The sequence below is a fragment of the Salvia splendens genome, chromosome 2 (assembly GCF_004379255.2).
Source record: "Salvia splendens isolate huo1 chromosome 2, SspV2, whole genome shotgun sequence".
NCBI lineage: Eukaryota > Viridiplantae > Streptophyta > Magnoliopsida > Lamiales > Lamiaceae > Salvia > Salvia splendens.
The window spans coordinates 31671712-31743800 of record NC_056033.1 but is presented as its reverse complement, the minus strand read 5'-3'; the positions used below and the strand labels follow the sequence as shown (position 1 = coordinate 31743800).

The following is a 72089-nucleotide window of genomic DNA, read 5'->3' as shown; positions in this document are numbered from 1 at the left end:
TGTTGATGCTGCTGGTCCAAGCCACGGCGTGACCACTGCCAATGTACGTATGAGGATACCCCATGGAGAGGCCGATCAGGTCCGTGCATTTGCAGACATGCGCCAAAAAGATGCACATATTCGACTCTAGAACGATATAATTGAAGAGCTATGGACGCGGATGGGTGCATGTTGAATTTATAATGTAATTTGTTTTGATTTTTTTTGTTGAACTATACTTTTTTTATTTAATGAAATTATCATTGCACTTTTTTCGTCCGTATTCGCGTCGAAATTTTAATTCCGTAAATGGTTTAATTTGGTGAATTGGTGAATTTTTATTATTGTGGATGTCCGCCGGGATGTCCGCCGGGATGTCCGCCATTGTACAGTGGGAGGTCCTTATGACGTGGCAGTGCAGTGGGAGGTACTTATGACGTGGCAGAAGGTGTTTTTGGGAAGTCCGTCGGGACATCCGCATCATTGCGGATGCTCTTAGTAAAGAAATTGTAATCCCACATATATTAGTAGTACATAATATTCTACCATGCATACATAATACTCTATTATACATTCAGTTTATTAATTAAAACAGTAATAAGTTCTAGATAATCCAAGGCCTCTCAAATTTTCAAATAGGTACGTTGTGGCCCACATTTCAGATGTATGTTGGTTTAGAAAGTTTATAAACTTTTTTATCGGTTTGTTCAATTCATTACCCAACTAATATCCGTACTCTTCAATAGTACAATATTATTTTGTATTTGTATGGCTCGGTGCTGTAATTGTCACAGTCGGTGGAATATTTATAGTAGCGTATACTCTCTCTTTCTTCATAATTGAGTCATTTTTCCATTTTGAAAAGTTCCCTATAATTGAGTCATTTTTCTATATAGTAATTTTTTTCTCTTTCTTACTTTACTCTCTCCTACTTTATTCTCTCTACTCTATTCACTTTCTACTTTATTCTCTCTACTTTTTTTCCTCTCTTACTTTTTTATCTATTTATTTAACACATTCAACGTTTATTTCTTAAACTCCGTGCAGAAAAGTTTTACTTCAACTATGAAGAACGGATGAAGTACTTCTATTATAAATCTAATAGAAAATGCAATAATAATTAGATCAAGAGATAAGAACTTTATGTACAAGTAGATAAGTACTAGTTTACTAGTTGCCTTCAAATGGCCTAGCTAGATATGTAAAAATGAAAATATCTTAAAGAGGAACGATATGCTACGTATTTTGTGTAAATGTTTTATGTAAGTACTGTTTCTATGTGACGTGCATTTAGTGTTATTAGTTTAGATTTATATATTTAGTTTGATTCCATTACATTAAAAATTGTTATTGATGTTTTTAATTTCACAAAATTCATAAAAGTCAAAGCTCGATTTGCTCATTTTCTCTATAATTTTAAATAAATTAATAAAATAGCAAATAAATCCTAGATTTTTATTAATTTTGTGAAACTAAAATTTTCAATAACATTTTTTAATGTAATAGAATCAAACTTAATGTATAAATTAAAACAAACAACGTTAAACATGCGTCAAACGAGAGTGGTGTTCACATAAATTATGTAGTATATTATTCCTCTATGGGTAATATTTTCTAAAATGTAGTATATCTAAACTTTAAATGTAGGATTTGAATTTATAAAATATTAATGAATTTATGTTAGTTTTGTCCTCAAATGTAGGATTTGAATTTATAAAATATTAATGAATATATATGTTAGTTTTGTCCTCAAGAGATTCAGAAGTAAAATAAAAAATGGAGAAAAATCTAAAATATGATTAATGATAAATCTAAAAAGTGACGATATTATATTTTAGTTGTGGAACCGATGTAAAGATCATTTTACAAAGACCTAATTTGAAGTTCTTTCTAATTTCTATATAATTTAACAAAAAAAAGAGTAAAACCGGTTCATTCGACCTTAAGGCACGTAAAATATGTGATGAAAAGTTGATAGAGAAATTAACACGACTAGAATAAAAGCAAAGTATAAAGGTCAGGAAGTGTGTAGTACTCCCTCCGATCCATAGTAGTGGTATTTCTTTTCGGTATGGAGACTGAGAAAAATTGTGTTAAGTGAGTTAAGTAAAGTAAGAATAAGGTAGGAAATGAAAAAAAGTAGAGAGATGAAGAGAGAATAAAGTAAGAGGGGGTAAAATAAATAAGAATAAATGTGTTTACTTTTACTAAAAAAAGGAAATGACTTCACTACTATGGAACATACTAAAATGATAAAATGACTTCACTACTATGGAACGGATAGAGTAGTTGTAGATTATTTGGTTTGGAGAGAGTCCAAATTTAGGATGATTGATATCGTGATCGTGGTTATGGCAATGGCACTAACCAGTGGCGGATCCAGGAATTTATATTCGGGGTGCGAGTCATATGATAAATCATTATATAACATATCAAAAATAAAAACTAATACTAAAAGCAATATATTTTGAAATATACAAATTTTAGAGTCATACATTTCAAAATACAAAAATAAACTACATTATATCTAATTCATTTTTCGACAAGCTTCATTTCTTCAAAACGAGCCCTCCTAATTGTATCTCGCTCATTTGGAGGATATTTCATTATATCGGTTCTTCTAATAGGACCATGATGAAGTTTTTCGATATCATAAATCAATTCTTCCTCATGTAATGGCACACTAGCATCTGAAGGAGATACAATACCAATTGAATTTGAAGCCGGAGAGCTTGAAGGTGGAGAGCTTGAAAGTGGAGTGCTTGAAGCCGGAGAGCTTGAAGGTAGAGAGCTTGAAGCCGGAGAGCTTGAACTATCATGAGTTTTTCTCCTTTTGGACATAAATTGTCGAAGATCGGATTGTTTTCTCATCACTTTTTATTTTATTTCCTGCACACGATGTCATTACAAAATTTGTCAAAATAAATATTGACCATTCAATTCTAATGTTGTGCATTCACAACAATTATAACTAGACATAAAAAAACAACTTATCATAGAAGTCAGAAGATCAAATTTTTAAAATTGAAACACAATAATTTAGAATCCAAAACAACAATTAAGCTATTTAAAATTAAATACTTGTGCATTTAATACTCTATAATCCCTAAAATAATACATAATTGAGAATTTCTCATCCACAAATAATTGGAAGCACGGCTGTTTTCAATTCACCCCAATTCCAAGACAGTAAGAGAGAGTCATAAAGTGTAAAACATTATTCTATTTTGCACAAGCTACCAAAATCCCTAAATTATTTAATGACCTAAACTTTTACACCTAAATTCCTAATCACTCACATTTTCAACAAAGAACAAAGTGTATGATGAAAATTGAGGCGGCAAGTCACGAAAGAAGGCAAGAAACCGGAGTTGGAGAGCGGTAGTCGGCGGCGGAAGAAGGCAAGAAGCAGAAGCAGTCGGCGGTTTTCAATTGGGGATGGCAATAGGTTTGTTATTTTTATTGCGTTCTGTAAAAAATGCTTTGAATTAAAATTGAGTTTTACCACTTTTTGATTTATTAAATGTATTTTATTTCTTTTCCAGTATTTATTGGAGGAATAGCCAAATATGGATTAGGGGGACATTAGCTTTTGGCCGCGTAATTTTTGGAGTAACCAAATAGGGGAACATTATACATATATTATTAATATAAACTCAAAATTTGTATTTAAATACTCCCTCCGTCCCCTAATAGGAGTCGTTGTTTGACCGGGCACGAGTTTTAAGAAATGTAAAGAAAAGTTGGTTGAAAAAGTTAGTGGAATGTGAGACCCTCTTTTTATATTAATTTTATATTAAAATGTGAGTGGAGTGAGTTAGTGAAATGTGAGACCTACTACCATTTATGGTAAAAATGAAGAGTGACTCTTAATGGGGGACGGCCAAAAAAGGAAATTAACGACTCTTATTCGGGGACGGAGGAAGTATATAATACTACTAAAAAATAATTTTTTTGGGTATACTCGTACCCCTTTGTCCCTACTCCCTCCGCCACTGGCACTAACACAGACAAAGACAGCCTTTACATTTTATTTTATTTTATTTTTTTTTTTTTAAGACAGCCTTTACATTTGTCACCTCATACTTTCTGCTTTTTCTCATCGTAATCTTTAACTAATTCCTCCTTTTCATCACCATCAATTTCCAATATATTATTTCATCACCATCAATTTCCAATATATTATTTCATAACAGATCATGCTTAGGCAAATAAACATTAGATTATGTATATTCGTATATATACAAAGGATTGTGGAGCCAACGCCATTTCATAAAAACAGTTTATGTGTTTGTTTACAGACGTAAACACAATTTTAGATATATGTAGAGGTGCCCACGGTTTCCGGTTCCGGCAGTTAACCGCCGAACTGGAACCGTGACAATTTTTACGAACCGGAACCGTCGTATTTGGAACCGTGAGCCAGTTCCGGTTCAAGATTTTACGAACCGAAACCGTCACCGAACCACCGGTTCCGGACGGTTCCGAGCCGCCGGTTAACCGACGGTTTCAAGGTTCCGGCGAGGTATCTGAGGCGTCAGCCGTTGGTAGCTTTTTCAGGCGGTTTTTTGACCGGAACAGGTGGTTTTTTTTACCGGAACCGGCAAAAACCGGCGGTTAACCGTGAAACCGGCGATTCCGCCGGTTTTACCCCAAAACCGCCGGTTTCGGCCGATTTTCAAATTTTTTTAAATTCTGATTTTGAATTCAAATTGATCCATTTCCCCCCCCTCCCCCCATTTTTGAGATCTCCGGCGATCGGATCTACTAGCTTTTCGAATTGAGTGTCGCCTTTGGGTGGTGGCGCCGCCCGCAGCCTCTTGCATTTTCTCTTCTCACTTCCTACACTGGATATAGCTAAGATTGAACAATAAAAGAAGGATTATGAAGGGAATGGTGGTTTGAAAATGTGAAGAAGGTGAGTGTAGTTCAGAATCGATTGAATTTAAGTAATGAAACGACTGTATTTATGGTGAGAGAGATGAGAGGGGAATCGGTAATGTACCTTTTTAAAATGACCGTTGATAAAAAAAATCAATTTAACCTGCGGTTATAACCGGAACCGACGGTTTGGATTTGACTATTTGATTTGGATTTATGAGACAAGGCAACACTGGTAAAACGTAAAAGCAACCTTACGTATCTATTCTTGGGAACTGATCGGTTATCGAGAGTTTCCGATACTCTCGATAATGGCTAAGGTGATTTTCGCTGTTCCCGCTTCCACCGTCGTCGTTGAGTAAGCTTTTAGAGTCGGCGGTTGTGTCCTAGACGATAAAAGGAGCAATCTCTCCGCCAAAAACATGGAAGCCACTATGTTACCTGATGATTGGACAAAGGCGGACATGAGAGCACAAGAGCAGGATTTCGACTTCCGTGTAGAGAGTGATGGTGAAGACTTTTCCACCGATGACGAGGTCGGAAGCGAGGGCGCTCAACAATATCAATGACCGGGGGGGGTGAATGACGAGCACGGCCGATCAAAAAGGTAAGCAATGTAAGAGAACTACTTGGGCTTTGATTCCTCAATAAAATTATGGATACGTAGGCAACTCAACTTAAATTTGAAAAGTTTAACTTTGAAAGTTTAAGTTGAGCTCAAACCCTTTTCAATTTTTTCCTTTTTCCCCCCATTTCATATTTTTTATTTATGTTCCGACGACACTTGTAAATTATATCACATTGTTGTATACTTGTATATGTATTGTAAATTGTAATGTGTCGTTGTCCTTTACAACTCAAATTCAATAAAATTGATATGATTTTCTTCTTATTCGTCTTATTTCAAAATTAATTATCCATTGTCTTATTCCAATTTATTGTATAAGTCCAAATTTCAAATTACATAGCAAAAAAAATGCCAAAACCGAACCGGAACCGTGAGAACCGTCTGAAAACCGGCGGTTCGGAACCGGAACTGCCAGTTTTCGAACCGGAACCGTGAAATAGCCTCACAGTTCGGTTCCGCTTCCACCTTTCTCAAAACCGGAACCGCCGGTTTACGAAGCGTGGGCACCTCTAGATATATGGAATAAAGTCAGAGAATAACTCTCGGAGGCAGTTAGGTAAGGAATAAAATTTCAATTCACGAGAAGTTAACATATGTCAGATCATGCCAGTAGGGGTGTCGAAACGGGTACCCGGGGGTACCTGCACCCGATTTTGGCCCAAAAGTTAGTCCCGATACCCGTCCCGCAGTTAGTCGGGTATCCCGCACCCGACACCACTGGTACCTGACCCGAAACATTTTTTTTTGAAATCTTATTTTTTAAATATTATTTGTATATTTTAGATGCTTTTTTAAAAATACTACTTGCTGAATGTAATAGTCTCACTTGAAACTTTTTTTTATTATTTAATTTTGTTGACAATTGAGATCAAGCCATGTAATCTTTGATTCTTTGTCTTCGTCTATTTCTAATTTTTAAGTTAAAATTCTTAATCTTTTATAATGTTACACTTATACATCTAAATTCAAGAATAAATAAGGAATTAGATGATTAAATAATCATATGAGCTGAACAAATGCTCATTTGAATAAATTTTAAGAATAATTGAGAACTTATATTTTAAATTTTTTTTGAAATATCTGCTTTAAATAATCATATGAGCTAATCCAAATACCACTTGGATATCGGGTATTTTCGGGACTATCGGGATTACCCCGATACCCGCAAAACCCAAAATTATTATACCTGACCCCGCCCCGTTTCCCGATTCCGGTGGGTATCGGGTCGGGTTCGGGATTATTCATTACCCGCTACCCGTTTCGACACCCCTACATGCCAGACATGAAAGTACGTAATATAATAATAATAATAATAATAATAATAATAATAATAATAATAATAATAATAATAATAATAATAATAATAATAATAATAATAATAATAATAATAATAATAATAATGATGATGATGATGATGACGACGACGACACGAACTCACACATACAAATTACTAGTAACTCTCTAAAAATGGACAAATATAGACAATTTTATTTCAAAAGAGATGTCCATCGTTAATAGTAATAATTTTAGTAGCGGAGCAGTACTTCGTCCGTTCCATGTTAATAGAGTTATTTTTCTATTTTGAAAAGTTCCAAGTTAATTATTCCGTCATTTTTGGCAAAAAGTAATTATTCATTTTACTTTATTCTCTCTTAATCTCTATTACTTTATTCTCTCTTACTTTTTTACTATCCGTTGAACATACTATTCTTAAATTATGTGCCGAAAAAGTGCCACTATTAATACGGAATGGAGGGAGTACTAAATATTGTCAGTTCCAATAAGAAAATGAATAAAATAAAAAAGAATTTAAAAAAATACTAATAAGAATTTTGAATATATAATCCACAAAAAGAGCATCTCTTCATACCGACTCTGGTGTCATAATCAGATAATAGAAGCACACAATTCCAACTAGGGTTTTGTCCGGCAGCCGCCGACCACCACCGCCTCCTAATTTTTATTTCAAAAATTTCTGCTTTTTTAATTGATGTTTATGCTTTATTTAGTTGGGATGACCCTTTCCTGCCACTTATTAGAATTTCATATGCCACATGCATATTTTAGGTTTGTGGCATGATTAATTTGGTGTAAAAACCAACCTAAAACTAAATGGATATTTGTTTACTAAAACCAGATGCTAGAAACGCAATCCAAGATGTTATTACATATTCCCTTCGTCCTATAAGAATATGCACGATTTTCTTTTTAATCCGTCCTACATGTACTTTCTAATTTTGGAAACTCTTTTCTCTTGGGACCAATCTCCACTAAGAGCATCCGCATCGACATCTCGATGTGGGCTCGGACTCGTCTCAGCGAGACGAGCCAGCATCGAGATAGCGATGCGCCCTCACGTCGCGTCGCTAGGCGAGCTGGCGAGCCTCGATGAAGCTGGCGAGCTCTGACACGAGGCGTGACGCCCACTTGTCCGTCCGCGAGTGGGCGTCGTCATGCTGACGCAATAAATAATTTTTTTAAAAAAAAACGATTTTTCAAAAAAAAAAAATTTAAATTAAAATTTTAAAACGGTAATATTAAAATTAAAATTGTAATTTTCTTTTATTTAATGAAGTGTTTTTTTATTAATTGAATTTGTTGGAAATAAAAATAAAAAATGAAATTGAATGAATAGTTAAGGGATGAGATGGTTAAGAGAGGATTGCAGGTGTTGTCTCTTAGTTAAGAGATGTGGTAAAAAGTGCAGTGGTGGTGCCTATGAATAGTTAAGGGATGAGACGATATTGAGACAGAGATGTGGATAACCTAACAATACTTTATTTACTTTTTCTCTCTATCTCTTTCTTATTTTATCAATTTTGCATTAAAATCCGTGTCGAACCCAAAGTTTATATTCTTTGGGAACGGAGGGAGTACTATTAATCTATAATAAACAAAAGATTATTATCTTCATTTTATTTTTTACTACCGTCTACTGTTGAAGTTGTTACGAATTATTGGTACATAGTCAAAGCAACAGTAGGTAGGACGAAATTCATACATTGAATTTAAACTCAGAAGCACCTATATCTGGTATATTCCATAGTTTTATTTGATTAAAGATGTTGTTTATTCAAAATGAAATAATAGTAAGAATTATGGAAAATGGCAAACAATTCCGGGAGTTGGGACAATTGAGAAATATAAAAGTCACGATAAATTTCATCAAAAATTGTAATTGTATGATGACGATTGAGAAATATAAAAAGTTTAACTAGAAGTCAAACAAAAGTTATGATTTAAATAATATTTTTTTTTAATTTTTATCTCATAATATGAATTTATTTGAATAAACTTGGAAATAATATGACAAACTTCGCATCGACTTGAGCTAATAATCATTCATCACGTAAATATTTTAGCCTCCGAGTTTAAAGTCTTTGAGGATAGTTCTATATATGTAAGGGCGGGCGCAGAAAATAGTTATAATAGGACTATACATTCTAAATTTTGTATGAAATGGAGTAATAATTTACTTATATTTTATTATCTAGATAGGGGCTTTTGCATATCAATTTACACAAAATACTAACAAAATCATAATATTATACAGCTAAAAAAAATAGTTTGATAACCGATTTGATTTTTTTTAAATAAAAAATAAGTGTAGAACTTAAACAGCAGTTCACATTAGAAGAAGTATCTGAAATCCAACTATGTGATAGTTAAAATAAAGTTTGCTGACTTATTACCGACCTTTCTGAATATTTTTTTCTCCAGTTCACTTAGAAGTAGGATCTCTATCCACAGTTATAATGTGATGAATAGTGCCATGGCATGACCTATGATAAACTAAAAAAAAGAAAAATCATGAGTTAGACTCCCATTAGCATTAATATTTTATACTAGTATATTATAAAATTTCACAATTTTCAGAAAAGAATTGTTATAAGAAGATCCAAAATTGATATCAATGTCACCCAAAAAATTAATTACAGCGATGCCAAAATTTCAAATACTGATGTATGCTATTAGCTCTTTTTGAACAAGTCTAGGAAAAATATACTAGTAATAAGTAAGTACTAGCTCTTAAAAGGGCTAAAATTGGGTAACGGAATTTTCTTGTTCCAACCATATAAAACAAACTGAACTAAAATTATTAATATGCTAAAGCAAAATGCGAAATGACATCAATTAGAAGTAAACATCCTCCTCGATAAAAATACATTATATTCGCTATTATAAAAACCACATGTATTTTTATATATTACTCCCTCCGTTCCATAGTAATGGAGGTGTTTTTTTTCGGCACGGAGATTGAGAAAATTGTGTTAGGTGAGTTAAGTAAGAGGAGAATAAAGTGGAAAATGAAAAATGTACAGAGATAAAGAGAGAATAAAGTAAGAGAGAGTAAAGTAGGTGTGGAGAAATGTGTTGACTTTTACTAAAAAGGTAAATGACTCTACTATTATGGAACGTACCAAAATGGCAAAATAACTCTATTACTATGAAATTGAGGAAGTATCTTTTACGAAGTTGTAAATTAATAATTAGTGCTTTGCAGCTTTAACACTAATTAACCTAGGGTTTCAATCACAGATAGTTTATTACTTTAGCAAAATTATTTTTTTTTATCTTACATCATGTCAATTTTTCTGATCAAATAATCTTTGCCCGCATTTTTGCAATATTAATTTACTAGGCTGGTATTTGAATATAGTCTCTCTCTATTATCTTTTTGGCATTCTCTCCTGTACTTATAATAAAAGCCAATTGTGTAAAAGCCAATTTTGTGTGTTAGTTTAGTGATAGAATGATTAATATCATATGCCCAATTTTTAGAGTTCGAGTTCAGTCCACCATGAACCGTGATGCAGCCTTTGAAGAATATAATAAAAATCAAGTTAATCGTCATATTTTCTGTTATTGGGCCTTAGCAAAGTAAGATTGACCTAAATTGTTTCTGAATTCAAATGATTAATGTCGGGCCTATACTAAGCACAATATTAGCCCACAACTTTAATTTATTGTTATATTGAAGTTTTGGAAACATAATTGAGGAAACGACTTGTGAAGAAAAGTTAAAACCCAATCTTAACCCTAACTCTCAGGCCTCAACCTAATTCACCTGAATTTATTAGTTCGGTTGAAACTTTTGAAATATTATCTTGTTGCGGATGTCCCAAATAAACCAAAGAATGATGTAAAACATAGAGATCCAAATTTTTTTGGTCAAGCTTTTGAAATGGGGTTCCAAGCCAGCTTAGAAAGCAACGGTCCTTTGCATCCATTCTACTGAGTCTTTCTTTGGTATTGAGCCTTCCTTAAAGTGTAAAGTAACAAAGGAGTTGTGCTCGTGGTGGAGCAAGGATCCTCCAAACGTTCCTTCATGTTTCAGCGTCAACATCCTTGATCCCCATGAGTTTGTTAACCAACAAAACAAAGCTATAAACTAAAAAGATGTTTGATTTATCAAAAAAACAAATCCTCCACGGTTACGTACAGACCCCCAACCGCATCCTCTTCCTAAGCAAACAAATTCCTCCTCCATATAAATCTCTATCTCCAAGACTCGTTTTCCCACTCTCCCATATCCTTAATATAGTCATCTTTCTGTTTGGATAGTGAGAAGAGTCTAGGGAAAAGAATCTTTAGGCTTTCCTCACCTGCCCAAAGGTTGCGCCAGAATCTTGTTTGAGCACCATCGCCTACCTTCACATGCACTCCTCTTGTTGCCACTTTTTGAATTGTTTTGTAGAAGTTCTTGAAGCTTGCTAGCTGGCCCCAAATACTTGTTTGGATCCTACTATATATTCATTCTATGTAAATCCACAAGGTATTTGATATTATGGTTGGAGATGATGATCTTCTTTCATAAGGATTTTTGGTCATTCGTAAACCTCCAGGACCATTTGAATAAGAGATCGGCATTTTTAATGGTCCTAGAGTTTTGTTTTGATCATCTTTTGTGTCATCTGTTTTAATCATCTTTTGTGCTCAATAAAGAACTAATATGCACATTAAGATGCTATTTTGGCAGGAACTAATGGGAAAAGGAGAGCACACAAGTAGGAGTAAGAATAACTCCATCCATTCCTGAAAGTTTGTCCTATTTTTCTATTTTCGTCTGTCTCACAAAATTTGTAACATTTCATTTTACCATTTTTTATAGTGGACCACATATTCCATTAACTCATTCCTACTCACATTTTATTATAAAACTAATATATAAAAGTATGACCCACATTCCACTAAATTTTTCAACTCATTTTTCATTACATTTCTTAAAACCCGTACAGGATCAAAGTGGGATAATATTTGGAGGCAATGGCGGATCCAGGAGTTGAATATCGTGGGGTCGGAAAAAAATTGAGTATAATAGTAAAATAATTAATTTTTAAAAATATTTTTAATTTAAGTATTTATATGTTGGAAATGATATAATGTTATCTATAATATAAAAAATTTAGAAAATTATAATTTTTTAAAATAATTCAAATATGTATAATAAGGTTGAAATGTTAAATTATATTGTAAAAAATTTAGAAAAAAATAAAGAAATAACACTGTATATTAGTATCATTATTCAAGTACGTGTTTAATTTAAATAAATTAATTAGTGGAAATATCAATAAAGTATTTTATATGTAAAATTGATTAAATGGTTAAATTGTTTAAAAGTGAAGTTAGGCCAATAGATCACTAGAGTAGGAATGTGTCAATTTTTCATGGTGCCACCTATTTTCTTCTATTTAAATTTATAGGAATAGTAATCCCTCTCTCCTCACCACAACAAGCACGTATCTCTGAAAACAAATCTGAAAAGGCTTCTCTCCCTCTTTCATTCTCGCCTTCGTGGTCGCCGCCTCCATTGCCGCGATGCCACTGCTGGATTTCAGACACGGCTGCCACAGCGTAGTTCCTCCTCATCTCTTGCTCACCTCATCATCAATTCTCTGTGTTGGGTAAAGGGGCAGTGGGACGGACGCCGTAGGGTCGAAGGCAAACTTTTCGGTAGCAATCCGGGGGTGATGGTGGGGTCGGCCGACCCCACTCGACCCTACCTGAATTCGCCGCTGTATGGGGGACGAACGGAGTAACTGTGATTATGAGGAAAATAGAAGGAAAAAAGTTCCTAACTGTTCACGCGCACAAGCAACTATACTTGAAGCATTTGTACTTTATACAAAGATACATATCCACGACTCATGTTACTATACTTAAGGGGTGTTCAGTTTGTAAGATTGAATCCTGAGATTAAATATAGTGTATTTGGTTTATGAGATTCAATCCCACCACTCAATCCTAGATGGATAATCATAAGATAATTAATCATAGCTAACCTCGTGTGACTAAAATAATTTCACAACTTAGATTATATCTTGGTACTACTCCCTTCGTTCCATAGTAGTGTATGCATTTCTTTCCGGCACTGAGCTTAAGAAAAAAGTGTGTAATGTATTGAATAAAAAGATAATTAAGTAGGAGAGAGGAAAAAATAGAGAGAATAAAGTAAGAGAGAGAGAAATGTATTGACTTTTAAAAAAAGGAAATGACTCCACTACTATGAAACGCACCAAAATGGCAAAATGACTTCACTACTATGAAATGGAATGAATACTATTTAATCTAAAAAACTGAACCCCACCTTACCATATAAAATAATTTTTGACTATCTTGAATATTATAATTCGTCGACGCCGACATCGCAAAAAGCTCCATTACTCTTAACACTAACTTGGCGTCAAAAACTTATCTTCGCTAATGCTCTAACGTTCCAAAGTTTTTCTCAAATTTGTTACATTCTCCTCCACCTCCAATCATTTGATGTCTTAGTATTCATTATTCATCTACATTTAGGTTATCAATATGAAATTAATGAGACATTAAATTTATAAGTATTAAATTACTATTTGACGTAACGATACACTACGAGAAAAAAATATAATTACGGAGTATTAATTACTAGTCCAAACTTTCGCTAAGCAGACACAATAAACTTGTTGAAGTTGACATCACTTGCTAAATCACCTCAATTAAATGGTACTTTCAATATTGTGTCAATGAAATCATTATTGAATGGTGATAACAAATATCAAAATTCGAGATCAGGAACGACATTAATCTTAATATCAAGGTACTAATTGTATAAATCTCAATATTGATGATAAGCAAAAATATATTATTAAGATTAATTCTATTTTATTTTTTGAAGAAAAATGATGAAATCTTTTATCCATTATAACGGCAATGAAAACCTAGTTTTTGTTGTGCAACATATAATGACAGCTATCCAATTTGATGTTCTAGTAAAAGTTATATTGAAAACTTAAACATTGCATTTGTAAAATGCATATAATAATAAATGTACAATTCAATCATTTAGGAATTTGTAAAAAAGAAAAACTTTGATCTTTTGCTATTGGTATCGTAGACACTATCAACATTTCTCTTTCACAATTATTATTTCTATCCCGATCGACAAATAGTGATATTTCTGTAATATTTTTCTTTAAAAAATAGTGATATTTCTGTAACGTTTATCAATATTTTTCTGTATGCATGTACCAAATAACTCAACCATGTTATCAATATTTCTATCCCGATAGACAAATAGTGATATTTATGTAACATTTATCAATATTTTTTATACATGTAACAAATAACTTAACCATGTTATCAATTTGAAACATGTGTACATCAAATCAACAATATATTGCAAATAGAAAATTGAAATATTTTGTCATGATAAAAAATGAGAAAATTTATAAAAATGCATTGTTTTCACTATTGATTTCTAAAGTTAAGAGACAAACCAAAATTTGGCTAAAAACTCATAATTTTTCTCCCAATTTTTGTCAAATATATAAATAAGGCAGACCACATTTACATTCATATTTCATGCTAGATATGAAATTAAACATGATTTTACATATTTCGATCTTCTTCATTCCACGTTCAATTCACGCTGCATCAGCTGGTGTTTGATTCGTTTCGGGCTCATCAAAAGCTATCAATTCTCTTGCAATTCACAATCTGCTCTGCGTCGATCTTCTTCAATCTGCCATCGACGTTCGCGTGGATCTTCTTCATTCCCCGTTCAATTCACGCTGCACCAGCTGGTGTTTCATTCGTTTCGGGCTCATCAAAAGCTGCTGGACCTTAGTTCACTAATTCTGTTTCAATTTCTCAATATTCTGACTCTCATGGAGAATATCGATAGATTGGGATCTACTTCAACAAATTCTGCGGTTGAAGACGGATTAGGATCTACATCAAGAGGATCTACATCGATCAATGATGGATCGATTATGAACGATCTTAGAAATCCAGGAGGCTCTCTTTTTTATACGGATTCAGATTCGGATTCAGAGGCAGAATCAAATAATACCGCAGTTGAAGGTAGATGAATTTTTCTAATTGAGCAATGTGTTATCTTAGATTTTTTTCATGTTTGTAGTGTAAAAAGAATAATAATGAAGTAAATGTCGAAAAAATGAGCTCAAAACTACGTTGGAACGTTGGAAAGTTGATCCATGTGCTTAAAAATAATGAAGTAAAACAGATTTTTTTCATGTTTGTAGTGTATATGCTATCTGTACTCATAGTGAACTAAATTTTATTATCCTGAAGTAATAACAAGTTAAAATGAACTTCTGTTCTTGTTGAATATTAAATGCTGATATTATTGTAGTGTATATGCGATATGTACTCATAATGAACTAAATTGTTTACCATGAAGTAATAAATAGTAAAACTGAACTTTTGTTCTTGTTTGAATGAATATGTTTTGTTTTGTTTAAATTTTCCACTAACAGTAGTTTGTATGTTTTATAACAGTGTCATACTTACCTGATTGTCCATCCCAGCTGAAGCCTTACATTGGTCAGATTTTTCTTAGACTTGATGATGCTACTGAGTTTTATAATAAGTATGCACGACATGTTGGGTTTGACACTCGTAAACATGGATCTAAAAAGAAGGTGGATCATGTCACATGGTTGTATGTTGTGTGCAGTAGAGAAGGTCGGAGGAAAATGAAAATGCAAGGGCATGAGTCAAAACGTAGACGTTCTTCTAGGAAGTGTTTTTGCAAGGCTAAAATTGCTTTTAAGTTTTGTAAAGGAATAGGTTATGTTGTCAATCAATTTTATGAAATACATAATCATGATATGGTGGAGTTACGCCATAAGCGATTCATGAGGCTGAATCGCAACATTGACCTATTGCATCAGAAATTTATACTAGATTGTGCAAGTGCAAACATAGGCCCTACACTGACTTTTAAGTTGCTGAATGAGGTTCTTGGTGGGCTGGATTATGTTGGTTGCACAGTTGTAGAAGTTAGAAACTATAGGCGCGACTTGAGAGCATATACTAGTTGGGCAGATGCACAAATGGTACTTAATGAGATGAGCTGGAAGAAAGAGAATTGTCCAGCATTCACCTATGATTTTGAGGTGAACTCTCAGGATATGCTCACTCGTCTTTTTTGGTGTGACCCCATTGCTAAGAAGAATTTCCATCTCTACGGTGATATAGTATCGTTTGACACAACATATTCAACTAATAGGTACGAACAATATGTTGTTTATAATGATATGATTATTGATGTGATCAACTTGCATATGCATGAAACATTTACTGAATTAATGAAATAACTTAACAGAATGTACTAGTAATAGTCAATAATGAATTAATAGTCCCCTGGAATGATGTGAGTACAGAAGTATTTAGGAGTCTTACTAGGAGAGTAAAACTCTTAGTGTCTGAAGTATTAATATGCAACATATCATCCACAATTTAAGATAGTTCACTGGAATACTATGTTACTTCATTATTATGTGTTATTAATTCATTTTTAGAGTCTGTTACTTCAGTAAAGATATCATGCAGTACCTGTATTACATCAATTCATTAAAAAGGATGTTATATATAATTATGAAATAGGTAGTTCATAATTAGAGTCTGTTACTTCAATATCATGTTTTATTAATTCATTTTATCAATTTACTACTTCATAGGTTTTCACAGTAGGGCATGAAACTTCATTACTATATATTTACATATTAGTTAAGTTCACATTTTAGCAGTGAGCACAGTTATAGATACTACATTTCAGAACTACTTGCATTCTTCATAATTGGAGAGGAAGTTTTACCTTTACATAACAAACACATAATTAATATGCAACATATCATTCACAATTATAGATAGTTCACTGGAATACTATGTTACTTCATTATTAAGTGTTATTAATTCATTTTTAGAGTCTGTTACTTCAGTATAATGTTTTATTACTTCATTTCATTCATAAACCCTACTGTTTAAACATAGCATTTATATTACTTCATCCTTTTTATAACATCCTTTTTTGATGAATTGATGTAATACAGGTACTGCATGATATTTGCACCGTTCACAGGAAAAGACAACCATGGGAGACCTGTAGCATTTGGTGCAGGCTTATTATCTAAAGAAAATGCTGATTCATTCGCATGGTTGTTTGAACGTTTTGTCAAATGTATGGGTTCTGCACCAAAATTGATCATTACTGATCAGGATTTGGGAATGAAGGTTGCTGTGGAAAGAGTCCTTGTTGATACAAGACATCGATGGTGCATGTGGCACATCATGTTTAAGGTTGTGGAAAAGTTACCAAAGAATCTACTTGGCAATGAAGATTTGAAAAAAGAGTTAAACAATTGTGTGTGGTCTGAGCTGATAGAGCCTGAAGAATTTGATGAAGAATGGAATAAAGTAATGGAAAAATATGGGCTTAAGGACAATGAGTGGTTTTCCTCGATGTTTGCCTCTCGAAAATTTTGGGTATGTATCCTTTTTGGAAACATATTTTCTATACGCTGAAGAATTTCTGTCATTATTCTGAAGCATATTTGTTAACTAATGAACTGCAGGTGCCTGCATTCTTTAGGGATTTTCCAATGAGTTCACTAATAAAGACCACATCAATATCTGAATCTCAGAACATATTCTTCAAGAGGTACTCCAAGTCTCGTTCTAATCTTGTTGAATTTCTTATGAATTACAACAATGCATTGGATGGCCAAAGGAGCAACAACAATAGGCTAGAATACTTGGATTTTAATACAATTCCAACTTTGAAAACAAATTCAGCCCTCGAGAAGCATGCTTCAACAATATATAGTGATAGTGGTTTCAAACTAATTCAAAGTGAGATAGAGGAAGCAGTTGACAATGTCACTATGGTGACAGTGTCAAACATTGGTGAGAATGAGATTTATGTAGTCAACGACAAGTTCTCGAAGAACTGGACTGTGTCATACTCCACATCTTTTGATTCATATGCATGTAGTTGTAAGATGTTTGGGAGGATTGGGCTTGTATGCAGTCACATTTTTTGGGTCTTGAGAAACAAAAAAATAAAATTAATCCCTAATGAGTTACATGGAGGACGATGGTTGAAGTCTAAATTTGTCAAGGCCGTTCATTGTGGGTTTGATGATGATATTGAAACATTTATTGTTGCGGATGAGACGAAGCAGGAGTATAGGGATATGCATGGAGATTTTTATGATATTGCACGACTTATTGAAGGAGATAGTGATAAAATTCGAGCATTTAGACAAATTATGGCTGAAGGGAGAAAAGAAGTACTTGGTGAGGGAAATGTGTTGTCAATTAGTGAAAAGAGATTAATGATTGAGAATTTTTATGGATCACATGTCCCTAGTCAAATAGATGTTCATCCGCCAGATGTCATCAAAACCAAAGGTTGTGGTCGACGTCTTTCTCGGCTTGAGAAGGAAATGAGAGAGATGTCCAAGCCTGGTCGGAAATGTGGAAAATGCGGCGAGGTTGGTCGGCATGATTCAAGAAATTGTGATAAGATACATGAGGAGAATAACAAGAAAAAGAGGAGAAACCAATGTTAAAGCTGGTTGTTTTATTACTTCATTCGGATATTTCTGTTCTTCATTGTGTTACTTCTGTACTTCAGTCTTGTAGTTTCTTACTTCATTTACATTTTGAATTTGAATTTGTTAAAACTTTTTGCGAGCTTAAAGAGAATAGACTGAAGTGTTGTTATAATGGCTTATTTTTTCTTTATTATAATGTTTTTCTCAGTCTTACTTTGATATATTTTCCATTTGTCATTCACTTATCAATAATCAATAGATCTCAAAAATGAACTAAGATCTCTGAAATGAACTAAATATGGTACCCAATGCAACATTACATGCTAATATTGAACAACATATAAAGAGGAAAATACGATGTTGAGGCTAAATATCTGGATTTGGATAATTTACTTCAGTTGGATAATTATGTTCTTCATTCACTTACTTCTGCACTTCAACCATGTTGTTTCTTACTTCATTTACATTTTGAATTTGAATTTATTTAAACTTTTTACAAGCTTAAAGAGAATAAACAAGATATATTGTAGGAATATATTATTAATCTTACTTTATATGAAATATTTTCCATTTGTCAATAGATTATTGAAATGAACTAAGATTTCTGAAATGAACTAAATCTGTTAACCAATGCAGTAATATAGCCTAATAATGAACAATATTAAAACGCGTGGTACTTTATTCAATGCTCATAACAAATGTATGTCGAATACAAAATTTGATCTGCTAAAATGATCATTTGCTCTTTAAATATGCCGCAATCATTTTCTCAACATCAATTTCAATGTGTTTGCTTTCCTCTTCATAATACGCTGCTGTAACAATTTTGTTGTTGAAGCTTTCATGGCTGTTTTCGGCTAACATCAGCGCCGAACAATATTTAGCCCTCAAGCTCTGAAGGACACCCGAACTTGATTTCTTCAAGCCACAATTCCAGCAACCTTCTCGCTCACCCTTGTACGTTTCCATATGCCGCATTAGAAATACTCCACAATCTTCAAAGTTATCAACTGTTCTCCATGGCATTTTCAATCTCTGCATTTTGGAGTTGGACACTATCTTACAATATGCGTGGAGACCATTCTTGGTGAGGAAGTGACAAAAGTATGATCTCTGCATGTACAAAACAAATACATGTCATTTATAGTTGTGTGCATTCATATGTATGTGTTATAAAATTCAAACATAAGAGAAGAATACGAACCAATGTTTCTGGAATGTGACCATAATTTATTATGAGGTCATTGTCATCCCCGTTTGCAGAATTGTCTATTACAGCAATAGCATTTCTCTTGAAGCAAAAACAAACAGCATAATAATGCTGATTTGCACATATGGGGAACAACACCTATTGAATGAATTAAAAAGCAACATGAAGAAAGTAATAAAGTATACAAATGAAGTAATAAAGTATACAAATGAAGTACTATGAACAATCTGAAAATTGAAGTAACAGGCAACATGATTGAAGTAATATAGTGTACGAATGAAGTAACATGCATTATGAATGAAGTAATAAATTTTACGAATGAAGTACTATGAACAATCTGAAAAATGAAGTAACAGGAAACATGATTGAAGTAATATAGTGTACGAATGAAATAACATGCATTATGAATGAAGTAATAAATTTTACGAATGAAGTACTATGAACAATCTGAAAAATGAAGTAACAGGAAATACTTGCATATGAATTCAATATTTCATGCATCTATGCTTTAAATTCATTTTTTACCTTCTATGTGAGGGATTTCAGAAGAAATACTTGCATTCTTCTTTTGGGAAGTGTTACCTATTCATAACAAACACAGGATTAATATGCAACATATCATCCACAATTATAGATAGTTCACTTGGAATACTATGTTACTTCATTATTAAGTGTCATTGCTTCATTTTTAGAGTCTGTTACTTCAGTATAATGTTTTATTACTTCATATCAATTCATAAACCCTACTGTTTAAACAGAGCATTTATATTACTTCATGATCATAATTTATTACTTCATCCTATTAATTTACTACTTCATTGAAAAGAATATGTAGTTCTTTTGTATGTGCAAACAACACAGAAGTCAAGTTCAATCCTAATACCCTAAATAGGTAGCTCATAATTAGAGTCTGTTACTTCATTATGATGTTTCATTACTTCATTTTACAAATTTATATTACTTAAATATCATAACTTATTACTTTATCTTAACAATTTACTACTTCATGTAATAGAATATGTAGTTCATTTAAATGTGCAAACAGCGCAGCAGTTAAGTTTAATCCTAAAACACTAAACCCATACAACATATTTATAGGTAGTTCATAATTAGAGTGTGTTACTTCATTATAACGTTTTATTACTTCATCTTATCAATTTACTACTTCATCAAACATAATATGTAGTTCATTTGAATATGCAAACAACACAACAATAGTATATCACATAATCAAATAGTATATTCAGTTAATATGCAGTTAACTTAATCATATGAATTCAATATTTGATGCATCTATGCTTTAAATTCATTTTTACCTTCTGTGTGAGTGATTTGAGAAGAAATACTTGCTTTATTCTTTTGGGAAGTTTTACCTATACATAACAAACACGGAATTAATATACAAGCTATCATCCACAATTATAGATAGTTTACTTGGAATACTATGTTACTTCTTTAAATACATGATTAACTTCATTAAATATCAATTCAATACTTCAAAACAGATATTAAACCTATACTTCATAAAAATCAATACAGTAACTGCAGTCTTCTTTCGATAATATTTGAGTTTTTATACCAAACTGTTTTTATACCTTCTTCCTCATCAGATTACTACTTCATAACAAATAGTTTTTATCAAATTACTAGTTCATAACAAATAGTTTTTATACCTTCTTCCTCATCAATTTTTCTTCCAATAACTGATGTCTTCTTTCGATAATATTTGAGTGTTGCTTTCACTAAAATCAGAAACAAATTTAAGAATTAGATGTTCTTCAAATAGTTCTGCTTTCACTAAAATCAGAAACAATTATAGATAGTTCACTTGGAATACTATGTTACTTCATTATTAAGTGTTATTAATTCATTTTTAGAGTCTGTTACTTCAGTATAATGTTTTATTACTTCATTTCATTCATAAACCCTACTGTTTAAACAGAGCATTTATACCTTCTTCCTCATCAGATTACTACTTCATAACAAATAGTTTTTATCAAATTACTACTTCATAACAAATAGTTTTTATACCTTCTTCCTCATCAATTTTGCTTCCAATAACTGTTGTCTTCTTTCGATAATATTTGAGATCTGCTTTCACTAAAATCAGAAACAAATTTAAGAATTAGATGAAGTAAATTAAGAATAAGAACTCTGGAAAGGTTCAAGGTGTATTACCTTCGCCGGATGTTCTGCCAGAACGTAACTGGCGTCCACTGTTGGTCGACGACTTCCTTGTGTCAACCATTTCGAATGTTTGATTGTTGACTAATCGACGATTAATCGACTTCCTGGAAATGTCGTCGATTTTACTCCTGGTCGACGATTATCTCGTCGATTTGCAGAAGAGAAACTGTGGAATCCGTCAATTTGAAGAAGAAGAAGAAGAAGATAGAGGGAGAAATGACAATGAAGAGAAACCGCGTGAATTGAATGAAGTAAAAGAGAAACGCGGTGAATTGAAGGCGAAAGAGGTGCGAAATTTTGAAGGAGAAAGAGGTGCGCGAAATTTTGAAGACTAAAGTGGTGTGCGAAATTTTTGAAGGCAAAGAGGCGTGCGAAATTTTTACCATAAATGGATTTTTACCCTAAATTGATTTTGACCAAAATACCCCTTGATTGAAGTAAATTATCTACCTAATGAAGGAGTAAAATTAATAAAGCATGATCTAATCTCAGCCATTAAAAATTAGATCTAAGGGCTTAAATTTGGTCTCTAGTTCGGTCTTTAAGAGTGGATTTGTGAATAATGAGACTCTATATATATATATATATATGTCACATTACATAATGTACATAACAACTGAATTCAAATTCAATAACAAATTAACTAGCCACCGTTGGAGTAATCTTTATTAATGGATATTAAGATCTTGACTCCCCTTCTTCTGAAGATATGTTGTTTTTCTTGTAAGCATTATATCTTTATCCTTAATTATAGAATATTTATTTATTTATAGCAAGAAAATCTACTATTACACATTTTTTGGTGTTCTCATGTATGAATTTTAAGAATAAATATGGATAAATCCACTTAATTTAGTAGTACAATTTCCCTATAAAGCTAAGTACATAAAAACTTGTTGCAGGGGCTGTTGATTCGGCCGTATTCACCGTGAGAAACAATTGCCCATTCACAATATGGCCGGCAGCTTTAACAGGAACCGGTTCACCAGTCGAAACCGGGTTCGAGCTATCACCACAGGCTTCAAAAGCTCTGACCATTCCGGCTCCATGGTCTGGTCGAATCTGGGCCCGATTCCAATGCTCCAACTCAGGACGGTTTACATGCCAAAGCGGTGATTGCAACTCAGGCAAAATCGAATGCAACGGCGCCGGTGGCACGCCTCCCGCTACCCTAGTGGAATTCACACTAGCAGGAGACCAAGGCAAAGACTTCTACGACGTGAGCCTTGTCGACGGATCCAATCTACCCGTTAAGGTGACCCCAGCCGCTGGAAACTGCCCGGCCACGAGCTGCCCGGTCGACATCAATAACAATGGCTGCCCCAAGGAGCTGGTCGTGAGGGGGCAGAACGGCGCGGCGGTTGGGTGTAAGAGCGCATGTCTGGCATTCAACCAGCCGCAGTATTGCTGCACTGGCGCGTATAGCACTCCGGCTACGTGCACGCCTACGAGCTTCTCTCAGATATTCAAGTCGCGATGCCCGAAGGCTTATAGCTATGCTTATGATGATAGAACCAGCACATTTACATGCCCAACTGGGAACAACTATCTTGTTATATTCTGCCCATGAAAATTGTGTTTATTTCGGAATAAAGTTTAATGGCAAGATGCAGGGGCGGATCCAGGAATATAAATGGACGGGGGCAAAATTATATATAAGGGAAATTTGAGAATTTGAGAAGGGGCAAATATAAAGATTTTTTTTTAAAAAAATGCAAAACTGACAAAATAACATATGTCAAAAATATTTGAGGATGGGCATTTGCCCCACTTTATGTTAAGGTGGATCCGCCCCTGGCAAGATGGATATATATTATGGCCACCATCTACTAATTGAGGGAATTGAATTGAGTTGTTAAATGTTTTCTTTCATAACACACTTATACAATGGAGAATGGTAATCAAAAGAAATAAAAGTATTCTAAAATAAGAGTTTTCTAATTTAAAGGGACGAACTAAAATGATAGCAGTTTTTATTTTTAAAGAACGAAGGTAGTAAAGATTATTTCATTCTAACTTTAAATCATGCTCACGCAAAATGACGAAGTCACATCGGGGCATGGGGAGCTGTGAGCCCCCAACCATTTGGATTTCGTCTTTAGAGTGTCCACAATAGAGTGGCACAACCACGATTCCGCCTAGGCACAACCACAAAAACTCTTCCGCAGCCACAAAAACTTGTCCAGCCCAATAGTGGTCAAGCCCACAAATCACATTATTTTATCAAGTGTTGGTATATTTTAATTGGATTAGAAAAAATTAATTGGACAAAAATAAATAGAATGGAATGGAATTAAAAAATAATTTAGAAATAGATATTTTATAGATAAAGATTTTAAAAATAAAAATAAAAAATCAGGAGGCTGCACTGCCGCCGCGGTCGTCGCGCCCTCGACCCCACCGCCCCTTCCTCGCCGCAAATGTGGCTCGCTCCTTTCCTCTCAAGCCCGCCGCGGCCTACCTATTGGAGTCACTCTTATAACAATTATAACAATTTATACTCCATCTGACATGCCGTAAGCGATGCGCTTATTTTATGTACAAAATTTTAAAAATTGATATTTAATGAGTCACGTGTAAAAAGAGTAGAGTATGAGATAGAGAAAAGTAAATGGGTGATAAGAGAATAAAATAGGTAAGAGTATAAAGTAAGAGAAATGAGATTTTGCTAAAAAGAGGAATGATTCATTTTAGGTGCGGCATTCTAAAAGGGAAAGTGACTCACTTTTGATGGAACAATATTATTGTGTAAAACAATATTTTCTATCAATTATAATAAATTTTCTATTTCCCTGGAGATACCTAACTATAACATGTTATGTACAAATGTCAATCAACTCTAGACACTGAAAAAAAAGACCAACGACAGTGCCCCAAAACCCACCCCCAAAATCTGACACAACACATTTTTCCTCTACCACGTCAGCATTTTAAAATTCAGCTCCACCCACTTAAATAGGGAAAAATTCTATTTTTGGTAATGCATGTTAATGGAATTCCATTTTAATAAAGGGTTTTAGTTGTATTCCGACTAAGGGAGTGACGCATAACCGTTATGCGTCGTTAATGGAGAGACGCATAACCATCATGCGTCGTTATTTAGTGACGCATAAGCATTATGCGTCTTTAAAGACGCAACACAGTTGTGCGTCTTTTCCTAGCGACGCATAACACTTATGCGTCTTCCGCCGGGTTTTAAAACAGGCAGAAGGCTTCGCAGCACAGAGCAGAAGCAGCGAACCAAGCGAACAAACCGGCAGAAATCATCTAGGGTCGACTTCATCCGACGAATCCCAACAATTTTTGGCGAATTTCCATCATTTTCAAACATATTCCAGTAATTGTTCTTCAATTTGGGTAAATACATCCTTTATTGCGTAATTTGTGCAGGTTTTCTGTAATTTAGAAAAATTAGGATTTATGAAGAAATTGATGGATTTTTGGTCGATTTTTGTTGTTTTGTTGCCTATTTGTGTATTTCATATGCATATAATTCAATGGGTAGAAGTAAGTGATTTAGTTTTTGTAATTGCGCCCATTTTGTTGCCTATTTGAATCTTGATTATGTTTTCAAATTGGAATATAGCTTGTCGTTTTCAATTGAAGTTGCAATTTAGTTAGATTGTTGAGTTTTTATGATAAAAATTGAATCTTGGTTATGTTTTACAATATATTTCAAAAAATATTTGGGTGAATGTAGATGGCAACTGCAAGTTCCGAAGAACAGTTATGTTATGGACCTGTGGATCCATCATTACTCTTTCATCAAAACGAACACATTTCAGCCTCATTGTTGGCAAATGGCACAACAAATGTTTTGAGAGTTCGTAGGACGGAGAGTAAGGTTTGGGCAGTGCCAATACATGAAAATGTGAAGTATTGGTTTGATGTATGGGGTTTCAAAGGCGCGTTGGAATGTGAAAGGCAGATGAGGATGGACAACGAGCTTATAACTGCCTTGATCGAGCGCTGGAGGCCTGAGACACACTGTTTTCACCTACCAGTTGGAGAAGTTACCGTAACCTTACAGGATGTGCAAAGCCTGTGGGGTTTGAGAGCAGACGGTCGTGTTTTCACTGGCCGTGACTACCCTATCGGATATGAAGATTGGCCCAGCAAGTGTCGAGATGTGTTGGGATGGATACTTGACGCAGAAACAGAAATGAAGAAGGGCGGTTTGTTAATGACATCTCTTATCCACCAAGCGACGATACCTTTGGATGATGGGCTGCATGATTATGCATACATCCAAAGAGCACGTATACACGCTCTGATATTCTTAGGGGGGCTTATTATACCGGACACTACATGGTGCAAGGTCTCTTTTATGTGGTTAAATGCCTTTGACGATCCGGAAGAAGTGTCTACCATCAGTTGAGGTAGTGCTGCTTTAGCATTTCTGTATCATTATTTGTGCGAGGCTTCTGTAGGCAGGCAGAAAAGAGATGTGGGTGGACCTATGGTTCTTTTGCAGCTGTGGGCGTGGGAAAGAATGCTCACATTGAGGCCATCCTTCTTGATACCGCCTATGCACACGCCGTATACCCCGTGTGGTGCCAAGTAATGTATTTTTTACATTAACTCACTTAATTATGTATTTTTTTTTGGTAACTTTTGACATTAATATTATGTATAGGTGGCACGGAGTTACTGAAATTGGAAATGCTCCACGACATTCAGTAGCTCATTATCGTGATCAATTATCACTAATTCGTCCTGGCCAGGTGAAATTTATTTTTGTTTTCTTAGTTAATGAATTTACTACAGTATAAAATTAATTGTGATTTTTATATTATTTTTTATAGTTTCTGTGGACGCCGTATGCAGATTGTATCCTACCTGATTACTGCATTGATTCGACTGCATAATTCCTGTGCGACACTTATTTGGTGTGCCGGTTTGTCGAGGCACACGAGGCTGGACGTGTTTGCCGACAATTTAACAACTACCAGCGTATTCCTCAGTATTGTGATAGGATGCTACATAATGCCAGACATTTGTGTAAAAGTCACCGCCGTGGGAGGAAGGGCGCTGATTGGGCTAAGGTACATAAATTCTTCATTGATGAATGGGACTTGAGACAGACAGGTTCCAATCAACTTTTGACCATGCAACGACGACAATGGATGGTCGCATTAATCCGGGCTATATGGCGTGGTACTATAGGATCACAGTGTCGTACCTAGTTCAACCTAGGACACAGTCAACTGATGGGATGAACGAGTCAGCCTCTTCTATGAGAAAAATGGTATGTTATGTTTTTGTATATAAAAGTATTTAGTTTGAAGTTTGTATAGATTGATTGTAATGATTTTGTATTTGTGTTATCTAGGTTGAGACCCTTCAGGGGATATGACATTTGACCTCTGAACATGACATAGACCCTCGGTTACGGCAGATTCGGGAAATGGCTGTTGAGGCCCTTCGTGCGACAAACCATACTGATGTGATGAAGTATCCAACTTCGCAACGGCGAAATGTGGTCATGCCGCCACGCCCACCAACTTCTCTTCGTCATGGACTGCCGGGTGTCCGGACGGGTGGGCACGGGAATACACGACAGCATAGGTTGTCGCAGCAGCCGCAACCTGAGTATGCGGTACCAGAGCCCTCGAATCCGGAATACGATCCCCCAGGTTGGTCTGTCTACCCAGGGTCACAGTTTCAGTTGAGTGGTGCAAGCCACGAGCCCTCACAATGGGGAACACGGTCATCATGTGATTCATTCTTTGGCGGTGAGTCTGATTGGGATGCAGCTCTAGCAGGACGTGATCCATACTTCCAGAATTATCAATTTATGGATCCTGTGGGGGAAGAAGAGGGTCAGGAAGAAGTGGGCGGGGAAGAAGAGGGCGGGGAAGAAGATGATAAAGTAGTATTTCGACCCCCGACCGAGGGATCCTCACGACCAACTGTGAAGAGTTCATCGAGTAAGATTGAGAAGGCTATGCACAATGTATTCAGGGGATTTTCAACAAGGAAGAACAAATGGAAAGCTCCAACAAAGTTCACGCCTTCGGGGAAATAGGTTTTGGTCATATGTTGGTATTTGTTTATATTGAAACAGGTTTTGGTCATATGTTGATATTTGAACATTGTTGATGGGTTGAAACAGGTTTCGGGCATATGTTGGTATTTGTTTATATTGACACAGGTTTTGGTCACATATTTAAGGTGAAACAATATTCATCTGACATAACAACCGTCAACAAAAGTCAATAAAAATCATAATAACTGTCATAATACAAATCATAATAACTTTCGACAACATCACACAAATGTTGATACATAAGCATAGTAACTGTCAAATAAGATCCATCAAATATGCCCCAAACACAAATATCAACATCATCCATGCCCTCTGTTGTCAGCAGTTCCTGCAATTCAACAAAAATGTCAATACAAAACATAACAGATCTCCAATACACAACTCAATAGCAAATATATACCACGAAGTTACTGAACAGCACCTAAACCCTGAACATCACTGGATCTTATGGGGAAATCGCCGAAAATCGCCTACACCCGAGAGAAGAAATTCTGTGTGCTGCTTCTGCCTTCCGTGGGCTGTTAAACCTGATTGAAAGACGCATAAGGGTTATGCATCATTACTAAGACGCATAATGGTTATGCGTCTTTATCGACGCATAATGGTTATGCGTCTTTATCGACGCATAATGGTTATGTGTCATTATTCAAAGACACATAAGGGTTGTGCGTTTCATTAATAAAGACGAATAACGGTTATGCGTCACTCCCTAAGTCGGAAGACAACTACACTCTTTTATTAAAATAGAATTTTATTACTAGCTAAGAACAAAAATAGAAAGAACTCCTTAAATAGCGGTAGCCCCAACTACAGCCATAAAATCTGCCACAACTAATTTCACCATTTTCATTTTTTTTGGTTAATTTTTGTATTATCAAATAAAATAAAATTGCAAAATAACATTAATCTGCGGTGGAACCGCCCCACAATAGTGTCGTCGCCATCGCCGCAAAATCCGTGGCACCGCAGCACCCTTCTCCGCCTCCTACCTGCAATAGGGCCCCAAAAACCGCCCCACGTTGCCGGTCAGTTTTGGAGCTTGTTGTGTTTGCCCTTAGTGAAAGAGTTGAGCATGTCAATGTTTAATTTATTTGAGTTATACTAGAAAGATATGAATGTAAAGGATTAAACACCAACATCAACTACTCAGACCAATGTTTCAGACGATCTAGGAGATTTCAAGGAAGGCATGTGCGTCCATTTGGAGGTTATTGATAAAGATATGCTAGATTTGTCAGAGATTGGTCTCTAGATCTGGAGAAGCTACACAATATGAGAGATATAAAAGTAAATGGACGATTAGAGAATAAAATAGGAAATAGTATAAATTAATAGAAATGGGATTTTTACTAAAACGAGGAATGATTCTTTTTAGATGGGACATTCTAAAAGAGAAAGTGACTAGCTTGTGATGGAACAATCTTATTGTGTAAAAAAATATTTTCTATCAATTATAATAAAATAAAATTGCAAAATTACATAAATCCGTGGTGGAACCGCCCCACAATAGTGTCGTCGCCATCGCCACAAAATCCGCGGCGCAGCAGCGCCCTTCTTCGCCTCCCACCTGCAATAGGGCCCTAAAACCCGTCACGCGGTCGGTCAGTTTTGGAGCCTGTTGTGATTGCCCTCAGTGAAAGAGTTGAACACGTCAATGTTTGACTTATTTGAGTTGTACTAGAAAGATATGAATGTCAAGGATCATACACCAACATCAACTACTCTGACCAATGCTTCAGACGATCTAGGAGATTTCAAGGAAGGCATGTGCGTCTGTTTGAAGTTTTTTTTAAAATAAACTCCTATATGAAGGAGGAAATTACAAATAAACTCCTATAACAAGGAGAAAATTACAACTGATGTCAATCAGTGGTAGTGCTGAAAATTGTTGCCTGATACGGCGCCATGTTTATTGTTGCCTGAAAACTATTGTTGTAGGCTAACTCAATCAGTGGTAGTGCTGCCTCCCAACTTCCTCCTCGGTCGAGTACCACGGCTCTCAGCATGTCCTCAAGAGTTTGGACCGTTCTCTCAGATTGTCCATCGGTTTGCGGGTGAAATGTTGTGCTGAAGTTCAATTGAGTTCCAATCTCTTTCTATAGACTTATCCAAAATCTTGAGGTCACGGTCGGATGTGATAGTCACTGGGACTCCATGCAATCGGACTATCTCCCTTATGTAAATTTGAGCTAGCTTGTTGGACCCATAGCTTATGAGATCCGTATGAAGTGCGCACTCTTGGTAAGTCGGTCTATAATTACCCAAATGGCGGTGTTTCCTCTCAGAGTCCTTGGCAATCCCGTCACGAAATCCATGGCGATGTGCTCCCATTTCCACTCAGGAATCTCTAATGGTTGTAACTTTACATACGGTTGTTGATGTAGAGCCTTCACTTTCTGGCAGACTAAACATCTCTCAACAAATGACGCTATATCCCTCTTCATACCGTTCCACCAAAAGGACTTCTTCAGATCTTGATACATTTTCGTACTTCCTGGGTGAACGGTGTAAGGAGTCTCATGTGCTTCACTCATAACTTCGTTTTTGAGTTCCTCGTTATTCGGTATGCATAGTCTTCCTTCGAAAGTAAGGGCATTGTCACCTTTTTCACTAAATTTCTAGATTCGCCGATTGGCACTTCCACACGAATTTCCTCCAATTTCGCATCTATCAGTTGTGCTTCAATAATTCTCGACCTTAGATCAGGTTCAACAACTAAAGTGGCGATTCGTGCTTCCACTGTTTCAGGTGCCCTCACCACTTCCAAACGCATCTTGCTAAACTCGCGTATCAGGCTTTCTTCTTTGGTGAGAAAAGTAGCTAGTTGGGGATGGTCCTTCCGGCTCAAAGCATCGGCCACTATATTTGCTTTGCCGAGGTGGTAATTGACGCCACAATCGTAGTCCTTTACCAATTCGAGCCATCTTCGTTGCCGCATGTTCAAATCTTTCTGCTCGAAGAAATACTTCAGGCTTTTGTGGTCCGTAAAGATCTCACATCGAACTCCGTAGAGATGATGTCTCCAAATCTTTAAGGCGTGTACTACCGCTGCTAACTCAAAGTCGTGGGTTGGATAGTTCAACTCGTGTGGCCTCAATTGTCGGGATGCGTAGGCAATCACTTTGTTGTTTTGCATTAATACGCAGCCAAGTCCCACCTTTGAAGCGTCCGTGTATACCACATAGTTCACTCCAGGCTCTGGTACGGCTAGAATCGGTGCACTAGTTAGCTTCTCCTTCAAGAGTTGAAAAATTACCTCACACTCCGGGGTCCAATTGACTTTTACCCTTTCTTGAGTTGTTGGGTCATGGGTCTCGCTATCTTGGAGAATCTCTCTATAAACCTTCGGTAGTATCCTGCCAAGCCTAGGAAACTCCGAATCTCATTTGGTGTTGAAGGTGCTTTCCACTGTTGTACCGCCTCAACCTTGGCGGGATCCATTGGGATTTCTTCCGCCGATACAATGTGACCAAGGAAGTTTACTTCCTTAAGCCAAAACTCACACTTGCTGAATTTGGCGTACAGTTTCTCACTCCTCAACGTCTCCAAGGTGATTCGCAGGTGTTCCTCGTGTTCCTTCTCATTCTTCGAGTAGACGAGTACATCATCTATGAAGACCAAAACGAATTTGTCCAAGTATGGGTGAAATACTCGATTCATCAAATCCATACTGCAGGTGCATTCATCAATCCAAACGGCATTACCACAAACTCATAGTGACCATATCTTGTGCGAAAAGCGGTCTTCGGTATATCTTCTCTTCGAACCCTCAATTGATGGTATCCGGACCTTAAGTCCATCTTTGAGAACACACCGGCTCCTCGGAGTTGATCGAATAGGTCATCTATCCTCAGCAGTGGATACTTGTTCTTGAGGGTCATTTTGTTCAACTCTCTATAGTCGATGCACATCCTAATCGACCCATCCTTCTTCTTCACAAATAGCACAGGCGCGCCCCTTGGTGAAACACTGGGTCTAATGAAACCCAAGTCCATAAGCTCTTGAAGTTGTATCTTGAGTTCTTCCAACTCTTTAGGTGCCATTCGATATGGGGCCTTAGACACAGGTGTCGACCCTGGCTCTAGGTCGATTGTGAACTCCAATTGTCGATCTGGCGGTGGCAAGGCTTGAGGAAAAATGTCTGGGAATTCCGGTACAGCAGCAACATCCTCTACTTTCCTTTGCTCATTCTACTCTCCGTGTAGATCGACAAGATAGGTAAGACGCTTTTTTTTACATCCGCGTGGTGTCTTGAAGCGCGGAGATTTTAGACGTTCAGCGGTTCAACGAGATTCCATGGTACACCATTGGTTCCTTCCACGGGGCTTGTAAAAATATTTGTTTCTCTTTACAACAAATAGTAGCATAATACACGGCTAACCAATTCATTCCCAAAATTATATCCATATCCCCCCTCTCCCCTTGATTGCTATCGTGGCCCTTGATTGTTCAACCTCAACTCCGTCCCCACATTCTTGCTTGGACACTCTCTAGAAAAGTGATTATATCTACCACAGTTATAAAAAAATGCTTGATAGTATTATGAATTCTACACTCCCCAAAATGATAGTACGAGCAAACAATGCATTGAGGGGGTTTGGGTGGGAAATCACCCCTCTGACTCGGTGTAACCTGTACTCCCCTATACTTTGGTTGGTTTTGGGTGTATTGGTATCCCTTATTTTCTTAGGGAGCCTTATTTTCATCCCAATTTCTCTTCTCTCGAGAATAATGTGGTGGAGGCAGTGCCAGTGTAGTGTTTCACATCGCCCTCTCATTGGGCATAGCTTCCTCCACGTCTAGTACGTGGGTCAATGATTCAGCGTATGTAAGTCTCCCAAGGTTGGCCAATGCTATCCTTATCTCATGCCTTAGTCCCGAATGAAATTTCTCAACCATCTTCTTATCGGTGTCTCTTGTTCGGGTGCATGCCGAACCATGTCGCAAGTGTGCGGTCATATCCTGTCACTAACATGCGCCCTTGTTCGAGGTTGTAAAACTCTGCCGCCTTCGCCTTTCGGTAACTTTTTGGGATATACTCGTTGTACATCTCCGCCTTAATGTCCTCCCATGTCATTGTATCCACTTGCTTAGGGGTCAGGTCCTTTGCTTGGTCCCACCAAAAGTTGGTCGAATCCTTGAGTTGGTAGGTTACACAAATCAAATGCTCTTCCTTAGTGCACTTCAAGAATTCGAAGATGCTCTCCAATGCGCGTATCCAAGTCTCGGCCTTTGCTGGCTCTCCTATCCCATCGAAGATAGGAGGATTTTGCTTTAGCAAAAACTATTCAATATGCCATTCTGGCTTAAGTGGAGGAGGTGAAGGTGATGGTGCTTGCACGCGTTTCTCCTTTCGATTATTTCCCATTTTAGTTGATTTAATTTCGCCACTTGCTGGACGATTTCCTCTCGTCTACGACCCTCGTTTGTATATCATAATCTATCAGGGTGCTCGTATTTCATTCCAATGCTATCGTACAACGATGATCTTATGCGACGACCTTAATACTCCGACTCTCAGTTGTTATCCGTATATCCCTTGATCAACCACTTACATAAATTCGGAGCCGCAGAACGTGATCATTTGATGTACACGGCTTCTCTCAGATTTTTGTTTCTCAAGACCTAATGTCTGGTATGACATAACGTTCGATTCTTTGGTTGCTTGCTACAACTAAGCATAGATGCAAAAATATTCAACTCCTCATGTTGTTGGTGTATCATTTTTTGTATGTGTCTCTTGAAACCTATTCCTCATATGTTTTGTAGAGATCGAGCCATTGTCTTTCTTAAGAGTCTTGTATCAAGAAATTGGAAATCAATTTAACAGTCTTACTTGGATAAGAACGGGTTTCAACATGAGGAAACACTATTGAAATTGCCCTTGATTTAGAATGGCTCAGAAAATGACTCAAGAGAAACAAGAATGAGTCACTACTTTCATTAAAAAGGAAATAGTGATGCATCACTTGCAAATTTGGTGTCAATCAAAAGTTTTAAATGCACGAAAAGGATACAATTGCCAAGGAGCTTCATAGAAATAAATTTCTTAGAATCCAAGTAAATACTATCAATTAAATTCATCCATTCTAGTTACAAAGGTGGCACTCTGTCGTTTCTCGAATATAATAGAAGTGTTCTCGAAAACTCTAGATTATAAGCCAAGATTCTTAGTGTCGTTACAATAATTAACTGTCCTTGAAGGTCACATCTTCATATTGTTTTTGGCACGCCATAGCAGTCATTCTCATAAAATATGGTAATAACTCTCATGGTCTTAACGTGTCATAAGTGTTGTCGTATTTGTAACGTGTCGTCGCATTAGCATGTTATGCACGATTGCATTCACTTTATTAGATCATAGGTATGATCTCGCCATTGTGAGGATACCCCATAGTTTTTTTTATATAAGGGATGAAATTACAAATAAACTCCTATACTATAGATAGGAGGAAATTACAACTGATGTCAAGAGGGCTCGAACTCGGCACCTCATGCAATAATGTCTAAGCTCCTTGCCGCTAGGACAAAGGCTCTGGACAGGATACCCCATAGTTTCGATATATATATATATATATATATATATATATATATATATATATATATATATATATATATATATATATGGGAGCGTTATTCTCCTATTCATCCCTTAGATCATTTATTCTTCTTAATATGGGCCGTTAGATCTCATTCGTCAACGGTCCAGATGATCTGCATTATTACACTATAATGGTGCATTATTAGTCGGTGTGCATTATTCAACTGAAAATCTGCATTATTAAATGACACGTGACACCAATCTAACCGTCGGATGACAAAATCGTGGGCTGAAATTAAAAAGAACAAAGAACAAAAGATACAAAAAGGAAATGAATACATCCCTATATATATATATATATATATATATATTTGTTTGTTTTATCACTCGGGAAAATGATATTGCAGTTGTCAACTTACAACTAAGTTTGAGCACATTCAGTCTAGCATACTTCTTGGGCACTCTATATTTCCAAGCATAGCTCAAAGCCTCATACTTCAACGTATATTCGATCAATACTTAAGCGTTATTCATATACCATGTATTTAAACATGTTTATCGATCATCCATAGAATCGCATTTCATAAATCTTGCAATTCATGTCCATCTATATCACAATCACATAATTGCAACTACACACGCGTCATACTTTGCGTTTCATAGTTCCAAAATCATGTAAATCCCACCATATATGGATAAAATGAAAATTAGATTTTCCAACACTCATGGAAGTTCAACATACATTCACACATTTCCTCATCAAGAAAGATACCATTTCACATGCTTGACAATATTCATCATATTTGGCAAAATCATGCTTCACAATCAAGTAAGAGCAATCATATATATCATCTCACATTTCGAACAACATTTTTCAAAACCATAGTATTGACTTCAATCTCCAAAAGGAAAATTTCCCATTGCAACTTCCAATATTCAATAATCCAATCCACAAGTCACCAAAATACTTTTACCTCTTTCTTCGTGGTTGAGCATGACGAGTTGTGGTGTTTAGCCTTCGATGTTTAACACTTTAGCCAATTAATGCAAGGATAGATTTTGACTCAAAAAGACTCTTGGGTCCAGAGCGGAAAGAACTGAGGCTCTGATACCAAACTGTCACGACCACCCTTTAGGGTTAATAAATACGGGCGATCATAATTAAAAGAACTTAATAAACAGACGTAGAAAACTAGGGTTTCAATAAAGAGTTTGACCAATAATTAATATTTTAACAAAAAAGGCAAGAGTTTGACATTATCCAAAAGATATCAAGTTTTCAAATATCCAAATAATTAGGTTCAACGCTAAATAAATGATGAGTAAAAACAATGTCTCAGCGGAAGCGTTCAAGAGAAAGAGTGATGTCATGTGTGGAGACACAACGACACTTGTAGTTCAAAGATAACCAAATAATACTTCAATTTTTAATTGCTCAACACCACCAAATTCTCGTTGCCGCTCAACCTGCACATAAGGAAAACACATGCAGGGCTGAGTACTATAAAAATACTCAGTGGACTTATGCCGAAAACAAGTTATCAAAATAATATTTATCACGTCATTCATAAGTAACCATCGGGGTTTTGCTTTAGAAAGGCCCGAGGCACTCAAAATCATTCTCATTGTAAAAAGTCGACTGAACAGTCATTTTTCCATAGACATTAACAATATCTGCACATACATGACATGGAATGTAGCCACAAACCAAGTCACTAGACCGGCCAACCCATACGCTAGCACACGGTCTACCATAGGTGTACACTAATCCAAGTAGGGTTTGCGGCCCTACGAGGACCCAAATTCGATTTAAATAATTATGGCAAAAGCCACATCAAATAGGCACGTTAAAATCAAATCACGACATGATAAACATAGTTTCATTCACATCGATAAAATATTTAGGACATTGTTCTTATTTAAAAGAGAGCCCACCTCGAGTTCTTAATCCGCAATTATTTTCTTTCCCTTGCGATCACGATTCCCTTGCGAGATATCACCTTTAGAATTTACATAATACATAAATCAACACACTTTCAAATTAAATAAATAAGACGCATGCATCCTATGTCTCCAATTATTTTCCTCGTTCAAGACTACTAATTTTCCACGATTAGAGGCTAAGGTATTTTTTGATTGATTCCGGCCGCTCACGCCCCAACAAATTATATTAGAAACGTGTGCAAACCAAATAATTTAGGTGGTCTAGGAGGAAGGAAAATAAATCAATTACACTCCCAAACCAAACTAACACACGTACATACCCATTCCTCTTTTAATTAGAAACCTAAAATAAAGGGGTATAACAAAATAATTTAAAACACTCCCTCTTCCCCAACAAATTATATTAGAAGGTATAACAAAATAATTTAAAACACTCCCTCTTCCCCAACAAATTATATTAGAAACGTGTGCAAACCAAATAATTTAGGTGGTCTAGGAGGAAGGAAAATAAATCAATTACACTCCCAGACCAAACTAACACACGTACATACCCATTTCCTCTTTTAATTAGAAACCTAAAATAAAGGGGTATAACAAAATAATTTAAAACACTCCCTCTTCCCAAACACAGTACACGCATACCCTTCCACCACTTTCTACGTTAATCAAACATTTTCAAATTAAATAAATTATAGTAAACAAGAAATAAACCATTACTCCCATCCCACATATGTGATACTGTGTATACTCCCTTCTCAAAAATTTACACGTATACTTCCTTTTCTCAAAACAACACACTACCAATTAAATCTAAAACAACGAATCAAAAACAAAAGAATTCAAATACTCCCTTTTCTTCCCAGAATACACGTACTGTCTCCCATTCCATTTTCTATTTTTTTAAACTACAACCACCAAAATTAATATGCGAAACAGATGACATATACTCCTTTCTCAAGTACACGTACCCTCCCATTCATTAAAATAAAATCACACATTAAGAGGATTTCAAATAAGAATTTACACATACTCCCCTTACAACACGTACCCATACCATACGCCAATTTAATTGAATCAGTAAAAGATTTAACGACGAAATAAAAGTACTCCCACTCAACACACATCCTATTTTTCCCTTCTCTCTCTTCCTCGCCTTTCTTTTTATTAGTTGAAACAGAACACATAAAAGCAATCCACCAAATGAGGTACACCCATGAGTTCAAGGAACGCTGCCCCCATGGGCGGACGCAGTAAAGGGAAGGGGAGGGCTTAAGCCCTTCCCCAAATTCTTATTTTTATGTTTTCTCTACTTCTAAAATTTGTAATTATTTTTAAAAAGGTCATTAGCCCTCACCAAATTTAGGTGATTGAAGAGTAAATCATCAGAAATTGAGTAAGAAGAGGCGCTGAACTGACAATGGCAGCTGTATCTTGTTGAGGAAGAGACTTAATTTTAAAAAATTAAAATATAATATTATTTTATTAATAAAGCACCGGCTGCATTAAATGATTCCACTTATTAGCTTATTATTTTAAATTAAAAGTCCAACTAAAATTCAAATGTATTTTTAATAAAACTGATGCTTTAAAAAGTTCATCGTATTAAATTCATCTTTTTATTTAGGAGTGCACACTAATTTATGGAAACATTTCCTATTTCACTCTTACCTTTATAATTTATGAGTTCTATTATTTATTACTCTCTTCGTCCAATTTTAAGAGTTTCGGTCACTTTTTACGCACTCGTTTTACAAAAGTGATAATCCTCTCAACATTATTTTCTCGCGTACTTTACCATTTCTCTACTTTAATTATTTATTATCATTTTTTATAAAATGGGTGCGCAAAAGTGACAGGAAACAGAGGGAGTATATTATTTTATATTTTTTCTCATTCGCTTACTTTATTAATTATGTATTAAAATTTATACCGTTCTCAAATTGCCTATTTTATTGTGGATGGAGAGAATAAAGTATAGCCCCTACTATCGAAAATTTCTGCGTCTGCCCCTGGCTGCCCCTACTCGGGGCTCCTCGCAGTTAAGTTTTTTTTAATTTTGATTCTTTAAAAGGTTGCTCTTTGATTTACTTTGCTTCAATTTATTTGATTATTAGATGGGTTTCAGAATGTGGGAAAAGCGACAGCGCTAAAATAGTAGTATGGCATTAGAATTTGTTGGAAGAGTTGTATACCTTTGAAACGAAGAAAAGCTGCTAGTAAACAAGAGGATTTGAGGGCTCTCTCTCGGTTCCTGTCAGAGAAGAATGAATGAGTTGATTTGGAAATGGTGGAATTAGTGAGGTAGAACATAGATGAAAAGTTAGCTCGGTGGAATTAGGATTGAGAATGGAGAGTGACTGCAGAATTGGTGTTAGGCGGAGAGATAGGGTATGGAGATTTATATTGCATGACGTGGGAGTATAAGAGCATCCACATCCGCTCTTGCCAACGAGCACGGATGTGGGCCCGGCCCCACTTTTGCTCCTTGCTCTTAGGCTAGAGCACAATACCCACATCCGTGCTCTTCCACAAGGACGAGCACAAGAGCCACATCATTCCATTATTCAATTTAAATAAAACATTTCCACAAAATTAAAATTCATTAAAAATAACTGAAATAATATTACAAATTACAAAAAAAATTAAAAATTACATAATTAAAATCCTAGAAATTAAAAATTACATAATTAAAGTCTTAAAAATTAAAAATTACATAATTTAAATCCTAAAAATTAAAAATTACATAATTAAATTCATAAAATTAAAAAAACCCACTACTCGTGGCCAAATTTCGCCCAAATGGATGATGAATGTGTGTATTTATATACTCCCTCCGTCCCGGACTACTCGCACATTTCCTTTTCGGCACGGAGATTAAGGAATGAGTGTATAGCAAAGTCAACAATTGCGGCTGTAGGTGATAATTTTTACTAAAAATGGAAAGAGTGCAAATAACTTGGGACGCCCAGAAAGGAAATAAGTGCAAGTAGTCCGGGACGGAGGGAGTATGATTTTGGGATTAAATTTTTCAAAAAAAATTTCAAAAATATTTTCAAAAAAATGGAAATAAAATTTGTATATTTTTGGGAATCCGAATTTTTTTTTTGGTATTATTTTCGATTTTTCTTTAAAAAAAGAAAATGAAAATGACAACGGCCAATAGAAGCGTGCCACATCGCCCTGCTCGCTGGCACGGACGTGCTCTTAGCTAAGAGCACGTCCGTGCCAACGGCAAGAGCGCAGCGGCGGACAAGCGTGTCCTTGCCAGCGGCACGAACAGACGGACGGAGCCTGCTATCCGATGTGGATGCTCTAATTGGGAGTTAGTTGTGGTTTAGATTTGGAAGAGATTTAGGAGTGGGATAGTTTTTTTGAACGTGGGAAAGGCGGTGGGATATGGGTAGTTAATTTCACAAAAATTAATTAGTATTGACTAATTTTATTTTTTATTTTTTAATTTTATTCGCATATCATGGAGGAGGAGAGGAAAATCTCTGCAGAATATTTATTTAAAATTTGAACTAAGGAAAGTCTTGGTGACCAAGTCAAGGAGGAAAAGATTTAATTAAATTAGCTTGATTCACGGTCCTTTGTATTTTATTTAAATTGTGTAGCCCACAATTTATTTTCCAAAAGATTGGATTTTGTATTATTTATTTAATTTATCGGATCCAAGACAGAATTGAGTCCAATAAATATTCCTCACGGAAAGAAATTATTTAAATTTGCATTTGTGATTTACTTCACAAATTTCGAGCTCCCATAACAAATTATCAATTATTCAAAAGCAGTCACGTCGCATATTCAACAATAGTTGACCCAGTCAAAATTCCAACTCAAATTTAGGTTACGAAAAGTATCCAACAACATTCCACTCGACAATTAATCCACGGACTTCGCAACATTAAAAGCATTAAATGCAAGAACTTTAGGGTTTGAAAATTAGAGTTCAAAAAGTGGGGCGTTACAATTGGTCTCTCCATCGTGGAGAAGCTACACAATATGAGCCCTGTTGAGTACAAAACTCATCCCACATCGGGAGTCTGAGGGAAGTTGGAAGGTGTATATAAATTCTACCCAATCCCAATCTGTTTGAGGCCTTTTAGGGGTGACCCAAAAAAAATCTGTGTGCTTGACCCAAATCGGACAATATCAAACGTCTGTTGCAGTCGACAATCTGATGCTAACGTCAGTTGCATAAAGAGGATGCTAACGGTTCTGCAACTGTGGCAGAAACTGATGACACAAATTCTGAAGAAAGCCTGACGCTGGTTGCAGATAAACATCCATACTGTAATGATGTGTGGATGCTTGACTCAGGAGCATCGTACCATCTATGTCCGCACAAGAAATATTTCAGCACTTACGAGCAGATAGATGGAGGTAATATTTTCATGACCAATAGTGTTTTCTGCAAGGTGGTTGGCATTACATGTATCAGAATAAGAACGCATGATGGGGTGTTCTGCACCTTGAATGATGTCAGGCATGTTCCACAGATGACGAAGAATCTGATATCACTGAGTACCTTTGATAGTAAGGGATTCAACTTTAGAGGTGGAGGTGGAGTGATGCATATTATGAAAGGTTCGAAGGTGGTTCTGAATGCCTTGAAACATGGTACCTTGTATATTCTGAGAGGTTCCATCATGACAGGCTCTGCCGATATTGCATCATCTGAGATTCCGGCTGAGAATATGACAAAGCTATGGCATATGAGGCTTGGTCATGGGAGAACGAGGGATGCAAATTTTATCAAAGCGTGATTTTCTCTCTAGGTATAAAGTGGTATCAGAGCTAGGTCGAGTGGGGCCAAGGATGACTCGAGTTCGAGTCAGGCCCGTAATGTCTCGATGTGTCGATGTCTGTTTGTTCCCGATGTGATTTGGTTTGAGGGGAAGGTTTTTTGAGTAAAAACTCATCCCACATCGGGAGTCTGAGGGAAGTTGGAAGGTGTATATAAATCATGTCCAACCCTAATATGTTTGAAGACTTTTGGGGATGACCTAAAAATAAATCCGTGCGGGCTCGACCCAGAGCGAACAAAATCAAACGTCTATTTTAGTCGACAATCCGAACAAGCCTTGGTGCAAAGAATAGTTTGGATATTTTTCAATAGGCACAGCTGAAAATTGTGCTAGTCCTTTCTATGTAAGATGGCAAGGAATATCACGACCATTCTCATATTTAGGGTAGCCCTAGAGATTGCATTTTAGTATAGGATTTTGTTCTCAGTTTAGAAGTCCATTGACTCCGAACATGATAGAAGTTTTAATATATACTGAAATTTGCTTTTGAGATATTGTGGGAGTAACATATTCCTCAAGATGGGGAAGATGTACCAGAGATTGTTTCGAAAAAAGGACATAGATAGTGATAATTTAGTTCTATCTCATTCTGTCATTACTTGTCACTAGTTTCCTTTTTAGTACGTATGTCAATACTTGTCACATTTATTCTTTATCACTTCTAGATTTCATTAATTCATCCACTCACATTTTATTACTTTTTATATTAATTTTTTCAACTCATTTTTCATTATATCTATTAAATTTCGTATTGAATCAAAGTGTGACAATTAATAGCAGAAGTATTTATTTGTTTGCAATCTTGTAAGATGAAATGTTTACTTATTGCAGTGGGTCAAACAGATAACAAAATTTATAGTCTCTCTTTTTGACGTACTTATTTGTACAATAAGAGACGTCAATTTGAAGTGAGACGTGATTGGTGGAGAATATCCTGTATGAGAAGGGCGATATTAAGCTGAGCAGATCCTCCCGTCTCCGTCTTACTCATGGCGACAACCCCCAAATCCCGAGCCCTCCTCCGGCGATCTTGACCCTCCATCAACACATCCACCGCCTGCTTCACTTGCCCCTTCCTCACAACAACTCCCACCTTCTCTTCCTCTCCCCACCTCACGGGCATTTCCACCCCCACGCGCACCCCTATCCTCAGCACATCCACGATCAGCTTCTCGTTCAGGAACTGCTCCGCGAACATGGGCCACGTCAGCATCGGAACCCCCGCGCACACCCCCTCTATCGTCGAATTCCACCCGCAGTGCGTCAGGAATCCCCCGACCGCTGCGTGGGATAAGATGAGGAGCTGCGGCGCCCACCCCTTTATCACCAGCCCCCTCCCCCTCATCCTCTCCTCGAACCCCTCCACCCATTCCTCCATCTCCCCGTATCTGCTTATCACCCAAATAAACGGATGCTTGGATGCCTCCAGCCCTAGCCCTATCTCCTTCAGCTGATCCCCCACCAGCCTGCACTGGCTCCCCAGGCACGCGTACACAACTGATTTTTCCTTCTTCGAATCCAGCCACTCTAAACACTTTTTCTCTTCAATAGAAGCCTGGCTCCCTCTCTCGAATTTGTCCCTGGATTCACGGTTGCACGGGGATACCGGGCCGATGCACCAGACCTTCTTGTTCATCGCGGTCCGGTAGCCCTCGCAGCAGCCGGCCTCCAATTCGGGGAAGGTATTGACGACGACGCCGTAGGCGTCGGACTCCGCCTGGTGCATTTGCTCCCTGATGTCGTCGAGGTCGGGGAGGGCAACGAAGGAGCCGGGTAGCTGGGCCCGCGCTATTTCAACGCGGACGGGGAGCCCCGGGATGAGGAAAGGCTCCCAGTCGGAATCAACGGCGAGGTGGGGGCTGTGGAGTTTGACATTGTGGGAGGTGAGGAGGGAGAAGCAGCACATGCCGTGGAAGACGAGGCGAGGGATGCGGAACTTTTGGGCGGTGGCGGAGGTCCAGGAGAGGCACTTGTCGGAGATGATGCAGCTTGGAGGGGGGTCGAGGTGGGCCAGGTGGTGCTCGAGGGGGGGCTGGAGAAGGTCGAGGGCGGCGTAGAAAGGGCGGATGAGGTCGCGGGAGGGGAGGCTGTCGAGATTCTCGCAGCCGGGGGGGAGGCCGACCTCGAAGGAGGGGAAGGGGAGCTCGATGAGGTTGATGAGGAGGCCGGCGGCGCGGGCGCGCTCGATGCTCTTGGCGAAGCGGGGGGTGTTGTGAGGGGTGGTGACGAGGCTGGCGGTGACGCCGTGCTCCGCGAGAAGCCGGGCCATGTCGATTATGGGGATCATGTGGCCTTGAGCGAGCAGTGGGACTAGCACGAAGTGAAGCCGAGAAATCTCCATTGATCATCAACTGCAAGTGCAAGCTAGTAGGGAAGGAGTTGTATGTATATATATATATATGTGTGTGTGTGTCGATTAATTAACAAGATTTCGTATTGTATTTCTAGGAAGTTGCTTGGAGTCTATCAAAGTGAGCTTGACTGGGGTGAGTTGATTGAGTCAATTGAGCAGTACATATTGTTCATAGTATTGCTGCACTCAAGTCCAGCTTTGCCAGCACCAGGGTTTACGTTATGTACCCACATAATTTTAAGTCGTCTGATTCTAGAATAATTAATTTATTGAATATGGCATGTGTATATTCATGTTATACTCGATATACTATCCATTAATTATATTCATTATAAATTATTCCTCCGTCTGTCCATCAAAAAATAGTTCTATTTTGTCATTTTGTGACGTCCATAAAAAATAATCACATTTCTAAAAATATAAAGTTTCTCCTCTAATGGATTAATTTTTATGGACGGAGGGAGGGAGGGAGTATGTTTTTTATATAAAAAGTTGATAGGGAGTACTCTAATTTTAAAAAGGTGGTACTCGATCCATAGTTTTTTTTTTCTTGTCGATTCCGGATAATTTTCTATGATAAGACAATCTTCTAATATTCTCTAATTCGCGTATCCTCTTTTTCTAACCTACTAGATAACATAGAGATGTTCAATTATACACAAACTTGAGCATGCCTACATATTTCTTTGGCTTGCCTACTACATCTACCTATATTTTCGAATATATGTAGGTGTAAACCGATAACACACAGTGATTTCGATAATAGCATATCACTTTTGTAAATTACATGCTTTCAACTAGTACAGTTTATACGTGTATATATGCTTTGGTAGGTGTTCGAATAAAAACTTATCTTTATCATGAGAACATAGAATTATTTTCATAAAAAAACATGGAACTATTTTTCATATCAGAATATAAAACCATTTTCAATCCTTCGTGAAGATGTTTGTTAGATATATTTGAATGACTCTAACAAAACAGTTTGAATGTTATTTTTTAAAATATTGATTAATTTTACTGTGAAGGCATTGATTTAAAGTCATCACGAAAAATTTGTAATTCAGAAAAAGACTCTAATGTTAATATATTCATAAAACATTAATAATAAGTTGTACATCAAATCTAATCTACCCTGACTTTGCGAGTAGAGTAGCAATACACCGCGGAATCCGGATAGTAAGATAAGGCTGAAAATCATGCGTTGCATGCCAGCAGGAAATTGCGTGATTCGATCAAACTAAGGATATTTTATGATGCTATGAAGTAGCATAGTCTTTTCTTTAAAATATTCCAATGCTAGGAGGTGAAGAGTCCTAACTTATACTTGGACACGTAACTTGTACCTAGCCTAGCTCCATATAGTAGTAGTAGTAATATTTTAATTCGTAACAACCAAATTTACATAATCTGCATTTGTTAAGATATTTTATTTCCCAACAACTAATACGTATACTTGTCCGGCTCCGCGAATTTGATAGAGGACGATGTTCTGTTAACTTTTTCTTTAGGCTCCATTTGGTACGTAAAATTGGAATTGAATTAGGATTCAATTTCAAATACTATGTTTGGTAAAATAAAGTAATTGATATGAAATTGAACTTGAAGAATTTGTGCATATACTATACACACACTATACACAAAATAAGCACTCACACACACTTTACACAAAATACATATACTATACACAAATACACACACTTCACACATTGCACACACTATACACAAAATACACACACTAGACACAAAATGCACACACTATTCACAAACTGAAACTTCAAATCTGGTTCAGTTTTTCAGTTTGGTTCAGTTTAAACTTTTTAAAATTTTAATTTTTTGATGTTGTTCAGTTCAGATCGAAAAAAATCTAAAAACTGGAAAAAAAAATCTAAAAATCGGATGCTTGAAATGTGTGTAGTGTGTGTGAAGTGCGATAGTGTGCGAAATGTGTGTGGTGTGTGTAGTGTGTGTGAAATGTGTGTAGTGTGCGAATAGTGTGTGAAATGTGTGTGGTGTGTGTGAAATGTGTGAAGTGTGGTTAGTGTGCGAATGTGTGTAGTGTGCGAATAGTGTGTGAAATGTGTGTAGTGTGCAGTGCCAGTGTGTGTGAAATGTGTGTAATGTAAGCGAAATGTGTGGTGTGTGTGAAATGTGTGTAATGTATGAAGTGTGTGTGAAATGTATGAAATGTGTGTAGTGCGTGAAATGTGTAGTGTGTGTAGTGTGTGAAGTGTGTCAAATTTGTAGTTTGTGTAGTGTGTGTAATGTATGCAAAATATGTGTGTAGTGTGTGTGAAGTATGTGTTGCAGATATATAGTAAAAATATTTAATTTAGAATTATTTAGTATTTCAATTTTCTACTTTTGATATGAAATTAAAATAGTGGAATTGAAATTTTAGAATTGCAATTCAATTCAAATCCAATTATTTTTGTGGTATCAAACATTTAGATTTAGATTTAGATTTGGAGACTCCAATTCCAATTTCAATTCCATATTCCCAGACATAGCCTTCAAGTATGTAATCTAGCATTTGAAATCAGATTATTTGATTTACAACTATTACCATTCATATATACTCCCCAATTCATTGAGAGCACATTGGCAAAGTCATCAAAACAGCAACACCTGCCATATCAGCTGAATTCGGAATAAAGGGATCCTAATTAAACAAGTAAATAAGTATGTAGTGTTTTATACTACAATCAAATAAACAAGATAGTACAAAACTACATTTCGTGTGCCACGAGATATACGATAAACACCCTCCTCTATTACATAGCATCACTTCTAACACCGGTCAATAGTTACTTATTTACAGGCGACAACTAAAAATTACAAAAGGTGAAAAAATAAAGAATAAGACGTCACCCTCATGTCTAGTAAATTACAGGTAAGCTTTTTTATACAATTCAACCATTTCCCGCCAGGATCAAGTCTTCTCGTCTTCTTTGTCTACTCATTACAAGTTTACAACTAACTTCCGCTTCGGTCAAGGAAATCTGTTGAATCAGATTATCTTCATATAAATAGCATACCCTAACGAAAATGGCTCTTAATCACTACAATGGAACATCATCTGGATCTGCTTCATCTTGATTGATAATTCTACATTTAGGAACTGGTTTCTCTAACATGGATGTCTCCTTGAAAGCAATCATTTGCCAACAGAATTTTCTGTAATTCAAAAGCTGCAAAATACGGTGGATCAGCTACCAATACATATGCCTAAATAGGTCGGGAGTAATTCATTCGCATACCTTCTCATCTGGAATCTTGTTAAACCCAAACTTCTCTGTCCAAATTGACTTTCCCTCGTCTTTTGCTGGGAGAATAAAACTTTTGACATTCAGAAATGCGAGCAATTTCTCGATGCATGAATAAAGTAGTTGAAAATATCCCTGCAAAGACCATTTAATTACATCAGTACATGTGCAACAGCAAGTTAGTTCTCGATACAAAAACACAGCAGCAAATCTTGCTGCACATGAATCATACAGTTGATAGATTAAGTGCTGGCAAGAGAAGTTGATTGGAATACCACCACGATAAGTAAAATAGACTAAGAGATGGAATGGTGCATATTATATAGCATATGGACAGAAAATATAGGTGTATTTGTCTTATCAACTTCCAGTGAGGAATGTGGTACATAGTTGAGTAAGAAAAAACTACATGACTTGCTTTGAATCACCAGGAAACAAGAACAAATAAAATATCAGGAAATATAGAACACAACATTTTGTGAGTGGTAAACTACCTTTCCCTGATGACCAATACGTGTTGCGGCCAAAGGAAGTTCAGCCATTTCTTCTCCAAAAAACCGAAGCATACCAGCTGATACAACAGTTGAGCTGAAAGATGGGCAAGAATTTATCAATCATAAACAATATATTATCAATTGATGATATAATACACAGGAGCAGAGATGGTTCTTACTTCACAGTCAAAATAGCACAGTATATCCCACTAAAGTCTTGACCCCTTATATTCCTCCTGACAGATAAACCAAGAAAGTGTCACAAAGTAAGGCAGGTAGAAGCAAATGGCTACAGAACATACTGATAATGGCTCTAGTCAAAATGAAATTATGTCTGGTAAAAGGCAAATAAGAAGTGCATACCCATAAACTAAAGATGGAATGAAGTCACGTCCAGTTTCTGAATCAACTATAGGGTCAAAACAATCCTGAAACAGTAGCAACAATCAAAAGTTAAGAAAACTTGGAACAGCCTAAAAAATCCACCTAGAGATTATCATTTTTCCTCAAAAACACTGTGGTGGTATGACCAGTCACCACAACTATTTCCCACATCATTTAACAGAGAATATTTTCTATAGGAGTCCATCAATGATTTTTATCCATTAACATGGATTCCAATTTAACCCTGGATATACATCAATCTTTCCATAGTTCCATAAGTTGGGACAACTTTACTCCACTAAGAAAATGGAGTATTAATCATGACATCTCAAAAGGTGAACTTTTTTACATCAAATACTGATTAACTACCCAGAGTCGTGATATTCATCAAAAAAATGAAAGTTAAAGCTGCAAACATTTACATGAAATATAGCTACGGCCTGTGATAGCAACACTCTGGTTTCCCGCAATGAATTTTTTCCATTCAGAAGTCTCCATTTCACATCAAGATCAGTGTCAGAATCTGAACTCTCATCTGTTAGCTTCTTTCTTAGAATGTCCAAGGTGGAATCAGGGAGCTTTTCAGAACCTGCATTCAGTACATTCTGCAGAGCAGAATATATCCATTTGCAGTTCCCAGAGCAGAACCACTTCCCTTTTGGAAGTTCCTGTAAAAGGGCCTAAGGATTTTAAAGAAGCAAAAAATATTCAATGCAAAGTAGGCATCCTTCTGCTGAAATTCTAACCTTCAAATCAGCCAACTTGCATTTCTTCAAACAGCCGACATGATATTCCTTTTCGCACTGGAAAATAGGTAGAACCTTATTTACAGTATAATATTCCACATAAGAACCTAAGGAGCAGAAATGAAGACTACCTGATCACACAATATAACAGTACGGGGACCAAATCCAGACTTACTGAAATCATAGCCCCTGAAAATGAAAAATACCAACAAATTTAAATGAAATTTTTGTTTTTCAGTTTCTTCAATCTATATGTTTAATGGGTGCTACCTGCAGATTACGCATGCTATAACTTCTGCTTCTTCTGGGTTCTTGACAGTTCGAATGCAACGATTGGTTATTTTCTCAATTGGATCATCAATACTTGACACACTCCCAGCTGCAACAGCATTGGCATTCCACTCAACAAATTTTTCTCTAAGAAACATGTTCTGGCAATAGGTGCAATACCATTTACCACGAGGTATGCTCGATAGAGATGCACATTCTGCATTTGCACATATGAGAACAAGGTGATGTTATTTCAAAAAAAAATATGAGAAACAAAAATCCCAAATTAATTTAAGCAAGTAGTAAGTAAATAAAAAACAAGAACCAAAAGAAAGTACAGGGCTACAACTAAAAGTGGGAAAAGAACAAAAGAAGTATACAAGAGAATAAAAGAAAAAAATTGTATGGATGGAATGGAAGACAGGTATTTAGCAATCAAGTCAACCTAGAAAGTTAACAAGAAATGTATGGATGACATGTATTTAGCAATAAACAAAAAAAAACTGTTTAGATTAACATGCTTCTAAAGATAACCACCTTTGTGAAAGGCTCTCGGACAACCATCACATAGAACGAGTTTCCCACCATCTGCGCAGATGATGCACAAGTAATCATTGTCTTTTGAAGAACACTTACGCCCTTTCAACAGAGAGACAGCAAACTCATGGAGAGACACACCATTAGATGTGTAGATATACATATAGCTGCAGAAATATGTAACGTGTTCAGGAGTTATGTAAACAAAAAAGTGTGATCAAGACACATTGATGATCCAAAGAATAATGATAGAGAATAGAGACTGACGGTTTCTGGCGGGAAGCCCAACCAGCATGAGCTTCAAACTGAGATGGGCTAACCTAATCATTGTACGAATGATAAATCAATTTGTCGCCTGAAACAATCAAGTATTTGAGAAGCTAGAACAATATCATACCAAAGTGCTACAGCAGCGGCAAATTATTCCCGATCCCATTTTATAGCCATCACGCAACTTCTACAAATGCACTGGAATGTTAAAATGCAGAAATAGCATAAGGGGACGTTAAATTTAACATCAATATGAACCACCTTGCCATTAGAATAGTAAGCAACTTCAGTTCCATCTGGCAATCCATCATTCTCAAAGACCAGCTTGTGCATCCTCTGATCCCTGTAAAACAAATTATATCATAGTCGTTGAGTATGCGGAAAGGAATAACAGAAAAGGTGCACATGTCACAATCAAAGCTAACTGGACAGACTTTTTAGTTAACTTCTTTGATGAACTTTTTGAGTTCCCAGAGAGGGGAGGAGATGCAATTTTTGAGGACTTTGAGAGTGATGCAGTACTCGACAACCTGCAATACCAAAAGAAAAAACTAAATAAGCCATAGTTACTGAGTTTCATATCATATCAAATACATCAACGAATAGCTATATGCACCAACTTCATAAGCTTCTTTTTGGTAGTCTTGTTCCTCAGTAAGCCATGAGAGGAAGTACTGCCATTTAAAGTTGGATCCGATAATGATTTGGAATATGTCATGATAGCACTTCCAGGAGGCTTTAAAGCAGTAGCTGATAGTGACAGCCTGAGTGTGCCAAACAACAGAAGGAAATTGTTATAGGTAACATTTTTTCAGAACAAAGCAATAAATGAGCATAAAATCTCCCACAATAGAGAGAATAAGAAAGCCTAGGAGCCCCACATCTTAGTTATCTTCATTTGGCCCTTATTTCTTGTTGCACCACACAATGAGGATTTTCCTGATGATTTTGTACAGGTCTTGAGCTCTGAATGCCTGGAAATGAGCAAACAAATGCCATATCCTTAATTTCTTTTCTTTTCAGGAATTTGTAGGGAAAGACAATCTTAATCATTAGAAAGTAAAAAAGATACATACTTTCTCTTTTTTATTCCTCGACAACCTCTTTTTAGGGGACCGCTATGTACTTCACCATTTTCAGAAAGTGATAGACCTAATAATGGCTTTAGAGGTCTGAAAGAGAAACAACAAAAAAAGTAAAAACAAGAGAACAGATTTATAACAAGATCATAAACTTTTGAGCCAATGATACTCAACAATCACTCCAGAGTTTTCAACAGTTCATTAAGAATAGCAATGAGTAGATTTCACACAATCAACATTGCATTTTTGAGGGAGAAATGTATAAGCAATGATTACTCAGAAGGATATAGCACCTTGATTTCACACTTTCTGCATCGAAATCTGAATTTTGAATAACCATGCAAGAATCACAGAGTAGTTCCACCTTTGCAGCAGATGTCGCAAGAAATGACCCTGTAAGAAAAAAAATAAAGCTGTCTTTTTTAAGAGATTAAATAAGTTAAGATGCAAGAAATTAAGCATAACAACTATCTATATGCATGTATGTATATGACTATGAACAAATAATAGAAAAGAATTAACAAACCATATTGCTTACCAGAACAGTTCCTACAGATGACAGATTCCTTCAAGGGAATAGGGCCTATGAAGTTCTGTATTGTTTCTTCTAAAGTTTTAACAGATGATTTTCGGCATTCTTTGACCACGTCCAGGAGGCTCTTCCCATTCTCCAAGCATATATATTGTGATGCACGTCTATATGAATTGCAGGCATGTATCTCAAATTGGCAGGGTGGAACCACCTGGACAAAATTAAGAGAAAAAAATCTAGCTTCAGATGATATGTAGTTAGGTACACTGTAAAAAAGATGACAAATTCAGACTTGCTGCATTGGCTACAAAGAAAACCCCAAGATTAGTACCCACCCGTACTCCCTTGCAGAAACTACAAGAACACAGGATTCCAGCATCTTTGATCGTACCACGTAGTGGGAATCCCTGCGATGATGTTACGATCAGTTGAGAATCCTGAAGAAAGCTTTACATATTGATGGTGCTCAAGTTTATAAGAGACAATAACATGGAGCTGCTAGATTAATATTTTAACTAGCATTCAAACAATATCAAGACAAAATAAATATTTGAAATGTTAAGAAGGATATCCCTAATCCATGACCACAAACAAGTTAACCCAAATGTACATGGTTAATCAGACCCAGTGTCCAGGATGTCTGATTCATATAATATGTTGACAAACTTTATTTATGTATTTTCATCACAGAACTTTTTTTTAGAGGAAGCATCAGGGGGCTTTGATGCCATACCAACATCCCTAAGTTAGACTACAAAGCTGTACTCACCTTTGCCTTTCCATCACATTCACTTAAAAGTGATGTGATGGACATGGTCTGACATTATCACAATGACTAAATAAGTTTTTAACCAAGTCACTATAGCTGATATAAACAAGTCACCCTTTGTCCCTTTAACGACTACAATCCTCAATGACACTTGTAAAAAGAAACAGAGTTTCCATGACAAGCATCAGATGATTGGCTCAGCCAATCAATCTTATTCCCCAATCATAAACACTGCAATCTAATCCTCAGCAAATTGATGGCATGTTTTGTAGTTGATAATGAAGCACATAGCACACCTAAACGACCCAAGTGGAAAAGGACAGCCGATTCAGTTAACAAACCACAGTGCATGATCCAGTTAGGCAACAACCATGGAAGATTCTTAATATTTGAAATAAAAAAATCATATTTACATGCGCTGCTCAACAAATTTACAAAGTTTGGATGTTATTTTTTAAAGGAAATAATAGTAATGATGATAACAACAACTAAAACAAAGATGCTTCCTACTCCAAACATCTCTCTCTCCACGTTCCCTTCCCATCCAGACCCAAACCACCCACATCATATTTTCTTACATCAAGAGTACAGATTTGCTAGAGCAGAACATATAAATCTATGTAAGAATTACATCCTGATGTGCCTAATGCCAATAACCATTTAGTGATGACGACAATGAAATGACACTGATATTTTTCTACTGCAGAATATACAGAGTTAGGTAAGCATTTAAGAAATACGCTCTGACATGCCTCAATCAATTAATAATGGCGAGAATGAATGAACTGACAAGTAGTATGAACAAGAAAATGGCTATAGTCATCCAGAAACAATGGAAACAATAATAACAGATCAAAACTGGAGTAAAAAATAGCAAAACCAACACTACCGAAACAGAAATTTAAAAGAGCAATCTAATATCAGTATTCAGTGACACCGTATTAGTAGAATTAGTCGGCAGTAGTATAAGTAAGAGCACAACAGCAAAAGAAGTAGTACTAAGAAGAGTTATTATGGCTGATCTAAATACCCTCTTGCCACCATTGTAGAAAACTGGATATCCTTCTAGCAGCCCAGTCTCGAAGAGCTCCCTAACCGTAGTTGGCCGCCCTTTTATAAGAACCTTCTTAGACATCTTCATCTCCATTTTCTTAGTCTTCGTACTACCCAACAGCCCCAAATCTTCACTCATCGATCCGTCCGCCTCCAAGATCACCGTGTCCGTCAGATTACCTAAATCCCCATTCTCCATTTCAGAGTCAACAACCTCAGAGCGCGTAAACCTCCGTCTCCTCGGTGCCGCCAAATGAATGGGCGCCTCTTTCACTTCAATCTCCATCATCTCCCCGTCACTTTCCCCTCCCAAAAACCCCAAATTACCCCCAACTTCAACCACATTCGACGCATGACCACCATTAACTACGACTTCAATTTTCAAACTCACAGCATCCTCAACTTTAACAGATTTTGCAGAATCTCCCTCAATTTCAGCAGCACAAGAAGTTCTATCCACACTTCTACTCTTCAACCTCTTGTTCCTCGTATAAACCGCGAAACCATTCGCCTCGCTCGGCCTCACCCTGGGAACATAGCAGTGATCCATCCAACTCGAACCGTTGGATTTGGGTCGGGTCGGATCTCCTGACTCGATTCCAGGTTCAGGCTTAATCAACTCACTCGGATACTCGATATCCAAACCCGATTCGGGCTTCATTGCCGCTAATCCGCCTCTTTCCTCGAATTCTCAGAATTTGCGGATTCTCCGCTAGCGAACGCTGCAGCAGCGGACGGAGGAGACTCAGTTCTGATTATGGATCTGCGCAAGTTAGATAATTCAGTTGCATGCATAGAAGAAGAGAAAGAGGGCTATATCTGGAGTTGGTTTTGTGGGATGTGAAAGCAAACTGGAGAGAGAAACCCTACGAACTGAGTGAGGGAAGTAAAAATGCAGAGTGACAAAAGAATCTTTTTGGTTGGAAATAAAAAAATTTGGCTATATATTTTCTGATCCAAAATTGTTATTCTGATGTTAAGTTTTACTATTTCCGTTTCAAGTTATTTCATTATTCCATTTTAAAATGTTCCACAGAAATTTGTCTAACTTATTTTCTTATCTAAAATTGTTATTCTGATAGTTAAGTTTTATAGAAGTGTTGTTTTATGAATAAAATGAAGAAAATAAAATAAAAGAGAGAAGAGTGATGTTTTTATATTTAGAGATGTGTCATTTGAAGTGTGACATCCTGAAAAGGAATATGTATCACTTAGAATGAAACGTAGAGAATATATTTTATTCATCTCAAAGTAGTTGAGACATTTTTTTAGTACGAAATTTAAAAAAATTGATATATCAAAGGTTAGAGTGCAGAAAATTGACTCAACTACTTTGTGACTACTAAAAAAAATATGACTCAACTACTTTGAGATAGAGTGAGTATTTTTTATGCCAAAAAAATAAGTAAGAAATATTGGTTATTTGGATCAATTATACTATTTCTCATCAATTTTAAAAATGGACTTAAAAGCACAAATATTAAAATTGGTGTCATTTTTCCGTTGCGAGTCATTTTTTAAATCCGATTGATAATGTAACATATTTAATTCTATGCAGCATAATTAGTCATACTTGGCCTATGTGGCATAATAAATACTTTGGTCAATGTGGCATAATAAGTAAAAATTATAGCAAATTACTTTGAGAATCAATTCTCTCTGTCAAAATAATTTTCATCAAATTCGGATCATTCCCTACAAAATTATATAGATATAAGTAAGAACATTGAAGGTACAACTTATATTATATTCACGGGGTAGGTCGATGTTGTAGGCATTGTTGTTCACTCGCTCAAGCACTTGGAACGGAATATCATCTTGGCGATTAAGTTTGAAGTTCACCTTTTTGCGAAAACGAGTCATCTAGAAATTCACTGAAAGCCAATCATCTTGTTGGAAGATCGCCTCCTTGTGCCCTTTGTCAGTCATTCGAAGGTTGTGCTCATTTCTCTTGCAGATATTCTCTTGGACTTGAGCCTGAAGTTCATGGATTTGGCCTTTTGGGAGTACTATCCACGTCACAAATAAAAGACAAAAGGCAAATTCAAAGTGGATAAATTCATCGGAGTTAACAAATTAAAACCATAAACAATTTCAAACAGTGAGTAATGTGTGGTGGAATCGACGGTGTAGTTATAAGCAAACTCGGCTATGGGTAGACAATTCCCACAACTACCATTTTTATTATTGGCAAGTGAATATGTATTTAACGACCGCGTCATAATAAACTCAAACTTAATATCTCTAGCCTCAGATATTACCACTTTAATACTCGGCCAACCCACATATACATCCCCACAACTTATTTGTTCTCAATCATCAATGCTCTAAAAGATCCTAAGGTTTAGTCTAGGGCACATAGTTCAACCTCACGACCTTTGTTAAAAAGGGTCTATTATTATATGTTTGATATCACTAGTCTTCCTATATGTTTGAGATGAGTCATCTCTATGAAAATTCTATCATTGTTTTTAGATATGTGGATGATAAGGCTCATTTCATGCATCGGTTTTGGGGGTAAAACATATACTACTTGATCGGTTTATCGTGCAAACAAGTGTTAAAACGTGCAAAAATGCTACTTGTCCAAGGCAGCAAGGCCGAACTGATCAAGCACGTACAAAAGGCGAAAAATGCCAAAAATCGGGGGAGTTGATCAAGGGGCGAGGTCAAGCAGTTAAAGTGGGGACCGTTGGTTTCTAGAAGGAAAACGTGAGGAAATGAGCTGGATGTGGCGCACCATTCTGTTACCCAGGACGACGTTCTAGAAGGGGACACGTGCCAGCTTGTGAAGACGCCAGGACGAACCGATCAGAAATATGTTATCCAAAAGCGTCGTTATTATAGAAGAAAGAGCACGTAGCAATCAATGAGTCGCTCATCCTCTGCATGAGTGAATATTCCCTGTCAAGGTCGTTATCCAGCTGGAGGCCGAATCGAGCTTATAAATAGAGGCTGCGCCACCACAAGAAAGTATCTGAGACTTTACTTTCCGCCTAGTTTAGCTTAGTTTAGCTTAGTTCAGCTCTCTAGCTTAGTTTAGCTTAGTTCTGCTCTCTTAGCTTAGTTTAGTTCAGATCTCTAGTTTAGCTTAGATAGCGTAGTTAAAAGGGCGACCGAAGGGAGCGCTGCAGAATAACCATTTCTGTCGGCGTAACTTAAGTTTCCCGCTGAGATTCTTCTCAGTTTACCGCTGATCCAATCTTAATCCGTGCGTTTCCGAGCCCGCCAAAATAGCGCCGTTGCCGGGGAAGCATGTTGTTACTTTATGTTTGTGTGTAGTGCGTAGGAGTAAATAGTTTATTTCTTTCTTTTCTTATTTGTTTTTCCTGCTGTTGATGAGAAGGTACCACCAAGGCGATTACTGGAATCATCCTTTGATATATAGAAGAACTAACAATCGTTGGAGAGTCCAGGAAGCCGGCGTAGTTACCACTCGTTACAGAGCAGCTTTAGAGGCAGCAGCAGCAGCTCAGCAAAACCCACTACCACCACCACTAAAGCAAACAGAAGCAGAGATGGCCGTTGTCATCGACGACTCGGGAATCAGCTCTTTGCACGCTCATGATGAGAAGGAGCCCACACATGCCATTGCCGCCACTCCTGGGATACGGACCATCGCTATCAAATCAGGAGTGCTGACCGTCTTGACCCACTTCTACGGTCTCTCTAAGGAATGTCCGTACGCCTTTCTGGAGGAGTTCTACCGATACTGCGATATTCAGCCCGTCCCGGCTGGATCCACGTTTGAAGATTACAGGCTCAAGGCTATCCCCTTCGTCCCGGCTGGATCCACGTCTGAAGATTACAGGCTCAAGGCTATCCCCTTCGTTTTGAAAGGGGACGCAGAGTATGGCTGTCAAGGCTACCAGAGGGATCCATCAGAACTTGGGCGGAATTCCGCATGATATTCCTCGACCGTTTCTTCCCAGCATCAAAGACAAGTGCCTTGAAAAGGGAGATTACAGAGGTCAGACAAGAGTACGACGAGCCCCTCGGCCAGTACTGGGACAGATTTCAAGGGCTGCTTCAAGCATGCCCCAACCACAAGCTAGGAGAAAAGGAGATCTACTCGATCTTCTACGGCGGACTCACGGTGGACAGCAAGAACGACCTCAACCTCGCAACTCAAGGGGATTTCTAAAAAATCTCTTTTAGCCAAGCTAAGAATATTCTGGAGAGGCTGATCGAGGCCAAGCAGTCGTATGAGACAACCCGAGGGCAGTACAGACGTGGGGCAGTGCACGCAGTAGATGCGCTCAATGATGAAAAGCTAGAAGCTCGATTTGAGCAAATGGAGAAAAGGCTGCTGGAGGCAGTGGAGAAAGCCAGACCACCACCACCAACTGCACCCAAAGAAACGCAGTATGTGCTGCAACCACCGCAGCCAGAGGAACATCATTACTACTACTGCGAGTTTCCCCCTGAGGTTGAGCAAGTGAATGCCGCAGGCCACTGGAATGCAAATGGCAACTGGATCCAGGGGAAGCAGAGAGATGCTCCATGGAGGGATCACCCAAACTTCAGATGGACCGATCAAAATCAGAACCAACCACAACTACCCCCTCCACAGCAGACGCACTCCTCTAACGGGCAGTCCAACTGGCCGTCCCGAATCATGGATAGACCAAACACTGGAGAAAACAGAGTGCAAGGGGGTCAGGCAGGTTGGTCAAGTGCCCCTCAAGGGAACTGGTCAAGCGGAGGACAATCCAATTGGTCAAGCCGACAAAAGGAAGGAGACTGGGGAGGATACCAACACCAAATCCCCCAGTATAGCAACCAGGGAAGGCAGTCAAGTAACCAAATAGTGAGTTATGTTCCACAGTACTTCCAAGGGAACCAACAAAACCACCAGTTCCAGAGCCAACCAGAGCAGTATGGATCGTCCGGTTTCTATCAGCAAGGATATGGAGGAGGCCGATTTAATCAGAGAAATAACAGGCAGCAAAATGAAAATCCAGGGGATATGACGATTCCACATCAGCCCAATGATGCGGTGCGTGAAATACAGGAAACCCAGAGGGAACAGAGGGCTGCATTAGAGTTGCTTACCAAGCAGTTATCTCAAGTCGCCATATCGTTGGGCGAGCTGAGAGGTAATGAAGGAAAGATTCCGGCTACAGTGCAACCACCAGCAGGGCGGAAAAACGTCAACACAGTGTCCCTGAAATCAGAAGGAGTTTATCAAAGCTCAACTACAAGTTTTCCGACACCTAGGATCAGTCATAATGCAAACTCTAAATCCGTCACCTCTGATCAAGTCACAGTGGAGGAAAAATCTGACATCCGAAAATAGGTTGCTGAAAAGAGAAGGAGGATCGAAGCAGAAGAAGTGACCAATATGGTCCGACCTGGTGATCTTCCCCCCAAGAGAACTGACCCAGGGGTATTTACGCTCCCAATCTCCGTCAGAAACGTCCAAACAGAGCACGCAATGTGCGACCTAGGGGCCTCCATCAATATTATGCCATACTCTATATTCAAGAAGCTGGGGAATGCCAAGCTCGTCGAAACTAATATGGAAATACAGTTAGCAGACGGATCTTGCATTTACCCCGAGGGAGTTCTGGAAGATGAGGTCGTCAAGGTAAACAGATTCATGTATCCCGCGGATTTCTTTGCTATAAAGATGATGGAACCAGGAGCGGAGGAGTCTATTGGAATCCTCTTGGGGAGACCTTTCTTATCCACCGCCAACACGGTCATTGACGTTCGCCAGGGAACAATTAATTTGGAGTTTAAAGGAGAGCGGCTTACAGTCAAAATTAATAAAGCTGCAAAACGGTTGCAGGACAGAGAAAGCATACAAACTGTAGACGCCATTGGCCCTCGGAGACAGAAGCATCCGATGGAGGAGTCCTTCAAGGAGCCACCATCTGTCTCCACTAAGAGTAAACTGATCAGGAGAGAGGCAGAAGATTGGCTTGAAGCAACAATGACTGGAGCAAGGGATGATCAAGCCGTTGGGGGCGCAATTATGGAATTTTGCCAGCCATCGCGACCCACCGAGGCAGGAGAGGGTACCCAACCGAGAAGGGTCGAAAAACCTCTAGACCGAACCGCCCCACTAAAAGGAATGCTGAAAAGGGATCTCTCGCTTACAAGGCAACTACTCCCCCAACATCACTCCCAGCTGATGCCTAAGAAGCGAAGTTCAACTTGGTCGGACCTTCGAGCAGTCACGGCAAAACTTCCATACCCCATTGACCAAGAGGAGGTCAGAGCATCGTTAAGACGCACTGGAGCCCATAGAAGACTCATAAAGGATTTCACCGAAAGAGCACCGGTCCTGACGAAGTCACCCCGGAGCAATGTTAAATATCCTGATGTCTGCGAGACCGCGTTCCCGTTTCTAAGAGATCGATTCAGGAGTTATTCTATGATACGCGGTCCTGACTGGAATCACTCTTTTGAAGGGATGTGTGAAGCTGGTGACCATGCAATCAGAGCAGTACTGAGTAAGAGAATCCGATGGAAGAGTCATGTGGTCCTTTACGCGTCAAAAACATTGGGTCAGGTGCAAAGAAACTATGATGCGACCAAAAAAGAAATGCTGGCAGTAGTTTTTACATTTGAGAAGTTTAGACAGCACCTTCTTGGTTTGAAGGTGCTGGTGTATACTAACCGTGCGGCCATCAAGTACCTACCGTCAAGGGAGAAGTCAAACCCGCAATTGATCAGATGGTTACTCTTCCTATAGGAATTTGAGTGGGAGGCAGTTGATAGGAACAAATGTGAAAATACAGAGGCGAATCACCAGCGCCGAGCTCTGCAGGAAGAAAGAAAGGGGGGCCTTTCAGACATAATCCCTGAAAAGCACTTGTATTTTATCAAGTCCAAGTCTGAGAAACAGCGGGTCTACCAAAAGGGGAGGACTGATCAAGGAAGACAGAATAGCTGGGAACGACTTGAATCCAAGAAGGCAAGGCTCGCAAGTAGAAACGGATTGAAGGAAGAAGGGTTACCCGGAAAGGACAAAAGGGAGGCGTTTGTAGTAGACTACATGTCACTACCAACGCCTAGCTCGCGCCAGTAAACAGGTAAAAGGAGTGATCGAGTATTCATGGATAGTCTGCTTGATCAATCGATAATGTCTAAATTTCTTAATCTGATCAAGTGACATTCCAAGAAAACTCGGTCAGCCCCTTGTTAGTGTAAATAGTCTTTAGTAGGTTTAGTTTTATTTAAATCAAAAGTCGGAAGTAAAAGCAAGAAACTGATCAAGTAGGATTATGTGAGATGTCATGGCCCATGTGATCAGTGCAAGTTGAGTTCAATTAGTGGTGCAGGGATTCAGTTGATTAAAAACAGGAGATGATAAGAAGTGTGCAGTAATTAGAGGAGTATCAGGCGGCGCCGACTGTTGAAATGAAAGGACACCCTGAAGAGAGAGGAACGAAGCGTGTCGGGGAAGCTTTGCCACCTGGCATTCTAAAAAGGCGCATCGGTATGCGAAAGGTCGCAGAGACTTCGATAGGAAGGAATCTCAACAGTCGGAGCTCAAGCATAAAAGGGATCTTTCGGATCTCACTTTCCATCAGCTACCTCTTTACTATCCTTATCTAATTCTCTCCAATGCAAATCACCTGTAAACATAATCAGAAGAGATGAAGGACAATCAACTCGAAGTTTCCAGTACCTCCTCGTTTTCTTCAGGAGCTGGCATCAACAGTGATAATCAGAGATCCTTGTTACCGCCCAACCCACCAACAACCAGAACCCCTTCATTACCTCCTAGGGTCATCGGCCCACTCCCAGTTATGAGTCCGACTGACATAAGGCGTGTGGGTTTCTTACTCAGAAGTTTTCCCGCCGGCGCTGACCCCGTGGAAAGACACATCGCCGTCAAGGTTCGCCAAACAATTTCTCGACCAAAGGACTTCTCTACGCCGCCACCGACGGAGGGTATGCTTGCTCAGAATACCAAGTCACTACTCAGTGGCAAGGACCTTATGCACCTTCAGGAAGGGGTGCCTCTTCCTAGTAATCCCCTATGGCAACGGAAGGAGACAGAATGTAACCTTTCTTTGACTATAGAGGTTTACTCCATCCCGAAAAGGACGCGTCACCAGACTCCGAACCAACTCCTTCTTGAAGCTAAGGTTCAAGGCAGCAGGTGGATGAGAAGAGACAAGTAGACCGAGGGACCATGCCAGCCGCAGAAGCAAGCAAGACTTTGGGAGGCAGCCAAATTAGAGCAGAGAAAAGAAGTGTTCTTCCTCCTCCGAAGAAGAACCACCATACCAATCAAGGTGTGAAAGTCCACTAACGCCGCCAGCATAAGTCTTCCCCTCCCAAGGAGAAAAAGAATAAAAATTCCAAAGATGAGGAGCTCCAATAAACGTAAGAACCATGGAGGCAATAAGTAAGGCCTGTGAAATGGAGGCTATAAGGAAGGCGTGCAACATCCCCTGATCCAACCATCCAGAAGGCAACAGTATCACCCTCAACTATGTTTCTTTGTGCAAATTGCGTTTTGACTCCACTCTCACACTTAGCTTTAAGTCGAGACTAAGTGTGAGAAGTTTATGGAAAATTATTTTTAGTTTTGCTTAAGTGTTTTGTGTTTCTTAGCATGTTTTGATTATTGGCACCGCCTCACACTTAGCCCAATGCTTGGTCTAAATGTGAGAAGTTTCCCTTATTTGTTTTTGTGCAAATTGCCTGTACCTAACCCTTCTTTCCACTGCATCCAGTCCCTCGAGGACGAGCTCATATGCAGTGGGAAGGGGGGACGGGTTAGTTACAGAAAATTCATACATGCTAAAATTTTTCAAAAATAACAAATTTTAGATAGCAATAAGATAGGAAATATGCATGAAATCGGATAAATGAAAGACTTGATTACTTCGTGGAAGAGTTAGAGAAAGGATTCAGTACGCTCACATGTAAAACTTGATTGCAAAAACTTGATCAATTCGAATGACGCAAGTATGATGGAATCGCTCAATTTCTAAACCAACTGTGAAGCCTCTCTATATGTGAGTTATAAGCCAAAAGTAGAACACTTTCTACTACTCTTTACAAAAGAAAAATTACGAGAGGCTAACTTTTAATATAGAGATGAAAATTGCACAAGTAGTGAGGACTAAAGGCATTAGGATTTAACCTGTTGAGCCGTTTTTCTTCTTTCGTTCCACAAACCCGCCTCATTACTAAAGGCACCCCTTAGTTAGCCACTTTGAGCCCATACACTCTTACCCATTCTTTGAAACCTTAAAACCAAAAATTTTCGTATCACATGAGGGAAGAGGGTCAAGGAGATGAAATTTATCAAGGGGAACAAAATGGGATAGCAATAGAATAAAAAAAAATTAAAAGGTAGCCGGGTCGATCAAGTTAGACAATCAGGTTGATCATACAAAAAAATTGAGAAAAGGTTTAAGAAAAGAAAGGGACAGGAAATAGTTGCTACCTGACCCAGGAAAAAAATAAAATAAAGCCGAAAGTTATAAGGCTAAGGGTCAACATTGACCGAAAAGGAGCATCAAGTGGAAGAAGAAATAAACACCCCAAATTTGATCCAGCAAGTTTAGTCAAATCTTTGGCTTTTTGACTCATGTGATTTTCTCTTTTAAACTTAGAACCCCTAGGACCCTACCCTAACAAGTTACTACCCCTGAGCCCTGTTACAACCCGAAACAAAGACCTTAAGGAACTATCTTGTGCAGTCCGATTCAGAGTATTAAATTTGTAGCAATACCGAGTAAACAGTCCTAACATCTTTGGTGAGAAATGAGTGACTGAGTGAATCCAACAGTGGTTTTTAAATTGAGCAATCTTGACAAGCTGACTTCTTGATCAAGCAGAAGCGAAAAAGCAAAAACATAAGCTACTGGTTAATGGTATGACCTCGACCTCGGGTATGATTGTTGGAAAATTATTCGGTCCAATGCATACATGTGAATACATGTTTTTAGTTCTTGTTCTTCTTTCTTTTGCTTGTGAAATAAGTAAACCATGTCTGAAATTTGCCTTATCTTTTTCTCTTTCTTTTTCTTTCTCTTTATACTTGAGGACAAGTGTGTTTTAAGTGTGAGCAGTTTGATAAGGTTCATTTCATGCATCGGTTTTGGGGGTAAAACATATACTACTTGATCGGTTTATCACGCAAACAAGTGTTAAAATGTGCAGAAATGCTACTTGTCCAAGGCAGCAAGGCCGAACTGATCAAGCACGTACAAAAGGCGAAAAAGGCCAAAAATCGGGGGAGTTGATCTAGGGGCGAGGTCAAGCAGTTAAAGTGGGGACCGTTGGTTTCTAGAAGGAAAACGAGAGGAAATGAGCTGGATGTGGCGCACCATTCTGTTACCCATGACGTCGTTCTAGAAGGGGACACGTGCCAGCTTGTGAAGACGCCAGGACGAACCGATCAGAAATTTGTTATCCAAAAGCGTCGTTATTCTAGAAGAAAGAGCACGTAGCAATCAATGAGTCGTTCATCCTCTGCATGAGTGAATATTCCCTGTCAAGATCGTTATCCAACTGGAGGCCGAATCGAGCTTATAAATAGAGGCTGCGCCACCACAAGAAAGTATCCGAGACTTTACTTTCCGCCTAGTTTAGCTTAGTTCAGCTCTCTAGCTTAGTTTAGCTTAGTTGTGCTCTCTTAGCTTAGTTTAGTTCAGATCTCTAGTTTAGCTTAGATAGCGTAGTTAAAAGGGCGACCGAAGGGAGCGCTGCAGAATAACCATTTCTGTCGGCGTAACTTAAGTTTCCCGCTGAGATTCTTCTCAGTTTACCGCTTTCTTTATTTTCGAAGTGTTAGCTTAGTTTATTTTCACACTGTAATCGTATCTTAGTTTAATCGAAGTTATTCTCTCTTTTAAATCGCGCATTTACTTTTCTGTAATTACCTGCAATTTACTTGACCCAGTGTTTAAATTTCCGTTGATCAAGCTAGCTAGTTTGAATTCTGCCTAGATAAAAACCGTAGTTAAAACTCTCAAGTTAAAGCGTGGCAGCAGCCAACCCCACTGTTCACTACTCACACACTCGACACACCAACTTCTTTGTGGGATCGACCCCGAACTTGCCGCTTTACTGTTAAAGGAAATCGGGAGTTATAAATATTATCTTCGGCGCGTTTCGGTTCGAGGATTGATTCGATTAAGTGGCAACGAAAATTTGCTAACTGGTCCAACCGATTCAGTTATCCTCCATATAACTTGATCCAATCTTAATCTGCTCGTTTCCGAGCCCGTCAGTGGACAATCCTAATACAAATTTATGGACAAACCACTAACAAAGCCCCACTCAACTAGCAACATTGCCAACATAGTCTATGGAATTCAAGGATAACATCTCTAACTCATAATAGGGAGAAACTCTTTCTAGGAGGTTTTCCAAAAAACATCAAAAGTCTTCTTGAAAGCAATCCTAAGATCCACATGAATTTCGCATGTTTTTAGGTTTTAGACTTTGCTATGAATTGATAGATTATTGCTCAATTTTAGTTTAATACCTCTATCCCAAGAATATGCACTTTTGATTGAGTACATGTTTTAATGCACAATTATAAATTAAGAGAAAATTAGAAAGAAAAAATAATTAAAATATTGTTAATGGAGAATGAATCTCACTTCATTAGAAGAAAATTAGTTTTCAAATTTTTTATGGGATGGACTTTTGAGACAGATGGAATATTAATGTTTATATTTCTATAAACTAAATTTTTTACTATTTCATTTAGTTTTCATAAAAATGAGGCTAAAATAGGTACAAAACACAAAGCGTGAAAGTTGGAGTCAAAACGGCTAACAAGAGCAACCTAACAATCTGTTGGATTCGCACTCTACTGACTCGTCTATTTATTTCATTGAGCTATATCCACAAAACACAAACCACAAGTATATATAAACAGTAAACAAAAGTATTGTATCTATAAGAATTATGCATGCAAGTTTAAACACCACAACTTAGTGTCAATCACTGTTTTTCAAAATCGTTAAAAAATAGTTTTTGTTTCTAATCTAAAATAAACACAATTTTAAAGATAATAAAATTTAAATTAATAAAAGAAGAAATGCACAGCACAGGACTCCTAGACAATATGAGAGTGCCCAGTTTTTTTATTATGGTATATGTTCACTTAGTAATATTCTTAGATTTATAAATATAATTCGTAGTGTCGTAACTCTTTCATATATTTTTGTATACTTATTTGGAAACTTAATTTAGACTTATAAACAAACAATAAGATGCACCAATTTTAACTTAGATTTTGATTTAGACATATTTTATTGGTTATGAATTTAACCTACGCACAATATTTGGCACTTAAAATTTAAATTAGGGGAATTTGAGGGATAACATACATATATATTTGTTGGTTATTATGGGTTGTTATTTGGTGGACATCATTTGGGCTTTAGTTAATTAGGCCCAGGTGATTTTTTGGGCTTATGCTTGCCCTAGCCCAATTACTGTGAAACCCTTTATCTCCCCCTCTCTCCCTTGCGCCGTTTGATTCTAACTACTCTCTCTCTCTCTACACTCTCTGGCGATTTAGCTTCTCTGAGTGATCCCTTCATCCTTGTGATGATTTTCAGTGTTCTTCTCTAAGATCTTTCATGTTGTAGTAGTGTTTGATCTTTGGTGAGAAAAGTGTGGAAGGTAACCAGTTCGGTTTCCTGAGTTCTGAAATCTAGGGTTTCTTTGTGTGAGAGTTTCTGTGAGATTTCTTCGGTTGGAAGGGTAGATCTGGTGCGTGGGAGAGATCAGAGGCTGGTTTCTGGTTCGTGAGGTTGTTCTCGGTTGAAACCTTCGGTGCTCCCTTGGATCTGTGTTCCTGTGAATAGATCTCTGTTATTGGCGGGTGTCTGAGCCAATTTCTTCGATCTATTGTTCCTTACTTTCTGTCTCTCTTTTTTCCCTCTTTGTTTTGCACTTGATCCGTTTGGATCAGTTTACTTGTGGTTCTAACGAGTTTATTAAGTGTGCAGGTATATTGAAGCTAATCTTGGTGTTACTTAGTCCAAGACTTACTTCTGTAATAGCTATTGTGATCTTATCTGTAATAGCTGGTTTCTTGTTTTAAAATCAGTCGCGTGGTTGATGGTTTGACTGAGCCATCTTGTAACAAGACCAAAGAGGTCTCGGTAATTAGTGAACCTGGAATTGTCTGATCCCTACAGTGGTATCAGAGCCACGGGGGGACGATTCCGGCACGGCGAGTCGCTATAAGGAGGTGGGCAAGCTGAACCCTCCCTCGAGTGGGGGTTTGCTCTGGTAAATTGGCTGTGACTCTCTCTGTTTGTTGATTTTCTTTTTTAGAGCCACCCTAGGATTGGGCTTTTGCTGCTGGTAGTAAACCTTGGCAAGGTTTTAGGCTTATCTGTGTTGTTTTCTCTGTGTTTACCTGCTTCCGTGTTTGATTGTTATTTTTTCTGTCTCTTTGACCCCTTATTACCTGGCCACCAAGCACATATACTGCCTAAGTGACCCCCTGCGCCCTCCAAGAGTGAGTGCTTGCGATCTGGGATAGCCTTAGCCAGTGCTGCTCGTGACAGTCAGGGATTTGGGCTTGACCTGTGTGTTTGGTGTGTTTCTTTGTGTTCTTGAGAAAATTTTCTGTTCAGATAGCTGTTACTGCCCTCTGGGTACTTGTCTTTGTGTTCTTCTGTGCTCTTTCTGCGAAAATCTGTGTTAGGCCCTTGCCTGCATGTCTCTGTCCTTTATTGTGTGCAAAGTTGTGTATTCTTACCTTGCTCACTGTGTTCTTGCTGAACTTGTCTCAAAAATGTCACAACCTGTTGGATTGGTTCCCTTTAATGGGAAAAATGATTTTATGATTTGGAAACAAAAATTGAAGTGTATTTTGATTCAACAAAAGGTTTTCAAAGTTGTTGATGGTACTTTACCCACTGATGTTTCTCCTGAAAAACAATCTGAAATGAATGAGTTGGCTAGAGCTACTATTATTCTCAATCTGTCTGATTCTGTGATAAGAAAAGTTGACCAAGTTGAATCTGCCTCTGAAATGTGGAAATTACTTGACACACTTTACACAGAAACTTCTATGTCTTCCAGAATGTACTTGCTTGAAAAGTTATTTAAATTTAAGCTGGATTTGACTAAGGATATAGATGATAATGTGGATAGGTTTCAGAAGCTAGTTCAAGATATTAAAAGGTCTGGGGATAAGACCATTGATGAATACACTAGTATTGCTCTAATGAATGTCATTCCTGATACTTATAGTGATGTAAAGGCTGCTATTAAGTATGGTAGAGACACAGCTCCTCTAGATTTGATTATAAGCTCTCTTAAGTCTAAGGAACTTGAGTTAAGGGAAAGGGCTGGGGAAAAAGCTGCTGCTAACAAAGTTTTCAATGTCAGGGGCAGACCTAATTCTAGAGGGGGTTCTGAGTCTAATGGGGGTTCAAATACTAGATCTAATTCTAAAAAGAAGTATAACAGGTCTAGGTCTAACAGTAGGGACCCTAAATCTTTCAGAAAATGTTATAATTTTGGAGAAACTGGACATTATAAAAAGGAATGTACCAAGCCTAAGAAGAATAAGCCTCCTCACCATAATAATAACAGTTCTCAGATTGAAAACATTGCCAGTATGGTTAAGTATGAAATAACTGACAATGAATCTGTGTTTATGGTGCATGATTTGTTGAATATCAATGCTTCCCCTATGTGTCCTTATACTTCAAATGACTGGTTAAGTGATTCTGGTTGTACTTTTCATGTAAGTCCCTTCAAGGAGGTGTTTTCTGACATGAAGCCTGTCTCTAGCACTTATGTGTCAATGGCTGATGACATGAAATGTGAAATTCTTGGTATTGGCACAGTGTGTTTAAAATTTAGTAATGGCTATGTGCTTAATTTGAAGGGTGTTAGATATGTTCCAGATCTGTGTTATAACTTGATGTCATGTAATGCTCTTGAAAGTTCTGGTCTGAGTGGGAAGTGGGGGGAAGGCTGTATGAAAATCTGTAAAGGTTCTATGTGCTTATTTAAAGCTCAAAAAAGGTGAGGTTTGTATGTCTGCAATGTTGTGCCTCTTACTTGTGATAAAGCATCTGCTAATGTTGTAAAGTCTGACAAAATTTTGCTTTGGCATAATAGGCTAGGACACATGAGTGAGAAGGGTATGAATATTCTGAAAAAACATGACATTCTATCTGATTCTGATGTCTGTGGTGAATTACCTTTCTGTGATACTTGTGTGCTTGGTAAACAACATAGAGTGACCTTTCCTACACCTGTTCCTACTAATGTGAGTAAGAATGTGCTTGAATATCTTCATATGGATGTTTGGGGACCTGCTCCTGTGTCATCTCACTCTGGTTCTGTATATTTCCTTTCTGTTATTGATGATTTCTCAAGAAAAGTGTGGTGTTTTCTGATAAAACATAAGTATGATGTGTTTGAAAAATTTACTACTTGGAAAACCTTGATTGAAAACCAAACTAGAAAGAAAATTAAAGGAATCAAAACTGACAATGGTCTTGAATTTTGCAATCAACAAATGGATGACTTATGTGCTGGGCATGGTATTAAAAGGCATAAAACTGTCCCATATTCTCCTCAACAAAATGGAGTTGCTGAGAGAATGAATAGGACTTTACTTGAAAAAGTTAGATGCATGCTTTCAAAATCTGGTTTATCAAAGAAGTTTTGGGGTGAAGCTTTATTGACTGCTACTTATCTGATAAATAGATCCCCCTCTGTTCCTTTATTGGGGCAGTGCCCTGAATGTGTTTTTACTGGAAAATCCTTGAATCTTTCTCACCTAAGGGTGTTTGGCTGCTCTGCTTTTGTGCATACTAAAACTGACAAGCTTGAACCTAGGTCTAGGAAGGGTGTTTTCTTGGGTTATCCTGAGGGTGTTAAAGGATATAGGATCTGGCTTAGAGATGAGCCTGGTTTTAAAGTCATAATCAGCAGGGATGTAATCTTTAATGAAAATGAATTCCCATGTCTGAGAATGACTGATAGCTCAGCTCTAGAGAAAGTGGACAGTGACCCTCCTATTGAGGTGGAGTACACAGCTATACCCACTGTTGTGGAGCATCCAGTGGATGCTTCAAGTGAGGTGGAGCCACCATTTTGGAACTCTATACCAGTTTCTACTCCTAGTGATACACCCCTTGAGGGAAATTTACCTGATAATGATGTTAATAATGTGGCTTTACCTCATGATGATATGCATGCTAGTCCTAATAGGGGGAATGCTGCTGTGCCTGCTCAGAACTTGTTGAACAGTCCTTCTGGAGTCCAAAATGCTATTGATGCCTCTACTTTGAACAATTATGTGCTAGCTAGGGATAGATCCAGAAGGCTGAATGTGAATAAACTTGTTAGGTATGTAGGATTGATTGCTCTAATAAACTTGGCTTTCAATGTACATGAATCTGATGGGGATGAGCCTCAAACTTATAAGCAGGCTACAAAGTCTAAGTTTTGGGATAAGTGGCATCATGCAATGATTGAGGAAATGAATTCTCTGAAAGTTAATATGACCTGGATCCTTGTACCTCTGCCTCTTGGTGCCTATGTTGTTGACTGTAGATGGTTGTATAAGCTAAAAAATGAGGTGGAGGGGCTGAGGTATAAGGCCAGATTGTTGGCTAAAGGTTTTACTCAACAAGAGGGGGTAGATTACACTGAAATATTTGCTCATATTGTTAAATTTACCACTGTGAGGTTAATGCTTTCATTGTGTGCTCATTTTGATTGGGAATTAAAGCAAATGGATGTTAAAACTGCCTTCTTGCATGGTGATCTTGACAAACCCATATTCATGAGACAGCCTGAAGGTTTTGTAGATCCAAAGTTTCCTAATCATGTTTGTTTGCTGAAAAAGGCCATATATGGTTTAAAACAGTCTCCTAGACAGTGGAACATTAAGTTTAATACTTGTATGCATAATTTGGGCTTTGTGAGGAGTACTTTTGATGCATGCTTGTATGTGAAGAACCTTGGTACTGTTCCTGTTTTTCTGTTGTTGTATGTTGATGACATGCTAATCATGGGTCCTTGTTTGAAAACCATAAGTGCTGTGCAAGCTGCTTTGAGCAAGAATTTTGACATTAAAGACTTAGGGGATGCTCAGAAAATTCTGGGAATTAATATTTTCAGGGATAGAAAGAATTATACTCTTGTTTTGCATCAAGAACCCTATGTGTACAAAATTCTGAAAAAATTTAACATGTATGATGCTAAGCCTGCTTCAGTGCCCTTAGCTGCTCATTTTGTGTTAAGTAAAGACCTTTGTCCTCAAACTGATCTTGAAATCAATTCCATGAAGAAAGTTCCCTATGCTAATGCTATTGGATCTGTTATGTACTTAATGGTCAGTACTAGACCTGATATTGCTTATGCTGTTTCATGCTTGAGTAGATATATGTCTAATCCTGGTCCTGTGCATTGGGAAGCTTTGAAATGGTTGTTGAGATACCTGAAGCATACTGCAAAGTATGGTTTATGCTATTCTAAGTGTGAAGAAGGTGTTAAACTTGCTGGATATGTTGATTCTAACTATGCTAATGACAGGGATAAGAGGAAGTCCACCACTTCCTATGTTTTTACTGTGTATAGGTCCTGCATTAGTTGGAAGTCACAATTGAAACACATTGTTGCCTTGTCTACCACTGAGTCTGAGTACATTGCTATCACTGAAGCTATGAAAGAAGCTGTATGGTTAAAGGGAGTACTTTCTGAACTTAACTTTGTGAAAACTCCTCCTGTGGTATTCTCTGACTCTCAATCTGCTATTCAACTGTGCAAGAATCCTGTTTTCCATGATATAACTAAGCATATTGATGTAAGATTTCATTACATTAGGGATATTGTAGAAAAAGGTGAAGTTTTTCTTTCTAAAGTTCACACAGATAAGAACACAGCTGACATGGGTACTAAATGCTTACCTCTTGAAAAACTAATTTTCTGCATTAAGTTTTTGCATTTTGATGTTGGTTAAGTGCATGTCCCGGGGTAAAAAGACCTCAATCACTTAGTCTACTGTGGTAAGGGTGACTAGTGATTGTAGGCACTAAGTCCTATAGGCTAATGGGTGTCAGCCCCTCTGGAGTCTATTAGGCAGACCTGGTGGTTTTCCCTATGCTTGTGAACTTTGTTCTTTGGTGCTGTGGGAACCACCTTGTAGGCTGTGATGAATTTAAGCCTTAGCTAATAGTGAGATTGGTTTCCTTGAATGATGTCCAAGGTGGAGCATGTTGGTTATTATGGGCTGTTATTTGGTGGACATCATTTGGGCTTTAGTTAATTAGGCCTAGGTGATTTTTTGGGCTTATGCTTGCCCTAGCCCAATTACTGTGAAACCCTTTATCTCTCCCTCTCTCTCTTGCGCCGTTTGATTCTAACTACTCTCTCTCTCTACACTCTCTGGCGATTTAGCTTCTCTGAGTGATCCCTTCATCCTTGTGATGATTTTCAGTGTTCTTCTCTAAGATCTTTCATGTTGTAGTAGTGTTTGATCTTTGGTGAGAAAAGTGTGGAAGGTAACCAGTTCGGTTTCCTGAGTTCTGAAATCTAGGGTTTCTTTGTGTGAGAGTTTCTGTGAGATTTCTTCGGTTGGAAGGGTAGATCTGGTGCGTGGGAGAGATCAGAGGCTGGTTTCTGGTTCGTGAGGTTGTTCACGGTTGAAACCTTCGGTGCTCCCTTGGATCTGTGTTCCTGTGAATAGATCTCTGTTATTGGCGGGTGTCTGAGCCAATTTCTTCGATCTATTGTTCCTTACTTTCTGTCTCTCTTTTTTCCCTCTTTATTTTGCACTTGATCCGTTTGGATCAGTTTACTTGTGGTTCTAACGAGTTTATTAAGTGTGCAGGTATATTGAAGCTAATCTTGGTGTTACTTAGTCCAAGACTTACTTCTGTAATAGCTATTGTGATCTTATCTGTAATAGCTGGTTTCTTGTTTTAAAATCAGTCGCGTGGTTGATGGTTTGACTGAGCCATGTTGTAACAAGACCAAAGAGGTCCGGTAATTAGTGAACCTGGAATTGTCTGATCCCTACAATATTAAATCACTTTCGAAATCTGTGAGTCTGTAACAACTCATTAATAATTAGCAGGGAGAGATAATCCAAATAATTACTAATGATTTAAATACTTCATTATATAAACTTTATTCTCTAAGACGCATTTTCCAAATCAGTATGATATAGGTTTAGCAATCACTATATCGCATAGAGTAGTATGTGGCGCTTGTTGCCTGTTGGTGATTGAATAGGAAAATTGAAGCAGAATTCATACATTTATAGAACGACAAAATAATTTAT

At 37.6% G+C, this 72089-nt stretch overlaps 4 protein-coding genes across 5 annotated transcripts; 2 read left to right on the top strand and 2 right to left on the bottom strand.

The window, feature by feature from the left end:
- Nucleotides 1-14634: 14634 nt before the first annotated feature.
- Nucleotides 14635-18345, top strand: LOC121778375 (protein FAR1-RELATED SEQUENCE 5-like). The gene is made up of 4 exons (XM_042175721.1): nucleotides 14635-14830; nucleotides 15269-16001; nucleotides 16825-17257; nucleotides 17347-18345. Exons 1-4 carry the CDS (start codon nucleotides 14635-14637, stop codon nucleotides 18343-18345), a joined length of 2361 nt encoding a protein of 786 aa, XP_042031655.1.
- A 3492-nt stretch (nucleotides 18346-21837) lies between these two features.
- On the top strand, nucleotides 21838-23297 carry LOC121778367 (thaumatin-like protein 1). Its single transcript, XM_042175711.1, has 2 exons — nucleotides 21838-22039; nucleotides 22630-23297. The coding sequence occupies exons 1-2, from the start codon at nucleotides 21838-21840 to the stop codon at nucleotides 23295-23297; spliced, it is 870 nt and encodes a 289-aa protein (XP_042031645.1).
- Nucleotides 23298-41874: 18577 nt separating this feature from the next.
- LOC121768644 (UDP-glycosyltransferase 73D1-like) lies at nucleotides 41875-43636 on the bottom strand. The gene has a single exon (XM_042165178.1). The coding sequence runs from the start codon at nucleotides 43408-43410 to the stop codon at nucleotides 41968-41970; it is 1443 nt and encodes a 480-aa protein (XP_042021112.1). The 5' UTR covers nucleotides 43411-43636; the 3' UTR covers nucleotides 41875-41967.
- Nucleotides 43637-46088: 2452 nt separating this feature from the next.
- LOC121792198 lies at nucleotides 46089-53748 on the bottom strand. 2 transcript variants are annotated; one of them, XM_042190056.1, is made up of 21 exons: nucleotides 52803-53748; nucleotides 51339-51410; nucleotides 51010-51214; nucleotides 50765-50864; nucleotides 50466-50561; nucleotides 50271-50363; nucleotides 50010-50153; nucleotides 49824-49919; nucleotides 49651-49732; nucleotides 49517-49576; nucleotides 49387-49439; nucleotides 49120-49286; nucleotides 48583-48799; nucleotides 48444-48501; nucleotides 48313-48369; nucleotides 47989-48246; nucleotides 47546-47610; nucleotides 47362-47418; nucleotides 47183-47276; nucleotides 46683-46823; nucleotides 46089-46613 (listed from the first exon to the last, which is right to left on the bottom strand). In XM_042190056.1, the coding sequence occupies exons 1-21, from the start codon at nucleotides 53484-53486 to the stop codon at nucleotides 46485-46487; spliced, it is 2928 nt and encodes a 975-aa protein (XP_042045990.1). In that variant the 5' UTR covers nucleotides 53487-53748; the 3' UTR covers nucleotides 46089-46484. The 2 variants fall into 2 exon arrangements, with proteins under 2 accessions (XP_042045990.1, XP_042045991.1); XM_042190057.1 differs by having other exon boundaries at nucleotides 47989-48234; nucleotides 52803-53747.
- Between the last annotated feature and the right edge of the window lie 18341 nt (nucleotides 53749-72089).

What these genes read in the sequence shown, in the direction of transcription:
- LOC121778375 (XM_042175721.1), top strand. Translation starts at nt 14,635, where the DNA reads ATGGAGAATATCGATAGATTGGGATCTACTTCAACAAATTCTGCGGTT. An exon ending in AAATAATACCGCAGTTGAAG is followed by an intron (nt 14,831 to 15,268) that starts GTAGATGAATTT and finishes GTTTTATAACAG; the next exon opens with TGTCATACTTACCTGATTGT. An exon ending in ACAACATATTCAACTAATAG is followed by an intron (nt 16,002 to 16,824) that starts GTACGAACAATA and finishes GATGTAATACAG; the next exon opens with GTACTGCATGATATTTGCAC.
- LOC121778367 (XM_042175711.1), top strand. Translation starts at nt 21,838, where the DNA reads ATGTCGTCGATTTTACTCCTGGTCGACGATTATCTCGTCGATTTGCAG. An exon ending in AAATTTTGAAGGAGAAAGAG is followed by an intron (nt 22,040 to 22,629) that starts GTGCGCGAAATT and finishes AACTTGTTGCAG; the next exon opens with GGGCTGTTGATTCGGCCGTA.
- LOC121768644 (XM_042165178.1), bottom strand. Translation starts at nt 43,410, where the DNA reads ATGGAGATTTCTCGGCTTCACTTCGTGCTAGTCCCACTGCTCGCTCAA.
- LOC121792198 (XM_042190056.1), bottom strand. Translation starts at nt 53,486, where the DNA reads ATGAAGCCCGAATCGGGTTTGGATATCGAGTATCCGAGTGAGTTGATT. An exon ending in ATTCCATCTTTAGTTTATGG is followed by an intron (nt 47,419 to 47,545) that starts GTATGCACTTCT and finishes TTTATCTGTCAG; the next exon opens with GAGGAATATAAGGGGTCAAG. An exon ending in GTATTGGTCATCAGGGAAAG is followed by an intron (nt 46,824 to 47,182) that starts GTAGTTTACCAC and finishes TGGTCTTTGCAG; the next exon opens with GGATATTTTCAACTACTTTA.